The sequence below is a fragment of the Triticum dicoccoides genome, chromosome 5A (assembly GCF_002162155.2).
Source record: "Triticum dicoccoides isolate Atlit2015 ecotype Zavitan chromosome 5A, WEW_v2.0, whole genome shotgun sequence".
NCBI lineage: Eukaryota > Viridiplantae > Streptophyta > Magnoliopsida > Poales > Poaceae > Triticum > Triticum dicoccoides.
This window is the reverse complement of record NC_041388.1, coordinates 706,159,346-706,231,434: the sequence shown is the minus strand read 5'-3', so window position 1 is coordinate 706,231,434 and position 72,089 is coordinate 706,159,346.

The following is a 72,089-nucleotide window of genomic DNA, read 5'->3' as shown; positions in this document are numbered from 1 at the left end:
CGAGTTCGGCAGCATCCTTCCGGCGTTTGTCGCTGTCGGCTGCCATGGCAGACGCGGAGGCGGCACGCGGTGAGCGTTTAGTGCAGTCGGGCGCGTCGGACGCGCGCGGGACGTGCGGGACGCACTGGTGTGGTCGGACTCGTCGGGCGCGTCGGGTGCGCGTGGGACGTGCGGGACGCAGTGGGACGCCAGGCGTGTGTTGCCGGCGAAGAAGGAGCTCGATGTATGTCGCCGGGGTCGCGACGGCGCACGGTGCGACCGGCATCGGTGCGCCAAGTCAGGTATGTGGCGGTGCGACCGGCGTCGTTGCGCCAGGTCGGATCCGCGGGCTGGGTCACGGTCATGACGACGACAATGAAAAGAGCTACATCAACTCCGTCGACGGCGGGCTCACGACACGTCGCAGCGGGCGCGTAGGCGCGTGATGACGTTGAGCGAAGGCGTTCAAGACGATGGTCGATGGCAAGGCGTGTCAAGATTAGGAGGGGAATTGTTAGCCATAATCTCGATGCAAGTTTGTTGGTTCACTGCCTAGTTAGTAGGGAAGGATTGAGTCACACGCATGCATGGATAAGTTGTTAGTGGCCGAGTCATGGATGCATGCATGTAGTACCTTAGCTAGTGCGTGACTTGCGGTGTGGCTGGGTTGTGCGTGCGTGTGTGGCTTTTGGGGTGTGTGTGCGCGCACCGTATATAAATCCCCGCCTGGGTATTCTTGTAGGCTGAGCCGAGTGTAAGCCATGTAACCCTTGTAAAGAAGAAAAGATTGGGGTGTTTGAGCGCCCGTGGCGGCGTTCGTGCACCGGCCGGAAAATCTCTCGTGTCAACTGTTCTTCTTCTTCCACCTCCGTTCGAGTGAGAGGAGAGGTAACTAGAGGGTTGCGGTTTCAACAATTGGTATCATGAGCTGGTTCATCTTGGGTGTCGTCCCCTTGCCGGAGGCGTGCCGGCGGTGGCGGCGTTTGCCGGCGGCTGCGCGGTGAAGCTCTGGGCCGTGTGTCGGTCTATGGAGGTGCGCGGCGTGACGAGGAGGCCGCGGTGGCTGTGGCGGCACGGTGAGGAGGCCGCGGAGGCGTTGCGTGGTGGCGCGGTGGCGCAGCACGACGTGGCGGCGTGGAGGCACTGCATGGGTGCATGGAGGCCGCGGCGGCGAGCCGAACGCGACCGGTGCGTGTTATGGGTGCACACTGGATGCGTCGGGCGCGTCGGGACCACGGTCGCGCGTACTAGCGTGCGGTTGACGTTGGAAGGAGGTGTTTGTCGCCGTTGTGCTCGAGTCTGTGCTCGAGTTCGGCAGCATCCTTCCGGCGTTTGTCGCTGTCGGCTGCCATGGCGGATGCGGAAGCGGCACACGGTGAGCGTTTGGTGCAGTCGGACGCGCCGGATGCGCGCGGGACGTGCGGGACGCACTGGTGCAGTCGGACTCGTCGGGCGCGTCGGGTGCGCGCGGGACGTGCGTGACGCAGAGGGACGCCAGGCGTGTGTCGCCGGCGGAGAAGGAGCTCGGTGTATGTCGCCGGGGTCGTGACGGCGCGTGGTGCGACCGGTGTCGGTGCGCCAAGTCAGGTCTGTGACGGTGCGACCGGCGTCGTTGCGCCAGGTCGGGTCCGCGGGCTGGGTCACGGTCATGACGACGACAACGAAGCGAGCTACATCAACTCCATCGACGGCGGGCTCACGACACGTCGCAGCGGGCGCGGAGGCGTGTGGTGACGTTGAGCGAAGGCGTTCAAGACGATGGTCGATGGCAAGGCGTGTCAAGATTAGGAGGGGAATTGTTAGCCATAATCTTGATGCAAGTTTGTTGGTTCACTGCCTAGTTAGTAGGGAAGGATTGAGTCACACGCATGCATGGATAAGTTGTTAGTGGCCGAGTCATGGATGCATGCATGTAGTACCTTAGCTAGTGCGTGACTTGCGGTGTGGCTGGGTTGTGCGTGCGTGTGTGGCTTTTGGGGTGTGTGTGCGCGCACCGTATATAAATCCCCCGCCTGGGTACTCTTGTAGGCTGAGCCGAGTGTAAGCCATGTAGCCCTTGTAAAGAAGAAAAGATTGGGGTGTTTGAGCGCCCGTGGCGGCGTTCGTGCACCGGCCGGAAAATCTCTCGTGTCAACTGTTCTTTTTCTTCCACCTCCGTTCGAGTGAGAGGAGAGGTAACTAGAGGGTTGCGGTTCCAACAATTGGTATCATGAGCTGGTTCATCTTGGGTGTCGTCCCCTTGCCGGAGGCGTGCCGGCGGTGGCGGCGTTTGCCGGCGGCTGCGCGGTGAAGCTCCGGGCCGTGTGTCGGTCTATGGAGGTGCGCGGCGTGACGAGGAGGCCGCGGTGGCTGCGGCGGCACGGTGAGGAGGCCGCGGAGGCGCTGCGTGGTGGCGCGGTGGCGCAGCACGGCGTGGCGGCGTGGAGGCACTGCATGGGTGCATGGAGGCCGCGGCGGCGAGCCGGACGCGACCGGTGCGTGTTATGGGTGCACACTGGATGCGTCGGGCGCGTCGGGACCACGGTCGTGCGTACTAGCGTGCGGTTGACGTTGGAAGGATGTGTATGTCGACGTTGTGCTCGAGTCTGTGCTCGAGTTCGGCAGCATCCTTCCGGCGTTTGTCGCTGTCGGCTGCCATGGCGGATGCGGAAGCGGCACACGGTGAGCGTTTCGTGCAGTCGGACGCGTCGGATGCGCTCGGGACGTGCGGGACGCACTGGTGCAGTCGGACTCGTCGGGCGCGTCGGGTGCGCGCGGGACGTGCGTGACGCAGAGGGACGCCAGGCGTGTGTCGCCGGCGGAGAAGGAGCTCGGTGTATGTCGCCGGGGTCGTGACGGCGCATGGTGCGACCGGCGTCGGTGCGCCAAGTCAGGTCTGTGGCGGTGCGACCGGCGTCGTTGCGCCAGGTCGGATCCGCGGGCTGGGTCACGGTCATGACGACGACAACGAAGCGAGCTACATCAACTCCATCGACGGCGGGCTCACGACACGTCGCAGCGGGCGCGGAGGCGTGTGGTGACGTTGAGCGAAGGCGTTCAAGACGATGGTCGATGGTAAGGCGTGTCAAGATTAGGAGGGGAATTGTTAGCCATAATCTTGATGCAAGTTTGTTGGTTCACTGCCTAGTTAGTAGGGAAGGATTGAGTCACACGCATGCATGGATAAGTTGTTAGTGGCCGAGTCATGGATGCATGCATGTAGTACCTTAGCTAGTGCGTGACTTGCGGTGTGGCTGGGTTGTGCGTGCGTGTGTGGCTTTTGGGGTGTGTGTGCGCGCACCGTATATAAATCCCCCGCCTGGGTACTCTTGTAGGCTGAGCCGAGTGTAAGCCATGTAGCCCTTGTAAAGAAGAAAAGATTGGGGTGTTTGAGCGCCCGTGGCGGCGTTCGTGCACCGGCCGGAAAATCTCTCGTGTCAACTGTTCTTCTTCTTCCACCTCCGTTCGAGTGAGAGGAGAGGTAACTAGAGGGTTGCGGTTCCAACAATTGGTATCATGAGCTGGTTCATCTTGGGTGTCGTCCCCTTGCCAGAGGCGTGCCGGCGGTGGCGGCGTTTGCCGGCGGCTGCGCGGTGAAGCTCCGGGCCGTGTGTCGGTCTATGGAGGTGCGCGGCGTGACGAGGAGGCCGCGGTGGCTGCGGCGGCACGGTGAGGAGGCCGCGGAGGCGCTGCGTGGTGGCGCGGTGGCGCAGCACGGCGTGGCGGCGTGGAGGCACTGCATGGGTGCATGGAGGCCGCGGCGGCGAGCCGGACGCGACCGGTGCGTGTTATGGGTGCACACTGGATGCGTCGGGCGCGTCGGGACCACGGTCGCGCGTACTAGCGTGCGGTTGACGTTGGAAGGATGTGTATGTCGCCGGTGTGCTCGAGTCTGTGCTCGAGTTCGGCAGCATCCTTCCGGCGTTTGTCGCTGTCGGCTGCCATGGCGGATGCGGAGGCGGCACACGGTGAGCGTTTGGTGCAGTCGGACGCGTCGGATGCGCGCGGGACGTGCGGGACGCACTGGTGCGGTCGGACTCGTCGGGCGCGTCGGGTGCGCGCGGGACGTGCGTGATGCAGAGGGACGCCAGGCGTGTGTCGCCGGCGGAGAAGGAGCTCGGTGTATGTCGCCGGGGTCGTGACGGCGCATGGTGCGACCGGCGTCGGTGCGCCAAGTCAGGTCTGTGGCGGTGCGACCGGCGTCGTTGCGCCAGGTCGGATCCGCGGGCTGGGTCACGGTCATGACGATGACAACGAAGCGAGCTACATCAACTCCATCGACGGCGGGCTCACGACACATCGCAGCGGTCGCGGAGGCGTGTGATGACGTTGAGCGAAGGTGTTCAAGACGATGGTCGATGGCAAGGCGTGTCAAGATTAGGAGGGGAATTGTTAGCCATAATCTTGATGCAAGTTTGTTGGTTCACTGCCTAGTTAGTAGGGAAGGATTGAGTCACACGCATGCATATATAAGTTGTTAGTGGCCGAGTCATGGATGCATGCATATAGTACCTTAGCTAGTGGGTGACTTGCGGTGTGGCTGGGTTGTGCGTGCGTGTGTGGCTTTTGGGGTGTGTGTGTGCGCACCGTATATAAATCCCCCACCTGGGTATTCTTGTAGGCTGAGCCGAGTGTAAGCCATGTAGCCAAGAAAAGATTCGGGTGTTTGAGCGCCCATGGCGGTGTTTGTGCACCGGCCGGAAAATCTCTCGTGTCCACTGTTCTTCTTCTTCCACCTCCGTTCGAGTGAGAGGAAAGGTAGCTAGAGGGCTGCGGTTCCAACAGTGGAAAGTGATGTTAAAGTCTTGGTAAAAGAGACGGAAAGTGATCCTTTCCTCCAGATATACATTTGACACTAACGCAACACTGCGAGAGAGTACTAAGAAGCTCAAGCGTCAACAAAATGGTGCAATCCGGCATTATGACAAAGTCTCAAGCCCATTTGGTTGTTTTGATCTTCCTTCTAGTGATATTTTGGAACTTCTTCCTTGCTCAACTTGTTGTGGTTGTGTGGTGGATGAACTCCAATCACCGCGTATGCGAGAAGACCTCTGCGTAGACATCTACAAAACAATATTTCAGTCCAACATAATAAAACAAAAATGATCCTAGGTACTCACATCATCATACTCCTCTAAAAACATCAACAAATCCATGCCAAACTCAAGTTTGAATAAAAAATATGCATCTCCTAGTCATGGCAATGCTAGGCATGGAGAACACAGATTCGCAAAAAATAAGTTGGGGATCCGAGGAGAAACATACCATAGATATATCACAATGAAGAATTTGAACTGAAAACGAACTAGTAGTGAGACCGGGCAAAAGTTTTGCTAGGGTTTGGAGAGATTTGGAGGAACAAGAAGAAGAAAAGAGAGAGATGGGAACAAAATACCTCTGTTGGTGTTAAAACTAGCAGACCTCGAGGTAGGGGCGTCCCGGACTATGGATCTAGCATCAATGGTAACAGGAGATGAGGGACACGGTATTTACCTAGGTTCGGGCCCTCTTTAAGAGGTAAAACCCTACTCATGCTTGATTGTATTCGATATATGTGTTACAGGGTTGATCTACCTCGATATCAGTGTGACCAAACCCTAGGCTACGGGGGATGAAGATTGCCCTGCCCCTAATAACTATACCCTTCAGTTTATAACGATAGGGCTATGGTTACCAAAGATAGATTACATACCAGGAATAAAAGAGATCTTGCGCCTTCATGACTTGGAGGATACACCACGGCTTCATAGAACTCCTGCCATAGTACGTCTCCATTAGTCCAGCCCGTATACAATGGGCCATCGCCCCAAGGACCCCTTAGTCCATGAATCCGTCAGTAGCCCCCGAACTTGCCTTCAGCGCTAGAACTTGTGCCTAGCATCCGCTCTGATAACTGTCTTGGGCTTGCATGGTGAGTTCTTTTGATTCATCCCGACGTTGGTCCAACACCGCCGATCAATGTCCGACGTTCAAACTATGTACCCAAGTTGCTATAACTTGAAACCGTCAGACCTCAAAGGCATCACAAGATCAAGGTGGGACCCTAGGAATCTTAATGCCATTCCTTGGAGCGAGGGCTTCGCGTACCCTTTTCAGAAGGTGTGCGGCCCAATGCCATCTTTTCGCGAGCCCGACTCTCCGTATTCAAAACTAAACGCCTATTTATAGATCGGGGGCGTGGAGGATAGCAGCAAAACAATCCCCAGCACCATGGCCGACCTTCCAGGTGTTGGGGAACGTAGCAGAAATTCAAAATTTTCTACGCATCACCAAGATCAATCTATGGAGTAATCTAGACGAGGGGAAGGAGAGTGCATCTACATACCCTTGTAGATCGCTACGTGGAAGCGTTCAAGAGAACGGGGTTGATGGAGTCGTACTCGTCGTGATCCAAATCACCGATGATCCTAGTGCCGAACGGACGGCACCTCTGTGTTCAACACACGTACAGCCCGGTGACGTCTCCTACGCCTTGATCCAGCAAGGGGAGAAGGAGAGGTTGGGGAAGACTCCATCCAGCAGCAGCACGACGGCGTGGTGGTGGTGGAGGAGCGTGGTACTCCAGCAGGGCTTCGCCAAGCACCGCAAGAGACGAGGAGGGAGAGGGGTAGGGCTGCGCCAAGAAGGAGAGGAACTCATCTGTTGGCAGCCCCAAGTCCTCAAGTATATATAGGGGAGAGGGAGGGGTGCGCCCCACCTAGGGTTCCACCCTAGGGGCGGCGGCCAGCCCCAATCCCATCTATGGGTGGCGGCCAAGTGGAGGGGGAGAGGGAGGCGCACCAGGCATGGGCCTTAAGGCCCATCTGCCCTTAGGGTTTGCCCCCTCTTCCCCTTAGGCGCATGGGCCTTGGTGGGGAGGCGCCCCAGCCCACTTAGGGGCTGGTCCCTTCCCACTATTGGCCCATGTAGGCCTCCGGGGCTGGTGGCCCCACCTAGTGGACCCCCGGACCCCTCCGGTGGTCCCGGTACACTACCGGTGATGCCCGAAACACTTCCGGTGGCCAAAACCATACTTCCTATATATTAATCTTTACCTCCGGACCATTCTGGAACTCCTCGTTACGTCCGGGATCTCATCCGGGACTCCGAACAACATTCGCTAACCACGTATATCTATGCCCTATAACCCTAGCGTCATCGAACCTTAAGTGTGTAGACCCTACGGGTTCGGGAGTCATGCAGACATGGCCGAGATAACTCTTCGGCCAATAACCAACAGCGGGATCTGGATACCCAAGTTGGCTCCCACATGTTCCACGATGATCTCATCGGATGAACCACAATGTCGAGGATTCAATCAATCCCGTATACAATTCCCTTTGTCTAGTGGTATGATACTTGCCCGAGATTCGATCGTCGGTATCCCGATACCTTGTTCAATCTCGTTACCGGCAAGTCTCTTTACTCGTTCTGTAACACATCATCCCGTGATCAACTCCTTGGTCACATTGTGCACATTATGATGATGTCCTACCGAGTGGGCCCAGAGATACCTCTCCGTTTACACGGAGTGACAAATCCCAGTCTCGATTCGTGCCAACCCAATAGACACTTTCGAAGATACCTGTAGTGTACCTTTATAGCCACTCAGTTACGTTGTGATGTTTGGCACACCCAAAGTATTCCTACGGTATCCGAGAGTTGCACAATCGCATGGTCTAAGGAAATGGTACTTGACATTAGAAAAGCTTTAGCATACGAACTACACGATCTTTGTGCTAGGCTTAGGATTGGGTCTTGTCCATCAAATCATTCTCCTAATGATGTGATCACGTTATCAACGACATCCAATGTCCATGGTCAGGAAACCGTAACCATCTATTGATCAACGAGCCAGTCAACTAGAGGCTTACTAGGGACATGCTGTTGTCTATGTATCCACACATGTATCTGAGTTTCCTATCAATATAATTCTAGCATGGATAATAAAAGATTATCATGAACATGGAAATATAATAATAACCAATTTATTATTGCCTCTAGGGCATATTTCCAACAGTCCCCCACTTGCACTACAGTCAATAATCCAATTCACATCGATATGTGATTAACACTCAAGGTCACATCCCCATGTGACTAACACCCAAAGAGTTCTGGGTTTGATCATGTTATGCTTGTGAGAGATGTTTCAGTCAACGGGTCTGCAGCATTCAGATCCGTATGTAGTTCGCAAATTTCTATGTCATCCTATAGATGCAACTACTACGCTACATTTGGAGCCATTTCAAATAACTGTTCTACTTGGAGCTATTCTAAATTATTGCTCCATTATACGTATCCGATATCTCTACTCAGAGCTATCCGGATAGGTGTTAAGCTTGCATCGACGTAACTCTTTACGTCGAACTCTTTATCACCTCCATAACCGAGAAACATATCCTTATTCCTCTAAGGATAATTTAGACCGCTATTTGGTGATCTACTCCTAGATCACCTTTGTACCCTCTTGCCAAATATGTGGCAAGGCACACATCAGGTGTGGTACTCAGCATGACATACCGTATGGAGCCTATGACAAAAGCATAGGGGACGACCTTCGTCCTTCCTCTTTCTTCTACTGTGGTCGAGCTTTAAGTCTTAACTTCATACCTTACAACTCAGGCAAGAACTCCTTCTTTGACTGATCCATCTTGAACACCTTCAAGATCATGTCAAGGTATGTGCTCATTTGAAAGTACCATTAAGCGTTTTGATCTATCCATATAGATCTTGATGCTCAATGTTCAAGTAGCTTAATCCAGGCTTTCCATTGAAAAACACTTTCCAAATAACCCTATATGCTTTCCAGGAATTCTACGTCATTTCTGATCAACAATATGTCAACAACATATACTCATCAGAAATTCTATAGTGCTCCCACTCACTTCTTTGGAAATACAAGTTTCTCATAAACATTGTATACACCCAAAATCTTTGATCATCTCATCAAAGCATACATTCCAACTTCGAGATGCTTACTCCAGTCCTTAGAAGGATTGCTGGAGCTTTGCATACTTATTAGCATCTTTCAGGATTGACAAAACCTTCCGGTTGTATCACATACAACCATTCCTCAAGAAAATCATCGAGGAAACAATGTTTTGACATCCTATCTGCAAGATTTCATAAATAATGCAGTAATCGCTAATATAATTCCAACAGACTCTTAGCATCGCTACGAGTGAGAAAGTCTCATCATAGTCAACTCCTTGAACTTGTCGGAAAACATCTTAACGACAAGTCGAGCTTTCTTAATGGTGATACTTACCATCATTGTCCGTCTTCCTTTTAAAATCCATATGTACCTAACAGCCTTACGACCATCAAGTAGTTCTTCCAAACTCTACACTTTGTTTTCATATATGGATCCTCTCTCGGATTATATGGCCTCGAGCCATTTTGGAATCCAGGCCCACCATCGCTTCTCCATAGCTCGTAGGTTCATTGTTGTCTAGCAACATGACTTCCAAGACAGGATTACGTACCACTCTTAAGTAGTACGCATCCTTGTCATCCCACGAGGTTTGGTAGTGACTTGATCTGAAGTTTCATGATCACTATCATAAGCTTCCACTTCAATTGGTGTAGGTGCCACAGGAATAACTCCCTGTGCCCTGCCACACACTAGTTGAAGAGACGGTTTAATAACCTCATCAAGTCTCCACCATCCTCCCACTCAATTCTTTCGAGAGAAACTTTTCCTCGAGAAAGGACCCGATTCTAGAAACAATCCCTTATTGCTTTCGGATCTGAGACAGGAGGCATACCCAACTGTTTTGGGTGTCCTATGAAGATGCATTTATCCGCTTTGGGTTCAAGCTTATCAGCCTGAAACTTTTTCACATAAGCGTCGCAGCCCCAAACTTTTAAGAAATGACAGCTTAGGTTTCTCTAAACCATAGTTCATACGGTGCCATCTCATCGGAATTACGTGGTGCCCTATTTAAAGTGAATGTGGTTGTCTCTAATGCCTAACCCATAAACTATCATGGTAATTCGATAAGAGACATCATGGTATGCATCATATCCAATAGGGTGCAGTTATGATGTTCGGACACACCGTCACACTATGGTGTTCCAGGCTATATTGGTTGTGAAACAATTTCCACAATGTCTTAATTCTGTGCCAAACTCGTAATTCAGATATTCATCTCTACGATCATATCATAGACATTTTATCCTCTTGTCACGACGATGTTCAACTTCACTCTGAAATTACTTGAACCTTTCAATAATTCAGACTTATGTTTCATCAAGTAAATATACTCAGTATCTACTCAAATCATCTGTGAAGTAAGAACATAACAATATCCACTACATGCCTCAACACTCATTGGAGTGCGCACATCAAGATGTATTACTTCCAACAAGTTGCTTTCTTGTTCCATTTTACTGAAAACGAGGCTTTCAGTCATCTTGCCCATGTGGTATGATTTGCATGTCTCAAGTGATTCAAAATCAAGTGAGTCCAAACGATCCATCTCTATAGAGTTTCTTCATGCATGTCTACCAACAAACATGGTTCGCATGTCTCAATCCTTTCAAAAATGAGTGAGTCCAAAGATCCATCAACATGGAGCTTCTTCATGCGTTTTATACCAATATGACTCAAATTGCAGTGCCACATTTGTGTGGTACTATCATTACTATATTATACCTTTGGCATGAAAATGTGTATCACTACGATCGGGATGGTATTATTCAAATAAACAGAGTAACCATTATTCCCCTTAAATGAATAACCGTATCACGATAGACATAATCCAATCATGTCTATGCTCAACGCAAACACCAAATAACAATTATTTAGGTTTTAATACCAATCTCGATGGTAGAGGGAGCGTACGATATTTGATCAACCTTGGAAATACTTCCAACACATATCGTCATCTCACCTTTTAGCTAGTCTCCGTTTATTCCGTAGCCTTTTGTTTTGAGTTACTAACACTTAGCAACCGAACCGGTATCGAATACCCTGGTGCTACTAGGAGTACTAGTAAAGTACACATTATAATGCATATCCAATATACTTCTGTCGACCTTGCCAGCCTTCTCATCTACCAAGTATCTAGGGTGGTTCTGCTTCAGTAACTGTTCCCCTTATTATAGAAGCACTTAGTCTCGGACTTGGGTTTAACTTTGGGTTTCTTCACTAGAGCAGCAGCTGATTTGCCGTTTCATGAAGTATCCCTTCTTGCCCTTGCCCTTCTTGAAACTAGTGGTTTCACCAACCATCAACAATTGATGCTCCTTCTTGATTTCTACTTTTGTGGTGTCAAACATCGCGAATATCTCAAGGATCATCATATATGTCCCTGATATATTATAGTTCATCACGAAGCTCTAGCAGCTTGGTGGTAATGAGTTCGGAGAAACATCACTATCTCATCTGCAAGATCAACTCCCACTCGATTCAAATGATTGTTGTACTCAGACAATCTTGAGCACAAGCTCAACAATTGAGTTTTTCTCCCTTAGTTTGCAGGCTAAGAAAATCGTCGGAGGTCTTATACCTCTTGACGTGGGCACGAACCTGAAATTCCAATTTCAGCCCTCGAAACATCTCATATGTTTCGCGACGTTTCAAAACGTCTTCGGTGCCTCAACTCTAAACCGTTTAACTGAACTATCACGTAGTTATCAAAATGTGTATGTCAGATGTTCGCAACATCCACAGACGACGTTCGAGGTTCAGCACACTAAGCGGCGCATTAAGGACATAAGCCTTCTATGAAGCAATGAGGACAATCCTCAGTTTACGGACCTAGTCCGCATAATTGCTACTATCATCTTTCAACTAAATTTTCTCTAGGAACATATCTAAACAGTAGAACTGAAGCGCGAGCTATGACATAATTTGCGAAGACCTTTTGACTATGTTCAGGATAATTAAGTTCATCTTATGAACTCCCATTCAGATAGACATCCCTCCAGTCATCTAAGTGATTACATGATCCGAGTCAACTAGGCCGTGTTCGATCATCACGTGAGACGGACTAGTCATCATCGGTGAACATCTTCATGTTGATCGTATCTAACATACGACTCATGCTCGACCTTTCGGTCTCTTGTGTTCCGAGGCCATGTCTGTACATGCTAGGCTCGTCAAGTCAACCTAAGTGTTTCGCGTGTGTAAATCTGGCTTACACCCATTGTATGTGAACGTAAGAATCTATCACACCCGATCATCACGTGGTGCTTCGAAACGACGAACTTTCGCAGCGGTGCACAGTTAGGGAGAACACTTCTCTTGAAATTTTAGTGAGGGATCATCTTATTTAAGCTACCGTCGTTCTAAGCAAATAAGATGTATAAACATGATAAACATCACATGCAATCAAATAGTGACATGATATGGCCAATGTCATATTGCTCCTTTTAATCTCCATCTTCGGGGCTCCATGATCATCATCGTCACCGGCATGACACCATGATCTCCATCATCATGATCTCCATCATTGTGTCTCCATGAAGTTGTCTCGCCAACTTATTACTTCTACTACTATGGCTACCGGTTAGCAATAAAGTAAAGTAATTACATGGCGTTGTTCAATGACACGCAGGTCATACAATAAATAAAGACAACTCCTATGGCTCCTGCCGGTTGTCATACTCATCGACATGCAAGTCGTGATTCCTATTACAAGAACATGATCAATCTCATACATCACATATCATTCATCACATTCTTCTTGGCCATATCACATCACATAGCATACCCTGCAAAAACAAGTTAGACGTCCTCTAATTGTTGTTTGCATGTTTTACGTGGCTGCTATGGTTTTCTAGCAAGAACGTTTCTTACCTACACAAAAACCACAACGTGATATGCCAATTGCTATTTACCCTTCATAAGGACCCTTTTCATCGAATCCGATCCGACTAAAGTGGGAGAGACAGACACCCGCTAGCCACCTTATGCAACTAGTGCATGTCAGTCGGTGGAACCAGTCTCACGTAAGAGTACGTGTAAGGTCGGTCCGGGCCGCTTCATCCCACAATGCCGCCGAATCAAGATTGGACTAGTAACGTTAAGCATATTGAACAAAATCAACGCCGAAAACTACTTTGTGTTCTACTCGTGCATAGAAACTACGCATAAACCTAGCTCATGATGCCACTGTTGGGGAACGTAGCAGAAATTCAAAATTTTCTACGCATCACCAAGATCAATCTATGGAGTAATCTAGCAACGAGGGGAAGGAGAGTGCATCTACATACCCTTGTAGATCACTACGCGGAAGCGTTCAAGAGAACGGGGTTGATGAAGTCGTACTCGTCGTGATCCAAATCACCGATGATCCTAGTGCCGAACGGACGGCACCTCCGTGTTCAACACACGTACAGCCCGGTGACGTCTCCTACGCCCTGATCCGGCAAGGGGAGAAGGAGAGGTTGGGGAAGACTCCATCCAGAAGCAGCACGACGGCGTGGTGGTGGTGGAGGAGCGTGGTACTCCAGCAGGGCTTCGCCAAGCACCGCAAGAGATGAGGAGAGGGGTAGGGCTGCGCCAAGAAGGAGAGGAACTCATCTGTTGGTAGCCCCAAGTCCTCAAGTATATATAGGGGAGAGGGAGGGGTGCGCCCCACCTAGGGTTCCACCCTAGGGGCGGCGTCCAGCCCCAATCCCATCTAGGGTGGCGGCCAAGTGGAGGGGGAGAGGGAGGCGCACCAGGCATGGGCCTTAAGGCCCATCTGCCCTTAGGGTTTGCCCCCTCTTCCCCTTAGGCGCATGGGCCTTGTTGGGGAGGCGCCCCAGCCCACTTAGGGGCTGGTCCCTTCCCACTATTGGCCCATGTAGGCCTGCGGAGCTGGTGGCCCCACCTGGTGGACCCCCGGACCCCTCCGGTGGTCTCGGTACACTACCGGTGATGCCCGGAACACTTCCGGTGGCCAAAACCATACTTCCTATATATTAATCTTTACCTCCGGACCATTCCGGAACTCCTCGTGACGTCCAGGATCTCATCCGGGACTCCGAACAACATTCGGTAACCACGTATATCTATTCCCTATAACCCTAGCGTCATCGAACCTTAAGTGTGTAGACACTACGGGTTCGGGAGTCATGCAGACATGGCCGAGATAACTCTCCGGCCAATAACCAACAGCGGGATCTGGATACCCATGTTGGCTCCCACATGTTCCACGATGATCTCATCGGATGAACCACGATGTCGAGCATTCAATCAATCCCGTATACAATTCCCTTTGTCTAGTGGTACGATACTTGCCCGAGATTCGATCGTCGGTATCTCGATACCTTGTTCAATCTCGTTACCGGCAAGACTCTTTACTCGTTCCGTAACACATCATCCCGTGATCAACTCCTTGGTCACATTGTGCACATTATGATGATGTCCTACCGAGTGGGCCCAGAGATACCTCTCCGTTTACACGGAGTGACAAATCCCAGTCTCGATTCGTGCCAACCCAACAGACACTTTCGGAGATACCTGTAGTGTACCTTTATAGCCACCCAGTTATGTTGTGACGTTTGGCACACCCAAAGTATTCCTACGGTATCCGGGAGTTGCACAAATCTCATGGTCTAAGGAAATGGTACTTGACATTAGAAAAGCTTTAGCATACGAACTACACGATCTTTGTGCTAGGCTTAGGATTGTGTCTTGTCCATCACATCATTCTCCTAATGATGTGATCCCGTTATCAACGACATCCAATGTCCATGGTCAGGAAACTGTAACCATCTATTGATCAACGAGCCAGTCAACTAGAGGCTTACTAGGGACATGGTGTTGTCTATGTATCCACACATGTATCTGAGTTTCCTATCAATACAATTTTAGCATGGATAATAAACGATTATCATGAACAAGGAAATATAATAATAACCAATTTATTATTGCCTCTAGGGCATATTTCCAACACCAGGTTCATCTTCGCACCCACGCAGCCCTCTCCCAGGTGATTGGCTGAGCTGCTCGGTTTCTCATCTCCAACTATAGTGCCTGGGAACGTAGCGCATCCTCCCCCCAGCAGATCTAGTTACCATCCGTGCCGGCCTCATCTCCATCGCTGGGCAGGCTCTTGTTGAGAGCTCGCCTGCTACAAGAAAGGAGGAGAGAGTATGCCTTTTTCCCTTTCTTCTAAGAGGTTTGGGCTTCCCCATCCATCCCTTTTACGGGGCTTAGTAGAGTTCTACGGGATCCAGCTCCATAACCTCACTCCGAGGTCCATATTGCATATTTCTGGCTATGTGGCTTTATGTGGGACATTTCTGAGTTGCGAAGCCCACTTTGACTTACAGAGGAAGTACTTCTGCCTTGTCCCGCGCCTCTGGGGGGATCTATATTTGAAGTAGGCGGTGCGAAAGTATGGCAAATAGCCGGTACCGGGTACCCCATTGGCACCCCCGGAAGATCCCGAGAAATGGACCTCGGAATGGTTTTATATCGAAGACGTTCCCCTTACCGATCTAGTCCGGCAAGGGTTACCCAGATACTCAAATGATCCACCTATAAAAACGTACAACTGGCAGCCCAGAGGCCCTTCCCATCAGGAGAGCGAAGAAGTTTGCACCTTGTCAGCCAAGATAAGGTTGCTGACCAGTAGAAAGCTGACCATGGTCGAGGTAATGGCCATTGTCATCACCCCATGCGTGCAACCTCTCCAACAAAGGGGTCACTCCTTATGGTGCTATAATGGTACCAATGACATGACCTGATACCAGTGCCAAGGGCCGGACAACAAGCCCGCTCTAGCCAAAATATTGGCCGACCTCTACAAGGGGGAGGAAGCAGACTTCGCACGAATGAGCATTCGATATGGGTTCTCCGGATATAATCCGGCAGATTGGGTAAGCCGCAGTCTACTGACTCAAGCGTCCAGACTATGTCTCAGTTCTAACTATTTATGTTCGAACAGGGCTGGAGACGTCAAGTGGAATTCATTAAATCCGCTCCTCCTCAACCAGAGGATCATTCAAGTGATGATAATCCAGGGTATCATGACGACCGAGAAACGTCAATTGTTTGAAGGCGAGGTATTTTATGAGGAGGGCCTCGATCGCGCCTAGGTCGCTGTGGTAGCTGACCATCCTGGGATTCTTCCTTCTTCTAGAGTAAGTGATAAGACGATCCCCTCCCAAAAAGGATGCACATCACGTGCTATACCCAACGTGCTGACTTCTACTCCCAAGGGTCGCCGTTCTACACGTTATTGGCGCAGTCCGATGCCAAGCTCGCCCTAGCTCTACCTCTCTCTCTGTGGCCTTTCTCTAGCTCCAACCAGACGAAGGAAGGGAGAAGAAGCTAGTTGACACAAGCGATTTTCCGGTGCACGTACACCGCCCGCAGCACGAACTGCGTTTCTTTTGTTTCCTGAGCACGAACTCAGTCCAGCCGGCAATACACAGAGGATTAGTGAGCCTTTATACACACGCACGTACGCTACGCCGCGCCCACGGTGCTCCACTCGCCCACACCCCGCGCCCGTCGCCTACTTGGCTCCGGCTCCCGTCGTGCCCGTACGCGGACGACGCGGCCACTAGCAGCCTGGACGCGATCCCTCCTCCGGCTCCATCGCTAGCTGAAAACTACCCACGCGCACGCACGCGTGGTCACACACACACCTACACCTGGGCGCGCTCGCACGTACCTGAGGCCGCCACGGGCCGGACCTGACACGACCTGCGCATGCACACACACACGTCAATCCGGCCAGGGAAGAGTTCGGATTGCTTTGGCTCCCGTTTCCAACAGAAGATCGAAGAGGAAGACTCCTGTTGAGGTAGAAGTGCCTGCCTCCTCAACCTAGAGTAATGAAATCGTAGGGATAGCCACTCATGGTACCCCTCTTATGTAAAAACTTCGTTTAAACTTCCTTGCGGGAGAAGGACATCCTTGCATCAATCCGAAGATAATCCGGGTGCGCCGAACCATAACTGCGACCCTGCATTTTCGGCACGAGCCAAAGTTCCACCCGAACATATGACCGACATCCCTCTAGAGGATTCCGGTGATGTTTCGGTCACCAACTCTCAAGCTGAGAGCATAATGAATCATCGCCGTTGGAAGGAGGCGCTATGCCATGACACCTTTACGAATCAAGACTTTAATGCCTTTAGTTTAGTGGACGCATATCTCGGGGCTGCCCGAACGGGTCTTGAACGGATCGCCGGACTGTTTGCCTCCAAAAAGTAGGTACGTAGCGGGAGATACTTAAAAGTTGATCGTGTTTCATAACCTACCAGCCCCCAAGCCTTGATTTGGGCGGGACGAACAGGTTATGGGTTACATATGATATGGTAGATGTAGGCTGCAAGAGAGCAGAGCAAAAAGCTGACTGAGGACCTTGAGGCGAGCCGGGCGCAATTGGCCGAAGCCAAAGCTGAACTGGATGAGCTCGGAAGGCCACCAGTAACTTGTCTGGTATGTAGAAAAATTGTTCCTCAAAAAGGATGTATGGTGTATGTGTGTAGTACCATTGTATCCTACGTACAGCCGCAGAGACCGTGCGCGAGTTGCAGAAGGAGCTAGAAGCTGGCAAACGAGTGTTGACGCGAAGTCTTGAGAAGAAAAATGAGCTCGAGTCCGAAAATCAGCGGTAAAGCGAGGAGTTTAAAAGTTTACGGGCTCAATTGACCCAAACCACAGACGAAAACCAAAAGTTAAAAGGTGGCATAATCGGTTGATTTTTAACCGTACTGTGCTGTTTGACATATGTCATTGAAGTTTTTGGCGATGATGGGCGACACCAGCTAGCTAGGTCTTCTGACTGGGCGGCCTGAGGAAGAGGTCAGCACTTATGACGGGAACCTTATAAAGGAAATGTCATCAACCTATGAAAGAGCCCAGAAAGCCATGAACAGTATGGCCAAGGCACTATGGCCGTCGGACACGCCGCCGGACAGTTTGGCCGAACTAGCCAGCCGCTTTAAAGGGGCTCGGCGAAGGTTTGAGTTGTGGAAGATCTCGGCATGCCAAGAAGGAGCGCGCGAGGCGTGAGCAATGGTAAAGACCCGCTTCACCAAGCTACACCCGGTGCATATGGCCCGGGTTAGTCTCGTAGGCCCGGACGGCCAAGAGATACCACTAAGCTTGGTGTATGAGGATGTAACGCAAGCTTCTCGATATTCGCACAAGGATTGTGTGTTAGATCAATTGATAGACAATGTCGAGAATGAGTAGTTTAGTCAGCTCTATGTATCTATGTACGTTACATTGACCTGACTCGATCCGCATTCTTATTTTTGTTTTAAAAAGAATGTTGTCTTAACCGACCATCGGCTTCTAGCTCCCCGACCAGTGGTCAGGAAGTCCTCTGTATTATGTGCTTTGAGAGACAAGGCAATTCTTTGGGAACTATGCAATCCGTTCATTCGGCTCGAACAGACGAAACATGTGCGGAGAGTTATGTTATATTACTATTTAACATAAGCAACATCTTCTGACGAAAATAGTTCCTTCAAAGGTTCCTTTCTTCGGGTAGAATATAGTCCGGATCCGTGAGATCAAATGGAGACCAATGGTTGCGAAAAAACCATGGTGGTGAGCGCGAGGCCATATTCACTACCCTTTGGTGACTTATTATGTTCTGTAAAAACGCTAGCTTTTGGCTTCACCCATCTGAGGTATGGTCCCTGGTGATCCGGTCGTAGCAATCGCAGAGGTGCTCCCTTTACTCCCTAGGGGTGAACATAGGAGCCAGGTAACTCATCTTCGCAAAGATCTTAGGTCAAATAGGTGCATATGTTAGCTTGAAAAATATGAGAAGGCTGCAATCGAGGCGATTGCGATTCATATTATATTATTCTGCTCCTTTAAGGGAGCCCCCATGCAAAGCAGGGAGATACATTTAATGATGTATGCAATACAGGTTTTTGCATAGTTCGGTTTAACCGGAAATTCACCTATGTTGAGATTGAAAAAAAGAAGGAAGGAAAAAAGGGTGAGGATGAGTGCGGATTACTGCCAGAGAGCTCAAGCATAAAAACGTCGCACCCTAGCTGCGTTCCATGGGTTTGGTTCAAGGCCATTGTCAGATGGGCGGCGAAGGCGATATGGCCCTCCTACTAGTACATCATCAATGATGTACAGGCCCTCCCATTTGGGCAAGAGTTTATGCTTCTGCTTATCAGGGAGCCGGAGGACAGGGTCACCCATGTTGTATGTCTTTGCCCGGACTTCGCGGCTTTGGTAGCGTTGTGCTTGCTGCTGATAAAAAGCGGATCGAGCCCGATCTATATCCCGTTCTCCTTCTAGAGCATCCAAGTCATCCTGCCGATCTAGCTCGGCTTCCTTTTCTTCATACATGCGCAATCGAGGCGCATCGTGATGAGGTCGCATGGGAGGACTGCTTTCGCACTTCATACCATAAAGAATAGTGTGTATCCGGTTGACTAGTTAGGAGTGGTGTGCAGCCCCCATAGTACGGAATCGGTTCCTCGCCCCAATGGCAGTCTGATTGCTCAAGGGATCAAACTAGGCGAGGCTTAATTCTGCTCATGATGAGTCTGTTTGGTCAATCAACATGTCCATTAATTGGTCTGTGGATGGTATACCGAGGCATAGTCGAGTTTAATGCCCATTTTACCACACCAGTCTTTAACTTCCTGGGCGGCGTTGTCGGTAATTATGCTATGGGGGACACCATAACAGTGTACGATGTCGCATATGAAGTCGGCCATTGGTCCAGATTCCGCCGAAGTGACGGGGCTTGACTCGATCCACTTGGTGAATTTTTCAACCATGATCAAAGTCACATGGACCATGTCGAGCCCCCAGACCGCAAAAGGCCAGGTTATTGGTATCGTCCGAAGTGTTGTGGGGCCATGCGACTTTGATTTGCAAAGAGCTAGCATCTGACGCGGTGTTGGACTAATGTCCGGGCATCCTCGCGGGCGTAAGACCAAAAGAAACCTGCTGAGAAGGCTTACTACGTATGTTTATGTTGCTATGCTATGCTCGTAGACGTGGTTTGGTTTGAGAGAATTCATGACAGATGTGAGTGATTATTGTTAACTAAGGTTTAACATAAGGTGTCTACTTTAACACACATCTGGGTGGATTGGTTTGTGGGCGCCTCGGGAAATCCAGTGTTGTCCAAAGGAGATCCCGGGGTATCCCAGTGATTTTTCCTATGGTTTGCCACCCAGGCTCAAAGGGATCATTATGTTATTCATGCTGGAAACTTCTCCGTGCAGCCACAAGCCATTATGGGCTCTGGCATAGTTGAGTATGTTGTGTGACCTATTTTAGTGGTAGACTAGCAGATGCAGGGGATGTAGGTGGTATGGTCTACCCGTCGTAAAGAGTTAATGCTTCTGAAAGACTATGTCTCGGTCATCCATCTCTCAAACATCATGTAGTGCGAGAATTCCAATGGAGGAGATCGAGTCTTCTGGGGAAAAGTGTGCAAACCTATGCAGAGTGTACAAACTAATCATGATTAGCCGTGTCCCCGGTTATGGACATCTTGAGTATCTGGTTCTTGAATTATTATGTTGATCTCATCACTCTATTTAATTAATAATTTGTTGGGTTAATGTTAATTTGGGATTGAGTTGGGGTTACCTTCTCAATATCATTTAACAAACTTGGTAGTTAAATAAAATATATTCCTTTGTTGTAGGGAAAAATTAGCTTTATGCAAAATTAAACTTAGAGCCTCCACCAGCCAAATATGCATGTAGTGATACCCATTATTCAGCATTGCTCTACAGCGTGAAATTGCCAGTAGGAATCTTACGACGAGTAAGTGATATGTTAGGGTTACGATTTCTACACTGAACTTTGCCGTTGGTGCTGATGGGAATCCACAACCTTGTTGTTACTTCCGCTATATGGATTGAGGTAATAGTATTTACATTACTTTATACATGTGATTTACCTCTGTTATAAATCCTCGAGTACTGTGTGTGTAAACATACCAATCCAGGGATGACACTTAAGCATAGAGACTTCGATCCATTCGGGTCGGGTCGCTACAATCGTCATCACCAACGATCCTCTCATCAAGAGGGGATCAATCTCCATCAACATCTTCACCAGTACCATCTCCTCTCAAAACCTAGTTCATCTTTTGTATCCGATCTTTGCCTCAAAACCACAGATTGGTACCTGTGGGTTGCTAGTAGTGTTGATTACTCCTTGTAGTTGATGCTAGTTGGTTTATTCGGTGGAGAAGATCATATGTTCACATACTTAATGATAATTAATAGTCCTCTGATTATGAACATGAATATGCTTTGTGAGTAGTTACGTTAGTTCCTGAGGACATGGGAGAAGTCTTGTTATAATTAAGTAATCATGTGAATTTGGTATTCGTTCGATATTTTGATGAGATGTATGTTATCTTTCCTATAGTGGTGTTATGTGAACGTCGACTACATGACACTTCACCATGATTTGGGCTTAGGGGAAGGCATTGGGAAGTAATAAGTAGATGATGGGTTGCTAGAGTGACAAAAGCTTAAACCCTAGTTTATGCGTTGCTTCGTAAGGGGCTGATTTGGATCCATATGTTTCTTGCTATGGTTAGGTTTACCTTAATTCTTTTTCGTAGTTGTGGATGGTTGTGAGAGGGGTTAATCATAAGTGGGAGGCTTGTCCAAGGAAGGTCAGCACCCAATCATCAGTCCACCCACATATCAAATTACCAAAGTAACGAACGCAAATCATATGAGCATGATGAAAACTAGCTTGACAGTAATTCCCATGTGTCCTCGTGAGCGCTTTGCTTTATGTAAGAGTTCGTTCAGGCTTGTCCTTTGCTACAAAAAGGATTGGGACACCTTGCTGAACCTTAGTTACTTTTGTTACTTGTTATCCTTACGAATTATCTTATCACACAACTATCTGTTACCGATAATTTCAGTGCTTGCAGAGAGTACCTTGCTGAAAACCGCTTGTCATTTCCTTCTGCTGTTCATTGGGTTCAACACTCCTACTTATCGAAAGGACTACGATAGATCCAATATACTTATGGGTCATCAAGACTCCTTTCTGGCATCATTGCTGAGGAGTGAAGCGCTTTTGGTAAGTGGAATTTGGTAAAAAACATTTATATACTCCGCTGAAATTTACTGTCACTTGTTACTATGGAAAATAATCCTTTGAGGGGCTTGTTCGGGGTATCTTCACCCCGACCGGAAGATCAAAGAGTTGCTACTCGACCTACTACACCTACTGAAAATATTTATTATGAAATTCCCTCGGGTATGACAGAGAAACTGCTAGCTAATCTATGTGGATGAAGTTTCTGGATTATTTAAGCTTGCAGGTAAGAATGTTGTGAAGAAGAAGGTCTTCCCTTTATCTTTGAAGGGAAATGCATTGACATGGTATAGGCTATGTGATCATATTGGATCATGGAACTACAACTGATTGAAATTTGAATTTCATCAGAAGTTTTACCCTATGCATCTGGTTCATCGTGATCAGAATTATATATATAATTTTTGGCCTCATGAAGGATAAAGTATCGCTCAATCTTTGGGGAGGCTTAATTCAATGTTACATTCATACCCCAATCATGAGCTCTCAAAAGAAATTAGTATGCAAAAAAATATGCTCGTCTTTCTCATATTGATCGATCCATGCTCGATACTTCTTGTACTAGTTCTTTTATGAAGAAGGATATTGAATTCAAATGGGATTTATTGGAAAGAATTAAACACAACTCTGAAGATTGGGAACTCGACGAAGGTAAGGAGTCAGGTATAAGCCTTAAGTTTGATTGTGTTCAATCTTTTATGGATATCGATGCTTTTCATGATTTTAGCACTAAATATGGACTGGACTCTGAGATAGTAGCTTCTTTCTATGAATCATTTGCTACTCATGTTGATCTCCCTAAGCATAAGTGGTTTAAATATCATCCTCCCATTGAAGTGAAATTAGTAGAACCTATTAAAGTTGAACAAGAAACTATTACTTATAATGTTGATCCTATTGTTCCTACTGCTTATATTAAGAACCCACCTTTTCCTGTTAGAACAAAGGATCATGCTAAAGCTTCAACTATGATTCGTAAGAGTTATATTAGAACACGTACACCCCCTGAGCAAATTAAAGTTGAACCTAGTATTGCTATGGTTAAAGATCTCTTGGTTGATAATATTGAGGGGCGTGTTATTTATTTATGTGCTGAAGCTCCTAGAATTACTAAACCTAATACTAAAGATAAACATAGACCTCTTGTTGGCATGCCTGTTTTTTCCGTTAAAATAGGAGATCATTTTTATCATGGCTTATGTGATGTGGGTGCTAGTGTGAGTGCAATTCCTTTTACTTTATATAAAGAAATTATGAATGATATTGCACCTGCTGAGATATAGAAGATATTGATGTTACTATTCAGCTTGATAACAAAGATACTATATCACGAATTGGATTGTTAGAGATGTTGAAGTATTGTGTGGGAAAATAAAGTACCCTACTGATTTTCTTGTTCTTGCTTCCCCACAAGATGATTTTTGTCCCATTATATTTGGTAGACCATTCTTGAATATTGTTAATGCTAAGATAGACTACGAGAAAGATGTTGTTACTGTCGGTTTAGGGGATATGTCTCATGATTTTAATTTCTCTAAATTTCATAGACAACCCCATGATAAAGAATTACCTAGTAAGGATGAAATTATTGGTCTTGCTTCTATTGCCGTACCTCCTACTGATCCTTTAGAACAATATTTGCTAGACCATGAAAATGATATGTTTATGAATGAAAGAAGAGAAATAGATGAAATATTCTTTAATCAAGGACCTATTTTGAAACATAATTTTCCTATTGAAATCCTTGGGGAACCTCCTCCACCCAAGGGTGACCCCGTGTTTGAGCTTAAGCAATTACCAAATACTTTGAAATATGCTTATCTTGATGAAAAGGAGATATAATCTTTTATTATTACTAGTAAGCTTTCAGAGCATGAAGAAAAGAAATTATTGAAAATTCTGAAGAAGCATCATGCCGCTACTGGATATAGTACTCTTGATGATCTTAAGGGCATTAGTCCCACTCTATTTCAGCACAAAATTAATTTGGAGCATGATGCTAAACCAGTTGTTGATCAGCAAAGCAATGACGATTAAATCCTAAGATGAAATAAGTGGTAAGAAATGAAATACTAAAGCTTTTGGAGGCAGGTATAATTTATCCTATTGCTGATAGTAAATGGGTAAGTCCTATTCATTGTGTCCCTAAGAAGGGAGGTATTACTGTTGTTCCTAATGATAAGAATGAATTGATTCTACAAAGAATTGTTACAGGTTATAGAATGATAATTGATTTTCAAAATTGAATAAAGCTACTAGAAAAGATCATTAACCTCTACCTTTTATTTATCAAATGCTACAAAGACTATCCAAACATATACACTTTTGTTTTCTAGAAGATTATTATGGTTTCTCTCAAATACCTTTGTCAAACGATGATCAGGAAAACACCACTTTTACTTGCCTTTCGGTCGCTTATAGATGTATGCCTTTTGGTTGATGCAATGCACCTGCTACCTTTCAAAGATGTATGGCTGCTACATTCTCTAATTTTTGTGAAAATATTGTTGAGGTTTTCATGGATGACTTCTCCGTTTACGGAACTTCTTTTGATGATTTCTTAAGCAACCTTGATCTAGTTTTGCTGAGATGTGAAGAAACTAATCTCATTCTGAATTGGGAGAAGTGCCACTTTATGGTTAATGATGGCATTGTCTTGGGGCATAAAATTTCTGAAAGAGGTATTGAAGTTGATAAAGCTAAATTAGATGTTATTGAAAAGATGTCATGTCCTAAAGATATCAAAGGTATAAGAAGTTCATGATGGTTTCTATAGGAGGTTTATTAAAGACTTCTCTAAAATTTCTGGGCCTCTCACTAATCTCTTACAAAAAATATGTTCCTTTTGTTTTTGATGACGATTGTGCAGAAGCATTTGAAATATTTAAGAAAGCCTTGATTTATGTGCCTATTGTTCAGCCGCCTGATTGGAATTTACCCTTTGAAATTATGTGTGGTGCTAGTGATTATGTTGTTGGTGTTGTTCTAGGACAAAGAGTTGATAACAAATTGAATGTTATTCACTATGCTAGTAAAACTCTAGATAGTGCCCAGAGAAACTATGCTACTACTGAAAAAGAATTTTTAGCAGTTGTGTTTGCATGTGATAAGTTCCGATCTTATATTGTTGATTCCAAAGTAACTGTTCACACTGATCATGCTGCTATTAAATATCTTATGGAAAAGAAAGATACTAAACCTAGACTTATTAGATGGGTTCTCTTGCTACAAGAATTTGATTTGCATATTATTGATAGAAAGGGAGCTGAGAACCCCGTTGCTGACAACTTGTCTAGATTAGAAAATGTTCTTGATGTACCACTGCCAATTGATGATAGCTTTCCTTATGAACAATTAGTTGTCATAAATGCTTCTCGTAAAACTCCATGGTATGATGATTATGCTAATTATATTGTTGCTAAATTTATACCACCTAGTTTCACATACCAGCAAAAGAAAACATTTTTTATGATTTAAGACATTACTTTTGGGATGACCCACAACTTTATAAAGGAGTAGATGGTGTTATTAGACGTTGTGTACCTAAGCATGAACATGAACAGATTCTATGCAAGTGTCACTTCAAGAATTACGGAGGACACCATGCTGGAGATAGAACTGCACACAAGGTATTGCAATCCATTTTTTATTGGCCTACTCTCATCATGGATGCCCATAAGTTTGTCTTGTCTTATGGTGAATGCCAGAGAATTGGCAATATTAGTAGACGTCGGGAAACGCCTATGAATTATTCACTGTTTTTGAACCATTTGATGTTTGGGGATTTGATTATATGGGACCTTTTCCTTCCTCTAATGGGTATACACATATTTTAGTTTTTGTTGATTATGTTACTAGGTGCATAGAAGCTATTCCAACTAGTAGTGCTGATCATAACACTTCTATTAAGATCCTTGAAGAATTCATTTTTCCGAGGTTTGGAGTCCCCAGATATTTAATGACTGATGGTGGTTCACATTTTATTCATGGTTCTTTCCATAAAATGCTTGCTAAGTATGATGTTAACCATAGAGAATTGCATTTACATATCATCCTCAGTCTAGTGATCAAGTAGGATTGAGCAATAGAGAGATTAAACTGATTTTGCAAAAGAGTGTTAATAGATCTAGAAAGAATTGGTCTAAGAAACTTGATGATGCATTATGGACTTATAGAACTGCTTATAAAAACCATATGGGTATGTCTCCGTATAAAATGGTTTATGGAAAATCATGTCACTTACCTCTCGAACTAGAACATAAAGCTTATTGGGCTATTAAAGAGCTCAACTATGATTTCAAACTAGCTGGCGAAAACGGGTTATTTGACATTAGCTCGCTTGATGAATGGAGAAACCAAGCCTATGAGAATGACAAGTTGTTTAAAGAAAAGGTTAAAAGCTGGCATGACAAAAGGATACAAAAGCGTGAGTTTAATGTAGGTGATCATGTTTTGCTATACAACTCTCATTTAAGATTTTTTGCAGGAAAGCTTCTCTCTAAATGGGAACACTGGTACAGTGATGGGCTATACAAACGGTTTTAACCCCTTTCTGCGACGGCATTTGGAACCGTCGCCAAGTGAGTGTGGGCGATAGGGGGGTCCTTCCCACACGACCCAGAAACCGTCAGGGATAGGCCCTCCTGACACACAAAATGAGCTCATGTGCAATATAGCGGGGCATCAAAACACAATTGCTTCCATTCATATGTACACCCCACACGATGAATCCTAGAAAATCATTTCCGTTCATATGTATATCACACACAGTTCTTTGTGTGGAAACGTTTGTGCAAGGTGGCCTAACGCAAACAGATCGCTGCCGGAAGCCGTGTGTGATTGTTAGTTGATCGAACACGCCTACTTTCTAGAAACCGTGCAGGTTGTTTGAGTTCATCGCCCACGGTGCTATCTAAGTAACCATCTGCAATAGAAAACCCCAATAAGCAGGGTAACTAGCCTATTATGGATAATCCATGTACTAATCAAATTGATATTTCTTATAATACACACCAAATATTTCATATCTGTATAACAGCAACCAGGATTTCATAATCGAATTACATCAGATACCTTCGGCACTCAGTTACGCCATTACACAATAGCACCAAGTTTCACATGCAACATCAAAAACCTTTGGAAAGTAGCATCATACACGGTAAATAGACAGATGAATCTCATCTAGGAAAACATAGAAGCAGAAGGCAAATATTGAGCATTCAGTGATGGTGAATGTCCTTGCAACTTTAGGCCAATGGCAATGGATAATTGCGCGCCCAACCTTCGTCCTATTTAGCAAGACTTAAATATTGTACTGTGGGTGTTGAATGAATACCTTCCTCGCCTCATGACCATGCAGGTGGTTTGAGAGGTAATCATCGCTGAACTGCTTTGAAAAGTACTGAAAGCAAAGATATGCATAAATCGTTGTTATAAATTTTGAAATGGCGCAAGGGGTAAAAACAAGGTAAAAGAGTTAGTGCCATCCTATAGTTGACTGATGTCTTCTTCATTGTGCAAACAAAGATCTTACTGCTATTCGTCGCAAGTTTCTTCATCCTAACAATCGTTTTGAGTTTCTTGACTTGACTGATATTCATGGACATCTCATTCCCCATGTGCAAAATGGGTCGAACAATGGGTCTAAGCCTCTGATAGCAGGACCTACATGCGCAAGGCCAATGTAAGAAACCTAAATATTAGAATGATTCCTGCAAGTGCACAATAATGTGCTATTAGCCAAAGGACCATGCTTGAACAAACCTCGATGGTAAACCACAGTGTCTCCCATTGTTTCCCTGCAACACACATAAGGAAGATCTTGATCAGGTTAACTGAGAGTTGCCACACTATCAGTAGAATATGTATTGAGTATAGCCAAATTCGATTGGTGTCGCATGCATAACAATACAAAATTGTACCCACAACAGTTGAAAATCAAATTGCAGAACTGAACCAAATAATTAAATGGACAGCAGACCAAATGAACCAAAATAGTTAACTGAGCATGACATTGCAGAATAGAAACATGTACTAGAAGATAAGACAGTTACCAAAACAACGAATGCTTGAGAACAGTACTACGAAATGTAGCAATTTTTGGACCAAAGTGTTAACTGAACATTACATTTCAGAGGACCAAACTGTTAACTGAACATCAAATTGCATATTAACATTACAAAGGACAAATCACTAGAAGGCACTGGCGGTGTCCTCGAGAAAACAACACGAACTATATTTTAAAGTAGACAACCGCGTAGCGGTGTCGACGGTGGCCTCGAAGACGAGATGCTCCTCCAAGATTTGGTGGTCAGCACGCATGGCAGCCATAGTGACCTCGTGCACGTGTGCGACCGCACGCTACTGAGCTCCATCCTATACTGCATGCAAAATGGTTGTGGGCAGCACTTAATTGGAGGAGGGGAACAGTGATTTCGGCGGAAGTTGTAGCACCGTCGGTCGGGGCATGTGGTACAGGAAAGGAGGAGGATGGTGTGGGTCGGGTGTGGATTACCTGACCATATCGATGAGGCCGCGTAGCAAGAAGAAGGGTCGCCGGCAAGGAGGCCACGCAGCAAGAAGAAGGGTCACCGGCGAGGAGGCGACGCTGCAAGAAGAAGGGTCGTCGGCGAGGAGGCGGTGCTACAAGAACAAGGGTAGGCAGTGAGAAGGAGACACTGCAAGAAGAACCGCCGCCGGCGAGGAGGCTGGTCAGCTGCCAGTAAGCAACAGTGACGGTTTGAACTTGGAAAGCAAGGAGGAACAGTGGAAATGTGGCTTTTGGTGGGAGGGAGGGGGCGGGAAGATAGATATTTCCGCGGTGGAAATTTATTTCACTCGGTGCCGCGAGAAACTAGCGCGCAAGTGTGGTTCAAGCGGGGGCGGTGGACTTTAGACGACGAAGCTTCCTGCGTAAGCCAGACAAGACGGTACGCCAAGATATTTTATATCGCATCCCGCACGATTCTTTCTAGTAAACTCTTTGTGGTATACGTGATATTTTTCATTATGTTTTGAAAGACAAAATGGTGTTACGGAGGGAAAGGATGGTGTTTGAATTGCTAGAACATTTACGTACAGTGAACATGCAACTAGTACATAGTGTTGTGTTTAGATTTGGAATTATTCCGGGTTCATTTGGCAATTTTATGCATTAATTGAGTTTCTGGGCATTTCATATGCATAATTCAAATTTGAACTACAAGCACAAGCTCCAGTGCACCAAAGTTTGTTGAAAAATCACATGTGTGTCTTTGGGTGAATTTATAGGTCCCATGCAAGAAATGGGAATGAAATTCAAACGTATGGGCATCGTGGCTCGGCCGGAAAGATTGAGAAACTTGGTTTTTTAATTCCTGTAATCGAAAACACGCCTGAAAATCATGAAACCTGGCATGGTGTCATGACATGGCACCAACATGCTACGGTATATTTTTTGGCCTAATTGGGACAAGCTTTATTGTAAGCTTCATGCAAACCGGAGCTTCCCTCAAGACGGCTCGTGGTTCCAAGAGGGAACGTGTCACCTCCGTGTGCAAAACGACAAACGTACACTGCCTTCTCCCGCCTTAATTTTTTTTGCACAGGCATATTAGAGCAAATAGAAGTAGCGTCCTAAATTTTGAAATTATTCTTGGTTCGTTTGGCCTTTTTTATACATTAATTGAGTTTCTGGGCATTTAATGTGCATAATTCAAATTTGAACTACAAGAACATGCTCTAGTGCACCAAAGTTTGCTGAAAAAACACATGTGTGTCTTTGGGTGAATTTCTAGTTCCCATGCAAGAAAAGGGAATGAAATTAAAACATCTGGGCGTCGTGGCTCGGCCGAAAAGATTGAGAATCTTGGTTTTTTAATTCCTGTAAATCCAAAACACGCCTGAAAATCATGAAACTTGGCATGGTGTCATGACCTGGCACCAACATTCTACGGTAATGTTTTTAGCCGAATCGGGACAAGCTTTGGTGTAAGTTTGTTGCAAACCGGTCCTTCCCTCAAGAAGGCTCGTCGTTCCAAGAGGGAACGTGTCACCTCCATGTGTGAAATGACATACGTACAGTGCCTTCTCCCGTCTTAATTATTTTACACAGGCAGATTACACCAAATAGAAGTATAGTGCTAAATTTTGGAATTATTTCGGGTTCATTTAGCCTTTTTATACATTAATTGAGTTTCTAGACATTTAATGTGCATAATTCAAATTTGAACTAAAAGCACATGGTCCAGTGCACCAAATTTTGTTGAAAAATCACATGTGTGTCCTTGGTTGAATTTCTAGGTTCCATGCAAGAAATGGGAATGAAATTAAAACATCTGGGCGTCGTGGCCCGGCCGAAAAGATTGAGAACCTTGGTTTTTTAATTCCTGTAAATCCAAAACACGCTTGAAAGTCATGAAACTTGGCATGGTGTCATGACATGGCACCAACATGCTGCGGTAAATTTTTTGGCCGAATCAGGACAAGCTTTCGTGTAAGCTTCTTGCAAACGACAGCTTCCCTCAAGAAGTCACGTGGTTCCAAGAGGAATGTGTCACCTTCGTGTGCAAAACGACATACAAACACTGCATTCTCCTGCCTTAATTTTTTTACATAGGCAGATTAGACCAAATAGAAGTAGCGTCCAAAATTTTGAAATTATTCCGGGTTTGTTTGGCCTTTTTTATACATTAGTTGAGTTTCTAGCCATTTAATGTGCATATTTCAAATTTGAACTACAAGGACATGCTCCATTGCACCAAAGTTTGTTGAAAAATCACATGTGTGTTTTTGGGTGAATTTCTAGGTCCCATGCAAGAAATAAGAATGAAATTGAAATATCTGGGAGTCGTGGCTCGGCCGGAAAGATTGAGAAACTTGGTTTTTTAATTCCTGTAAATCCAAAACATGCCTGAAAATCATGAAACATGGCATGGTGTCGTGACATGGCACCAACATGTTGTGGTAATTTTTCTGTCCAATTTGCGTAGGCGCACCCATTAACAATCAACAAAGTCATTTTGAACAAGTAATGTCACGTTACAAATCGGAAACGCAAGTATTATTGAAACCGTGGGTGTTCTACTTACCAATTATGTGTCGCCACACGTCCCCTTTTTATTGGCTGTGAGGTGTCGTGCGGGATAGCTATTTGCGTACGGGAGGTGTGCGATCAGACCCCTGCGTGTGCTCAATGAGAGAAGAGCCCTTTGACCTCTACCCGCCGCGCACCTCCCTCCCAACGTCTCCATTAATTGCGCCCGAGCCCCTGTTCTACGCCGTGGCTATATGTCTCACTGGACTAAGTTTTAAGAGATAAAATTGAAAATCTGAAAAGAAAGTTTTGCATGGATCTTGATGTAAGATCCGACAGACCTATATAGCATCGACTGTGAGTTATAGCAAGCATGATGAATATAAGGACGATGACAGTGGATAATAATTGTCTTACATATTTAGGAACATAATTAAAAAATCCACATGTGGCAACGCCCGAAATACACAAGGGCAAAAGAAGAAGGAAGACAACGATCTGGCTCGCTGATATCTACTTTATTGATGTGTTGCTGCAGGCCGCGGGAACTAGTCTCTGTGGCAAGCGGCGATGAGCTCTTTCTTGTCCTCAGGATGCTGCTTGAGAGAATCCACAGATTCCTCCACCAGCCTTCTATGCTCGACGTGCAACATGGTATTCTCGTCCATAAGCTTCTTGAGGATGACATCGGTCCTCTTCAACAAGGCAGTGGTCTCCTCTTGTTGCTCCGCACTTCCAACGATCTTCGCCCACAGCATGTCACGCTCGGCCAGGAGCTTCGCATTGTTCTCATTTAGTTGCTGGATGAGGCCAGTGGCATGTTCAAAAGAGGCTTTCATGTCATCCTGCAACCTCGCCCAGCTAGAGATATGATCCATCTGGCTACGGACGATCGCATGCATGCTCCTGTAAGAGTCCTTGCCTACCCGCGAGACATTTTCCCAAGCCGCCGCAGCGCGGGAGGACTGCTGCATTCGCAGTGGGGCGGGACATCTCTTCTGCTTGCATGGCGCGGTCGGACCACTCTACTGCATCGGCGGCGTGGCGGGAACTCCGTGCTGCTTCGGCGTCCCGGCGGGACCTCTGTGCTGCTACGGTCGCGCGGCGGGACATTCCAGCTGCGTTCGCGGCGAGGCGAGACATCTCTCGTGCTTTCGCTTCCATGCTCACATCTCCCTGGTGGCAATCTTTCGACCCAGAACTCATGCTCGCCATGGCAGACGCAAGGGAACGATGATGAATGACTTGTTTATTTTTGTGGATGAGGAGTTGAGCAGGAATGTGCAGTCATCTTAGAGTAGTAGTATTTATAATCGAGTACTTGTACGCTCCGAAGTGGGAAACTGTTTAGGTTTTGATCAGTGTGAACAGGTTTGCAATTCGGAATGTGACGGGACGCAGGCTCAAAATTTATTGATGGTTATAAGTGCGGCACTATTCCCGAAAGGCGTAACGTGGGCATGTATGCCTTCTCGACCACGTATGTGGCGTTTGCACCATAGGGTGCACCGCAATAGGCAATGTCAGAACACGTCTTGTTCCAACAACCGTGCGCGCTCGTTATTACCATCGCACACGCTTCTTTTAATTAGAATGTGTGAGCCCGTCTAGCGTACACACGTTGATCTATCTAACTATTTCAGTTTGTTGTGGCTAATCGCCAATAGTTCATCTGTGTAAAGTGTATGCCATCAATCGCAGACACTTTGATATGGCTGACCCATTTCTGTTTTGTTTCCTAATTGCAAATAGTTAATCCTTCTGAAGAGTATGCCCTCAATCGCACAGACCTTTATCTAGCTGCCCATTTCTATTGTTCCTCCTCATCACAAACAGTTCATCCGAGTGAACCGTATGTTGTTGATACGTCTCCAACGTATCTATAATTTATGAAGTATTCATGTCGTTATATTACCATTCTTGGATGTTTTACAATCATTTTATAGAAACTTCATATCCTTTTTTGGGACTAACCTATTGACCCAGCGCCCAGGTGGTTTGTGCCCACCTGGTGGCCTCCCGCAACCCCTCTTTACCCTATAAATTCACAAATATTCCAAAACCCTTCGGGGTTAACCTAGATCAGAAGTTCCGCCTCCGCAAGGCTCTATAGCCACCGAAAACCAATCTAGACCCTTTTCGGCACCTTGCCGGAGGGGGGAATCATCTCCGGTGGCCATCTTAATCATCCCGGCGGCCACCACGATGAGGAGGGAGTATTCTACCCTCGGGGCTGAGGGTTTGTACCAGTAGCTATGTGTTTAATCTCTCTCTCTCTCTCTCTCTCTCTCTCTCTCTCTCTCTCTCTCTCTCGTGTTCTTGAGATGTCACAATCTTTATGTATCGCATGCTTTACTAATATAGTCAGATCATATGGTGTTTTCCCCTCTCTATTCTCTATTTAGTTTTGATGAATTGAGTTTTTCCCTTTGAGATTTCGTTGTTATCGGATTGAATACTTTTATGGATTTGAGAGCACTTGATATATGTCTTGCAATTGAATACTCGTGGTGACAATGGGGTATCGTATTGATTCACTTGATATATGTTTTGGCACTCAACTCGCGGATTCCCAACATTGGGGTAATCTACGCATTGGGGTTGATGCACGTTCTTGTCTTTGTTTCTCCGGTAGAAATTTTGGGGCACTCTTTGAAGTTCTTTGTGTTGGATTGAGTATTATGAATATGAATTTGCTTTGGTGTTATTTTAGTACAAACTCTAGGATAGGTCGAACGGAAAGAATAGTTTTGTGTTATTTTAGTACAAACTCTTGAATAGATCGAACGGAAATACTAGCTTCGAGGTGGTTTTGTACCCTACAAACAATTTATTCTTATGTTCTCCGCTAGATAGGAACTTTGGAGTGATTCTTCATCACACTTTGAGGGGTGGTTATATGATTCAATTATATTAGCACTGTTGAGAGATTGCACTAGCAAAAGTACAGACCCTAGGCCTCATTTTTAAGCATTGCAATACCGTTTGTGCTTTGTTTTATCAATTGCTACCTTGCTGTTTTTTATTGTTCTTATTGCAAAAACCAATATCTACTATACATATTACACTTGTATCACCATCTCTTCGTCGAACTAGTGCACCTAGGCATCAAGTTCTTAATTGACGTAGGGCAGAGGGTCATGTTCTACTCTTCCAAGACACCTTTGTAGCTAATCTAACCCTTCCATGATAGCATGTTTAGGTGTCGCTGCTAATTGTGAAGGCATTTATTGTAGTGCATTGTGGAGAGTGTGAAGCATTTTGATGCTTACTTCATGCTAAATAGAGATTGCACTATGCTAATTAGACTGTATTCCCTTCAAAAATGCATTGTTCTCATCATGATACTTGAATATGGTGCACCTACTGATGCGATATATGAGTATCTCCAGATGGATGTCTGAGAACACATGTCTTGAACCAATGGTCAGATTTATCAATGTGATGGTGATTGTATTCAGAGAAAATTGCTTGAGAGAACCAAATGGCAATGACACAACCGATTCTTGGCACCTAGGGAAGCAAGAGGGTTTCGCAATATGCTTGTATGTATCGATTGCATGCACCAGGAATGAAAGCACTGTCCACATGTTTTGCAAGGGAAACACCAATGCCATGTTGGAGAGCCAACCATCATCCAAGAAGTCGTGGCATCATGTGACATGTGGATTTGCTACCCTTTTCTTAGAGCATCTAAAACCGCTTCCCAAAATAATCCCTAAATAACCCCTTATGGGGGATCTCCAATAACACTTTTTGATTGTTGGGGATGGACGCTTTGGCAGATCCCCAATAGTCCATTCCTCAATACCAAACCACTCACTTGTCAATGAGATATCAGTCTCTGGACGGTGGTGTGACGGTCAGAGGTTTGTTGCTGCGTCACGGTGACGGTATGTGCCGATCCGAGGGGGAGGGGCCTGAGGAAGATGTGGTCGCCGTCGGGACCGTGCTATGCGCCCAGTTGATGTGAGAGTTCTTTCGGGGTTATGCTGCGTGTGTGCGTGTGTACCTCCATGTGTGTGTATTTGAGTAGTTGAGTTGAATAGAAGCCAACATATAGGCCATTCGGCGGCCGGGGCGTTCGTCGCTGGAAAAATCTGTTCATCTTCTTCTACCTTCGTCCGGCATTCATCGCCAGAGGGAGGTTCGGTGTATGTCGCCGGTGGGTTTGTCCCAACTTTTGGTATCAGAGCCTCGCGGCTCGGGGCTGTGGCGCGGCGAGTCCTCGGTGAGCACGGGGGCGGCTGCGGCTGTGGCTCGTTGTGACGCCGTTCATGCGGTGGATGCAGAGGCACGGCAACGACACACAGCAGCGTGGCGACATGGAGGTGCGGCGCTGCGGTTGAGGCCGCAGAGGTGCAGGGCGATAAGCCGCGGCGGCGAGCCGGGCGCGACCGGTGCGTGTTATGGATGTGCATGGGACGCGTCGAGCGCGTCGGGATCACGGGCGCGCGTACGAGTGTGCGGTTGACATCAGGAGGAGGCGTATGTCGCCGTTGTGCTCGAGTCTATGCTCGAGTTCGGCTACATCCTTCCAGCATTGTCGCTGGAGGCTGCTCGGCGTGTGTGACCAGAGCCGGAGCAGACGGCGTGGGTCGCCAGAGATGAAGAAGGGCGTTCTCCGTGGCGGTCGATGACAAGCTGAAGTCCTGTCTGGATGGGCGACGAGGTCGTGGCTTAGAGGGAAGAATGTTAGGCAATAAGCCACGGCTCAGGACGGGTCAGGCATGGTGCGCGCGGTGGCCGCGTCGGGTCCGACCGTGGTGGGCTCGGGCACACATGTGTGTGCGTGTCAGAGGGGTTGTGTGCGTGCATGTGTGGCACGAAGGCGTGTGCGTGTGTTAGTTGGCGCAATAGGCGCGGGTGTGGACCACGTCGGGTGCTGGACCTGGTTGCGCGGATCGCGTGCGTGCACGACGGGAGCGCTGGCTGGGAGCGCGGGGACGTGGGGAAGTGCGCGAGGGGGGTGCGTCGGGGGCACGGCGTGGCACGCCAGTGGACGCAGATATAAACCCCCTCCCATGGTGGTCGAGTTCGAGATCGCCGGAAATACACAGGAGCCGTTTGAGAGAGTCCTGGATTAGGGGGTCTCCGGACAGCCGAACTCTATCCTTTGGCCGGACTATTGGACTATGAAGATACAAGATTGAAGACTTCGTCTCGTGTCCGGATGGGACTCTACTTGGCGTGGAAGGCAAGCTATGCAATACGGATATGTATATCTCCTCCTTTGTAACCGACCTTGTGTAACCCTAGCCCCCTCCGGTGTCTATATAAACCGGAGGGTTTCAGTCCGTAGGATAACATACAATCATACCATAGGCTATATTCTAGGGTTTAGCCTCTCCGATCTCACGTAGATCAACTCTTGTAAAACCCATATCATCAAGAATAAATCAAGCAGGACATAGGGTTTTACCTCCATCAAGAGGGCCCGAACCTGGGTAAAACATCGTGTCCCCTGCCTCCTATTACCATCCTCCTTAGATGCACAGTCCGGGACCCCCTACCCGAGATCCGCCGGTTTTGACACCCACATTGGTGCTTTCATATAGAGTTCCGCTGTGTCATCGCCGTTAGGCTTGATGGCTTCTACGATCATCGATAGCGATGCAGTCCAGGGTGAGACTTTTCTCCCCGGACAGATCTTTGTGTTCGGCGGCTTCGCACTGCGGGCCAACTCGCCTGGCCATCTAGAGCAGATCGAAAGTTATGCCCCTGGCCACCAGGTCAGGTTTGGAAGCTTTAACTACACGGCCGATGAGGGAGTCCTGGATTAGGGGGTCTCCGGACAGCCGGACTGTTGGACTATGAAGATACAAGATTGAAGACTTCGTCTCGTGTCCGAATGGGACTCTACTTGGCGTGGAAGGCAAGCTAGGCAGTGCGGACATGTATATCTCCTCCTTTGTAACCGACCTTGTGTAACCCTAACCCTCTCCGGTGTCTATATAAACCAGAGGGTTTTAGTCTGTAGGACAACAGACAATCATACCATAGGCTAGCTTCTAGGGTTTAGCCTCCCTGATCTCGCGGTAGATCTACTCTTGTACTACCTGAAGGAAATATGCCCTAGAGGCAATAATAAATTTATTATTTATTTCCTTATATCATGATAAATGTTTATTATTCATGCTAGAATTGTATTAACCGGAAGCATAATACTTGTGTGAATACATAGACAAACAAAGTGTCACTAGTATGCCTCTACTTGACTAGCTCGTTAATCGAAGATGGTTATGTTTCCTAACCATAAACAAAAGAGTTGTTATTTGATTAACGGGATCACAATCATTAGGAGAATGATGTGATTGACATGACCCATTCCATTAGCTTAACACCCGATCGTTTAGTATGTTGTTATTGCTTTCTTCATGACTTATATATGTTCCTATGACTATGAGATTATGCAACTCCCGTTTGCCGGAGGAACACTTTGTGTGCTACCAAACGTCACAACGTAACTGGGTGATTATAAAGGAGCTCTACAGGCGTCTCCAAAGGTACATGTTGGGTTAGCGTATTTCGATATTAGGATTTGTCACTCCGATTGTCGCAGAGGTATCTCTGGGCCCTCTCGGTAATGCACATCACATAAGCCTTGCAAGCATTGCAACTAATGAGTTAGTTGTGAGATGATGTATTATGGAACGAGTAAAGAGACTTGCCGGTAACGAGATTGAACTAGGTATTAAGATACCGACGATCGAATCTCGGGCAAGTAACATACCGATGACAAAGGGAACAACGTATGTTGTTATGCGGTCTGACCGATAAAGATCTTCGTAGAATATGTGGGAGCCAATATGAGCATCCAGTTTCCGCTATTGGTTATTGACTGGACGTGTTTCGGTCATGTCTACATTGTTCTCGAACCTGTAGGGTCCGCACGCTTAAGGTTTCAATGACAGTTATATTATGAGTTTATGAGTTTTGATGTACCGAAGGAGTTCGGAGTCCCGGATGAGATCGGGGACATGACGAGGAGTCTCGAAATGGTCGAGACGTAAAGATCGATATATTGGACGACTATATTCGGACATCGGAAAGGTTCCGAGTGATTCGGGTATTTTTTGGAGTACCGGAGAGTTACGGGAATACGTATTGGGCCCTATTGGGCCATACGGGAAATAAGAAAAAGGGCCTCAAGGGTGGCCGCACCCCTCCCCTTGGTCTGGTCCGAATTGGACTAGGGAAGGGGGGCGCCCCCTTCCTTCCTTCTCCTTTTCCCTTCCTCTTTTCCTATTCCATATGGGAGGTTGAATCCTACTAGGACTAGGGAGTCCTAGTAGGACTCCACACTTGGTGCGCCCCCTCCTAGGGCCGGCCTCCTCCTCCCTTGCTCCTTTTTATACGGGGGAAAGGGGGCACCTCTAGACACAAGTTGATCCACGTGATCATATTCTTAGCCGTGTGTGGTGCCCCCTTCCACCATAATCCTCGATAATATTGTAGCGGTGCTTAGGCGAAGCCCTGCGACGGTAGAACATCAAGATCGTCACCACGCCGTCGTGCTGACGAAACTCTTCCCCGACACTTTGCTGGATCGGAGTCCGAGGATCGTCATCAAGCTGAACGTGTGCTAAAACTCGGAGGTGCCATAGTTTCGGTGCTTGATCGGTCGGGCCGTGAAGACGTACGACTACATCAACCGCGTTGTGCTAACGCTTCCGCTGTCGGTCTACAAGGGTACGTAGATCACACTCTCCCCTTTCGTTGCTATGCATCACCATGATCTTGCGTGTGCGTAGGAAATTTTTTGAAATTACTACGTTCCCCAACACTACCCATATCATAAATATTAATCAAGCAGGACCTAGGGTTTTACCTCCATCAAGAGGGCCCGAACCTGGGTAAAACATTGTGTCCCCTGCCTCCTATTACCATCCGGCCTAGACGCACAGTTCGGGACCCCCTACCCGAGATCCGCCGGTTTTGACACCAACATTGGTGCTTTCATTGAGAGTTCCTCTGTGTCGTCACCTTTAGGCCCTATGGCTCCTTCGATCATCAACAATGATGCGGTCTAGGTGAGACCTTTCTCCCCGGATAGATCTTCGTGTTCGGCGGCTTTGCACTGCGGGCTAATTCACTTGGCCATCTGGAGCAGATTGAAAGCTACGCCCCTGGCCATCAGGTCAGATTTGGAAGTTTGAACTACACGACCGACATCCGCGGAGACTTGATCTTCGACGTATTCGAGCCACAGCCGGGCGCGCTGCACTGTCATGATGGGTATGACCTAGCTCTGTCGCCGAACAGTACCCTAGAGGCCGCGCCTGCATCAGCTCCGACCCTTAGCTCGGAGCCAATTGCGCCAATCAAGGACGGGTGGCTAGACACCGCCTCAGGGGCTGCAGTCTCAACGGCGATCGAGCCGAACACCAGCCTAATCTTCTGCGAAGCCCGTGACCCCAAGGTGCCAGACTCTTTTCCGGACTCCGAACCGTCCGCGCCCCTGCCAATCGAATCCGGTTGGGCGTCGATCATGGAATTCACCACCGCAGATAGCTTTCAGCACTCGCCCTTCGGCGACATTCTAAATTCACTAAAATCTCTCTCTTTGTCAGGACAGCCCTGGCCGGACTATGGCCAACAGGATTGGGATGCGGACGACAAACAAATTCGACGCCGACCCACCACCCACTTCGTAGCCACTGTCGATGATTTAACCGACATGCTCGACTTCGACTCCGAAGATATCGATGGTATGGACGACGATGTAGGAGACGAACATGAACCAGCGCCTATAGGGCACTGGAAAGCCACCTCGTCATATGACATATACATGGTGGATACACCCAAAGAAGGCAATGGCGACGAGATAACGGAGGATGGCCCCTCCAAGAAGCAACCCAAGCACCGACGTCAGCGGCGCTGCTCTATGTCCCACCAAAGCAAAAGTGGTGATACCGGCACAGGAGATAATAACACTCCGGATAGTGCCGAAGACAACAACAATCCCCTCCAGCAAGATTTAGAGCAGGAGGATGGAGGAGCCAGCCCTCCTGAGAGAGCGGCAGACGGAGAGGAGGATGACAATTACATGTCCCCCTCCGAAGACGAGGCAAGCATCGGCGATGATGAATTCACCGTACTAGAGGATCCCGTCGAACAAGAGCGCTTCAAGCGCCGGCTTATGTCCACGGCAAATAGCCTGAAGAAAAAGCAGCAGCAGCTTCAAGCTGATCAAGATCTGCTAGCTGACAGATGGACTGAAGTCCTCGCGGCCGAGGAATATAAACTCGAGCGCCCCTCCAAGAATTATCCAAAGTGCAGGTTACTACCCCGACTGGAGGAAGAAGCGTATGATATGGCTGATCGGCCACCTCATGGCCACGATAGAGAGGCATTCCAGCCAAAAACTCAGCCTCCACCCCGACGCCATTCAAATAAAAAGGCATGGGGAGATACGCCAGACCTGCGAGACATATTGGAGGACAAAGCAAAGCATGCAAGATGGATCTACGGATCACAAGGGTGCACAACTCTGTGAGATAATAAACGTCACGCCAGATACAGTAAAAGCAAATCCGGCCGGGCCGAACACAGCGGGCAAGACCCATTCGAGCTGCGTCGCGATATAGCCCAATACAGAGGCGCCGCACACCCCTTATGCTTCACAGACGAAGTAATGGATCATCAATTCCCAGAAGGTTTCAAACCTGTAAATATTGAATCATACGATGGCACAACAGATCCCGCAATATGGATTGAGGATTTCCTCCTCCACATCCACATGGCCCGCGGTGATGACTTACACGCCATCAAATATCTCCCACTAAAGCTCAAAGGACCACCGCGGCAATGGCTTAATAGCTTGCCAGCGGACTCCATCAACTGTTGGGAAGATATGGAAGCCACATTCCTCGACAACTTTCAGGGCACTTATGTGCGACCACCAGACGCCGATGACTTGAGCCACATAATTCAGCAGCCAGAAGAGTAGGCCACGCAATTCTGGACTCGGTTCCTTATGAAGAAAAATCAAATCGTCGACTGTCCGGATGCAGAGGCCTTAGCGGCTTTCAAACACAACAACCGAGACGAGTGGCTAGCCCGGCACCTTGGTTAGGAAAAGCCGAAATCTATGGCAGCTCTCACGACGCACATGACCCGCTTTTGTGCGGGAGAAGACAGTTGGTTGGCTCGCAGTAATAACATATCAAAGAACCATGGTACCTCCGATACCAAGGACGGCAATAGCAGGTCACGTCGCAACAAACATAAGCGCCGCATTAACAGCGAAAATACCAAGGATACGGCAGTTAATGCCGGAATCAAAGGCTCTAAACCCGGTTAGCGGAAAAAGCCATTCAAACAAAGTATGCCGGGTCCGTCCAGCTTGGACCGTATACTCGATCGCTCATGTCAAATACACGGCACCACAGACAAGCTAGCCAATCACACCAACAGGGATTGTTGGGTGTTCAAGCAGGCCGGCAAGTTAATTGCCGAGAACAAGGACAAGGGGCCGCATAGCGATGACGAGGAGGAGCCCCGGAAGCCGCACACCGGAGGACAGAAGTGGTTTCCCCCGCAAGTGCGGACGGTGAACATGATATACGCAACCCACATCCCCAAGAGGGAGCGGAAGCGTGCGCTCAGGGAAGTATATGCGTTGGAGCCAGTCGCCCCAAAGTTCAACCCTTGGTCCTCCTGTCCGATCACCTTTGATCGCAGGGACCACCCCACTAGTATCCGTCATGGCGGATTCGCCGCACTGGTCCTAGACCCAATCATTGATGAATTTCACCTCACTCAAGTCCTTATGGATGGTGGCAGCAGCCTGAACCTGCTTTATTAGGAGACAGTGCGCAAAATGTGTATAGACCCCTCATGGATCAAACCCACAAAAACGACCTTTAAAGGCATCATTCCAGGTGTAGAGGCCCATTGCACAAGCTCAATTACACTGGAAGTGGTCTTCGGATCCCTGGATAACTTCCGAAGTGAAGAGTTAATCTTCGATATAGTCTCGTTCCGCAGTGGTTATCACGCGCTGCTCGGGCGAACCGCATTTGCTAGATTCAATGCGGTACCGCATTATGCATACCTCAAGGTCAAGATGCCAGGACCTCGCGGAGTTATTACAGTCAATGGAAACACAGATCGCTCGATCCGAACAGAGGAGCACACCGCGGCCCTCGCAGCAGAAGCGCAAAGCAGCCTCTCAAGGCAATCGACCAGTTCGGTGCTTCAAAGCCCGGACACCTTCATGCGCGCTCGGAGCAATCGGAAAATAGACCGCCTGGCGCGATCTGAGCACGCGTAGCAACACGACAGCCACCCCAATCCCAGCCCAACGGCGAAGCTCGTGCCACGCATACATAATTACGCATTAAAAATACCATGGGCACAGATGGGGAGGAGGGCACAACTGCGGCATGCCCCAAGGCGCGGCTTAAACCTCGCTAGGGGCTTCCCGTTTGGTTATTTTTTTCAGGACATTAATCTCTGGAAACACTGTCCGGCAGCACTATTGCCGAACACATGATGCAGCAACCAAGGAGGCAGACAGCTATGTCATACCACGGAATTCCCAGGTGGATTAAAGTAACGAGCGAAATATTCGATTTAATATCATTCCTCAGCTTGCCGTCGGAAGGGACATAGTCCTACTCTTTGCTTATCACACTATCTGTATCACTCTGCTTTAACGCAATTTTTTGAATAAACAATGCATGACATTACGACCATTATTGCATTCTTGTTATATATATATATATATATATATATATATATATATATATATATATATATATATATATATGTTCATTAATGACGCCTTGCAACCGTACACTTTGGTACGGCCAATACACCAGGGGCTTACGTACCCCACAATACTGTGTGAAAAGTCCAAACACTTTCACAAGTGCGGCACCCCGAACTTATAGCATTATATGTATCAGCTCCGAATCATGTCTTTGGTCAAATGTTGGGTTTTCCCGGCTCCTATGTTTTGGTACCTTACGTTCCGCTCTATCGGCTAAGGTAGCGCTAGGAGAACTACTGCGATTGTGCCCCGGTTCTGCTGGGTTCAGCACCTCAGTAGAGAAAGCTAAAACTGACTGACATGATAAGGCGAGAGACTGGTCGCTGTTCGGCGAGGTTTTCGAGTCCCTAAAGATTTATGCCGCTTAGAGCGAGGGGCCGGCCTTGTCCGGCTTAAAGGCGTGTATCGCGCCCCAAATTCGGCCTTCCGAATACCAGGGGCTTCGCTGAAATTTAAAATTATAGAATTCTATGGCTAAGTGAGAGTGATAAAGCATTATTAGTCTGGTTGCCTTGTTCGCTATGCTGAGCACCTCCCTCGAAGGACCCAAACATGGGAACAAGAGTGCTCAGGTTTATCCCGAACACCCCAGCACTCGTGGCATGGGGGTAGAAGCCAAGGACTAGCCATCTCTCAGATTGGATAAACAGCCAAACAGAAGGTAATATTTTAAATTCAAATAAGCGTTGCATAGCGCATATGAAACAACTTTTCATAAATACAGGATAAAACGAGCAAGTCTCACTCAAATATTACATCTTTGGAACACTCGTCCGCTATGAGACAGGCACCCGGCAGAACACCCTCGTAGTACATCTCGGGGTGGCGGTGCTCCTTGCCCTCCGGCGGCCCCTCCTTGATCAGCTTCACGGTGTCTAGCTTGACCCACTGCAATTTCACACGGGCGAAAGCCCGGCGTGCACCCTCAATGCAGACAGATCCCTTGACGACCTCCAGCCGCGGGCAGGCATCCACAAGCCACCTCACCAGGCCGAAGAAGCTGTTCGGAAGAGCGTCGCCAGGCCACAGCCGGACTATAAAGCCCTTCATGGCCTGATCGACCACCTTATGTAGCTCGACCATCTGCTTCAGCTGGTCGCTCATTGGCACCGGGTGTTCGGCCTTAGCATACTGAGACCAGAACAGCTTCTTCGTTGAGCTTCCATCCTCGGCCTGGTAAAATTGTGCGGCATCGGACACGCTGTGGGGCAAATCTGTGAATGCTCCTAGAGAGCTCCGGATTCGGGTAAGTAATCGGTAATTTACTTTTACATGCTTGCTTTGCATATAGAAAGCCTTACCCGCCACTATCTTCTTCATTGCGTCGATCTCCTGGAGGGCCCTTTGGGCTTCGGCCTTGGTACCTTTTGCGCTCTCGAGGGCCGCGGCAAGCTCAGACTCCCGCGTCTTTGAGTCAAGCTCCAACGCCTCATGCTTCGCCACGAGAGCCTGGAGCTCTTGCTCCACCTCGCTCACCCGAGCCTCGTGCTTCTCTCGCTCGGTGCGCTTGCTTCAGGGTTGCCACCTCGGTCGTGGCCCCTGGCGAATATACGATGATCCTGTCATTTTGCAGTCGCGTCTTCTTTTATATATACATATCTATAGACAGGGTATTACTTACCCTTGTTCTCCTCGAGTTGCCTCTTGACAAGGCCGAGCTCTTTCCTGGACCCATCGAGGTCCTGCCTCACTACGGCGACCTCCGCAGTCAGTGCGGCGGACGCCGGCAGCGAAGCCTGCATATGCATATTGACATACTTATATTAGACTCCTGCGATATTATTTGATCCTCTGTTCGGTTTTTCTTTGTGAACACCGAACAAAGCATCAGGGGCTAATGTCTATGCGGTAATATTTCTACTACATTTTAAAACACTTACCTGAAAGCCTGTTAGAAGGCTGGCACAGGCTTCAGTCAACCCGCTCTTGGCGGACTGAACCTTCTGGACAACCGCACTCATACTAGTACGGTGCGCCTCGTCGATGGAAGCGCTGCGAAGCGCTTCCAGTAGAATGTCCGGCGCCTCTGGATGGACAGAGGCCACCGGCATAGGCGGACCCTCTTAGAAGGAGGCCGCCTGCCCAAGCCCGAAACCACTGGAGGTTCCGGCGCGGTGTTCGACTGAGGGCCGAACTCAGAGCTCTTAGGGGCCCCGTCCCCTCGGCTCCCGGAGTCCGGAAGGTCGCCTTGAGGCGCCTCCGGGACTGTCTCCCCTCGATCTGGTGCCTCTTGAGATAGCACCTCGGCGTCGTCGGCAGGATGAGGGGATGTGGCGGTCGGGACTAGATCGCTATCCATGTCCGACGAGCCCGGGGAGCCATCCGATGATACATCGATACTGGCTCGTGGCCGCCTGCATAATTATGTTCGGCGTTAGGGAAAGCAGTGCAACAAAGGAATGCTATGAGTTACTCTGGTATCCGAATACTTACGATCTCCCCAGGGGCTTGGCCCTGGGCAACCACTCATCTCCGTCTTCATCGACGACGTGGAGCTGTCCAGAAGGAGAGTCCTTCCCTTCTTGGACCCTTTGGCCCCCACAGTCGGGGCGGCCTTCCTTTTCTTGTCTCCCCCGTCTGGAGGGGGAGCATCTTCTTCTTCCTCCTTGTCTTCGGGGGAGGAGTGTGCCGCAGAGTTATCGGACGATGAGTCCGATAACACCTGGCGCCGGGAACTCTTTCGGGTTCCCTTGGCCTTCTTGGTCTTCTCCGGCACCTTGTAAGGAGCCGGAGTCAGCATCTCCGTCAGGAGAGCGCCCGTAGTGTCTTCAGGCAAAGGGGCTGGACAATTAATCTGCCCCGACGTCTCCACCCAGTCCTGTCAAAGGCATGGAGATTAGACCCCACGCATGATTAAGCTAGGGGAAATAAATGTCCTACGGGACGTATTAAACTCACCGAACGCGCTAGGCGCTTTGCGCTTAGTCCGTGGTCCTCGGCGAGAGAAGGAGGGACCTCGGCGCCCTTGAACAGCACCTTCCAGATGTCCTTATGCGTCGTATCAAAGAGCTCGCTCAGAGTCTGGTGCCGGGCTGGGTCGAACTCCCACAAGTTAAAATCCCGTTGTTGACACGGGAGGATCCGACGGATGAGCATAACCTGGACTATGTTACAAGCTTGAGCTTCTTGCTTGCCATACTCCGGATACATTTCTGGAGTCCATCCAGCTCCACGGATGAACCCCACGACAAGCCCTTCTCTTTCCAGGAAGTGAGCCGTGTAGGGAATCCGGATCAAAACTCGGGGGTTGTCGCCCATTTGGCGTCGCGCGGCTCGGTGATGTAGAACCACGCCGATTGCCATCCCTTTATTGTCTCCACAAAGGAGCCTTCGAGCCATAAAACGTTGGGCATCTTGCCCACCATGGCTCCGCCGCATTCTGCTTGTTGGCCTCGTACCACCTTCGGCTTGATATTGAAGGTCTTTAACCACAGGCCGAAGTGGGGCCGGATACGGAGGAAAGCCTCACACACGACGATGTACGCTGAAATGTTGAGGACGAAGTTCGGGGCCAGATCATGAAAGTCCAGACCGTAGTAGAACATGAGACCACGGACGAATGGATGGAGGGGAAACGCCAGTGCGCGGAGGAAGTGGTGGAGGAAAACTACCCTCCCGTGAGGTTCCGGGGTAGGGACGATCTGCCCCGCAGCGGGCAGCCGATGCGCGATATTCACAGCTAAGTATATGGCTCCGCGCAGCTTCTTGACGTCTCCCTCCGTGACAGAGGAGACCATCCACCTGCCTCCCGCTCCGGACATGGCTGGAGAAGGTGGAGGTGGGAAGTGCGGACTTGGGCGCTAGAGCTCGAGTCTGCGAAAATGGATGAGCAAAGGAGGAAGAAGGCGTGGATGAAAAGGTGAATCCTTATCCCTTTATATGGGCGGGCGAAACTAAGCGTCCCCACTTGCCTGGTAAAACTCGCTTATCCCCTAGGCGCCGTAATCGATGGTGCGGTTGGGTTACCCACGCCCGTATTGATGAGAATCCCGTAATAAGGGGACACGATCTCTACTTTGACAAGACGTGTCGAAAAACTGCCTCGCGTTATGTGTGGGGCTAGTTAAAGGAAACGATTCGAATAATCACCGGGCCATGACATAACGTCATACTGTCAAAACAAGTCAGCAAATTAGATTTGCGAAAATATTATTCTCTCTACGGAAGTATGTGGTACTTATGTTACAGGGTCGGACACTATCCTTGTATTCAAATTCTTCTGTGATATATTCGGAGGAGGAACCCGCCTTGCAATGCCGAAGATAATACTGCGCGCCGGACTCATTGTCATTGAAGCCTGGTTCAGGGGCTACTGAGGGAGTCCTGGATTAGGGGGTCTCCGGACAGCCGGACTATATCCTTTGGCCGGACTGTTGGACTATGAAGATACAAGATTGAAGACTTCGTCTCGTGTCCGGATGGGACTCTACTTGGCGTGGAAGGAAAGCTAGGCAGTACGGACATGTATATCTCCTCCTTTCTAACTGACCTTGTGTAACCCTAACCCTCTCCGGTGTCTATATAAACCGGAGGGTTTTAGTCCGTAGGACAACAGACAATCATACCATAGGCTAGCTTCTAGGGTTTAGCCTCCCTAATCTCGCGGTAGATCTACTCTTGTACTACCCATATCATCAATATTAATCAAGCAGGACGTAGGGTTTTACCTCCATCAAGAGGGCCCGAACCTGGGTAAAACATTGTGTCCCCTACCTCCTGTTACCATCCGGACTAGACGCACAGTTCGGGACCCCCTACCCGAGATCCGCCGGTTTTGACACCGACAGCCAATATCCGCGGAGACTTGATATTCGACGGATTTGAGCCCCTGCCTTGTGCGTCACACGGTCACGATGAGTACGATTTAGCTCTACCATCGGACAGTGTTCAGGAGATCGCACCGGCAGCCGCTCCGACCCTCAATTCGGAACCAGTTGCGCCGTCCATGGACGGGTGGATGGACCCCGCCACGGAGGCCTTATCCTCAGCAGCGATCGAGCCGAACATTGACCTTACCCTGCACGAGAGCCGGCTGCCGGTGCCACGCAAGACACACTCAGAATCAGATGGAGTAAAGTACTCAACACAGCGACGAAGTACGGCGGTAATCGCCACACCAAGAGCTACCCGAAGCGGAAGTTGCTACCTGAATTCGATGAGGAGGCCTTAGATCCCCCACAAACAAAAATTAAAATGGCTATTCGGCCGGATAGACGACCTCACGGCCAACATAGAGCGGCAAACAATGCCGCACATAAGCCAATACGCGATCCACGCGAGGGCTCGCATCAAAAGGACGGCGCAACCAGATCCATTTATGGACCATGCAAGCGCGCTCCAGCATACGAAGCAACTCAACAAACATCTGAACACCACGGTACACCCAGATACAGGGGTGCCCCACACCCCCTATGTTTCACCAACGAGGTGCTGGACCATGAATTTCCAGAGGGATTTAAACCCGTAAACATAGAGGCATACCACGGAACAACAGACCCTGGGGTCTGGATTGAGGACTATATCCTCCATATCCATATAGAGATGATCTCCACGCCATCAAATACTTACCCCTCGAGCTCAAAGGGCCAGCTCGGCACTGGCTTAAAAGCCTCCCCGAAAACTCCATTGGAAGCTGGTAAGAGCTCGAAGACGCTTTTCGGGCGAATTTTCAAGGGACTTATGTCCGACCTCCGGATGCGGACGATTTGAGTCACATAACTCAACAGCCCGGAGAGTCAGCCCGGAAGCTTTGGAACAGGTTTCTTACTAAAAGGAACCAAATAGTCGACTGTCCGGACACCGAAGCCTTGGCAGCCTTTAAGCACAGCGTCCGAGACGAATGGCTTGCCAGACACCTCGGCCAAGAAAAGCCGAGAACAATGGAAGCATTAACAATCCTCATGACCCGCTTTTGCGTGGGCGAGGACAGCTGGCTAGCCCGATGCAGCACCACGACCCAAGTACATCCGAAGTTAGAGACGGAAACGGGAAATCATGACGCAGCAAAAATAATAAGCGCCGAAATAAAGAAGACAGCCCGAAGAGCACGGCGGTAAACGCCGGATTCAGAAGGTCTCGGCCAAGTCAGCAAAAGCCGCCCTCTAAAGGCGCCAGAGATGAATTGTCCAGCTTAAACAAAATTCTGGACCAAATATGTCATATCCATAGCACCCCTGATAAACCTGCAAATCATACCCACAGAGAATGTTGGGTCTTCAAGCAGTCTGGCAAGCTCAACGCCGAACATAAGGGGCAGGATATAGCAAGTGAAGACGAGGATGAGCCTCGCAAGCAAAACACTGGGGAACAGAAGAAATTTCCACCAGAAGTCAAAATAGTAAACGTGTTACACGTGATAAAGGGGAGAAGCAATGGGGCACTCCCAGATAAACATGCCCAAGGGCCTATCACCGCGGAGTTCTGCCACTGGCCGTCTCAGCCGATCACCTTCGACTATCAGGATTACTCAGCAAGTATCCAGAATGCAGGATGGGCTGCCTTGGTATTAGACCCAATAATTGACGGATACCACTTCACACGAGTCCTGATGGACGACGGCAGCAGCTTAAACCTGATATATCAGGACACAATCCGCAAAATGGGGATAGACCCAACAAAAATTTGCCGCAGCAATACTACCTTTAGAGGAGTAACGCCAGGCCCAGGGGCTCATTGCATGGGCTCCCTGCTACTCGAAGTTGTATTCGGCTTCCCCGTCAAATTCTGTAGCGAAAATTTAACCTTCCACATTGCTCCGTTCCAAAGTGGCCATCAAGCACTACTTGGACGTGAAGCTTTCGCTTGCTTTAACGCAATACTGCATTACGCTTCCCTCACGCTTAAGATGCCCGGTCCACGTGGCATCATTACAGTAAATGGAAATATTGAGCGATCCCTGCGCGCCGAAGAGAGTGCGGCTGCCTTGACAGCCGCACACTAAAACGGCCTCACCAACTAAAGCATTTGATAGGTCGTCAAGACCACAGACACGGTTAGACGATTCCGGCGCAGCAATATATAATTCATACAGGTTTGATGACCACACCCCTATCACAAATACAAGGGGCTCAACGCGCGCAGACAAGTGGCAATTTTTACTCATCTTGAATTGTACATGGTTTCTTTAAACCTACTTTTTTGCACGACAACTTTTCACCTAAGTTCCTCTCTTTTAAAGATGACCATCGTGCTACACCCGTCCAGAATACGGCACAACGGAGACACAGGCGCAGACGTGCAACAGGGACCCGTTCAAAGGATTCTTTTTAGATTAAGACCCTGCATCAACCTTTTTTACTGTCTCTTGTTGATTCACATCCCTCGGATTCTCAGTACAATTGAGAAGGATGCTGACGTCTTGGCATGTGGCCACGTCAGAACAATGCACGTACCTGGACAATAGGGGCTTCTTACAAAGGGCACTGTTTATGCCCGGTTTACACCATAAAGACCGAATACCTTGGGGAGTGTTCGGCGTCGCGAGTTTGGCATTATATGCATCAGCTCCGAATCATGTCTTTGGTCAAATGTTGGGTTTGCCCGGCTCCTGTGTTTTGGTGCCTTACATTCCGCTCTATCGGCTAAGGCAGCACCAGGAGAACTACTGCGGTTGTGCCCTGGTTCATCCGGACGAGCACCTCAGTAGAGAAAGCCGAAAACTGACTGTCATGATATAGCGCGAGACTGGTCAACCACTCGATGACCTATCGGAATCTTAGAATTCCTCCGCCTTAACGAAGGGCCATTTCCCAGACGGGCATGTACGCACCCCGAATTCGAGTGAGTGCGGAGCCACCAGGGGCTATATAGTAGCGCCACTATCAAAGTCCTATGGCTAAGTGAAAGTGTTAAAGCATTATAGTCCGGTTGCCTAGTTCGCTGCGCTATCACCTCCTTATTAGGACCAAGACGTTGGATTAAGTCTGAATACGCGTCTTCTACGAACACCCCCGCATTATATGCGTGGGGGCTGAAGCCGACGACTGCAATCTTTCAGGTTATACACGTGTATACATAAACGGCCACACAGGAGGCATCACAATACTTTCGGGCAAAAGTATAAACACAGCCTTGATAAATTTAATAAAACATTGTTTTTACAATGGGAATACATGTCACTCAAACATAATATTCTTCGAGCACTGGGCTCTATCAAACGAGAACCCTCAAGAACTTCTTCAAAATAGTGCTCGGCAGCAACTCGGCCGCAATAGTGGTAGCATCCATCTCCGCCCAGTATGCTTTGACACGGGCAAGGGCCACCCGCGAGCCTTCTATGCACGCCGACCTCTTCATCGCATTGATGCGCGGCACCACACCAAGGAACTGCTGCACTAAGCTGAAATAGTTGTTCGGCTTCGGCTTTTCCGGCCACAGATGATCTACGACGGACCTCATGGCGAGGCCGGACAATCTATTGAGTTTGGCCCATTTGGCAAGTTGATCAGTTAGTGGAAGCGGACGCTCTGGAACGTTAAACTGCGACCAGGATAGCTTGTCCACTTCACGATCCGTTTGATCTCGGAAGTATTCGGACGCATCGACAGCACTCGCCGTCAAATCCAGATATGCGCCTGCCGAACTCCACAGCCGATCTAGAGGGGCATACCGCGGATCTCCGAACTTCCTCCGCAGCAAAAAGGGCTTCCCAGCCACAATATCACCGGCTTCACGCAGTTCGTCCTTCTCTCTCATGGCCGAGCGGGTGTCTTTGGTCGCCATCGTGGCCTTTTCAAGGTCCGTTGCCTTCGCTAGGTTTTCTTCTTCAAGGAACTGGCAACGGTCGGCAGTGTCTTTTAACTTTACGGCCATCTTGGCCATGTCCTCTTTGCTCTCGCAATGTGCGGCCTTCTCGGCTCTTAACTCTTCGGTCGCCTTCAAAGCAGCCGCATTAATACTTCTTGCTTGTTCTTTGGCTCGGGCAAGCTCCGCCCGAAGGGTTTCCACGATGGCAGCTCCAACTGCAGTCACAAAATATTAAAGATACTAGCATCACGCTGCTCTTACTATGTGACATTCACCAGAAAATATCACTCACCCTATGCCTCGTCAAGCCTCTTGTTAACAAGCTCGATGTCAGCATCCACCGCATCCAGTTGCCGCTTTAGTTCGGCAAACTCATGAGTCCGGCTAGCCACCGGAGCTCCCACTACCTGCACATTAAAGCGGTATGGTTATTACCTGGAACTACGATCCTCTGCTTGTCGCCGTTCTCGGTGACAACCAGAGTCTCAGGGGCTACTATCTACATAGGGCACACTTATAAATGTGCAGTACTATTACAAAGGTATATCATTTCACGTGCCTCAAAGCCCGTTAGTAGACACATAAAGGCATCATGCAACCCGCTTTCGGCAGACGAAATCATTTCCATCACCGTACTCATTAACGTACGGTGTTCTTCCGAGATGGTCGCTCGCTTCAACAGATCCCTCAGTGCGTCCGACCGCATACCAGACGGCGCCGGACCTTGTTCGCCCTCTTCGAGAGCCGGATGCTGGGGACTTTGGGTGACTATAGGATTATCTTCTGGCCTCACCGGATTCGGAGAGGCCCTCCGCGACGACACTTCAAGGTCGCCCGCTTCTTGAGCGGGGGAGTCCAGGGGAGGCGTTTCGCTCTCCATCATCTCCGGAAGAAGGTCCCCTAAAGACGAGCTCAATTGAGAAGGGCTAAGATCCGAACTGCAAGATAAAAGCTTCGATTATCTTCCTCGGAAATTAGGTAGAATATCTTTACTATTAAGTCTTTTTTGATCACTTATGGCTCGTTAGATGGCTGATCCCCGCGCGGACTTTGTGCGGCAAGAGCGCCCCCCAAGGTAGGACCCTCTGTTGGAGACTTCTTCTCCCGTTTGGAAGCCTTGGTTTCCGGATCCTCAGAGGCAGTCCTCTTCCTTCCCCGAAGTGAGATAAGGTCGGAATCTTCCCCTTGGTTATTCTCCTTCACGGAGGCGCTCATTCCCTTGGTTGGAATTGGTAGCGATGGGGGCCCGCTTTCGCCCTCATAAAATAACTCATCATGCTCATATAACAACTTAGCATCATGCATCATCATAATAATAAATAACTCATCATTTTTATCATAATAACAAGTCCTACTTATCATCATCATACAACTTCTACTCGTTATCATAATAACAAGTCATACTCATCATCATCATAGTCATCTAACCAATCCTACTTAATTGTTCTGAGCACATGATCATGAGTATTATCTAGGACCTAACTACCCTCTCTAAGGTAAAATAGCACAGAACAAGATAGGTCCTGACTCTCCATTATGGCGAATGGAGATTGTCCTGTCTCAAATTCTTGCGCTTCGCACAATGTTTCTTCCAAGTAGCTCGCTACGATTGTCTATACATTTTTCCAATCTTTGATTTACATGTCTTGATCGGTTTTAGAAATCCAGTATGAACAATAGTGAAGCCTAGGATGACCTAGCCATGAGCTCATAACATCAACGCGACCTTTCGGAAACATCAGATCAGGCATACAATCCTTCGAGATTTTCTGTTGAAAAACATAATAATAACATCGTAGTTAGCAATGTAGTTTAGCTTTAGAAGTATATATGCAAAAGATGCACGAATGTTGTAATAGTAAAAAAAACTTACCATACCATCTCCATAGATGTTACCATAGGTCAGCACGTGCACTAGTGGCACGTATTGACCATAATCTGCAGGAGTTTGATAATTGATATTGTAATTCTGAACATAAATAATAAATGAGATAAGATGATCTTTCTCCTGATAAGTTAATTCTGCGCCGCCTATGTAGTAGGTTTTGTCTACTATCTTCCGTACATTTTTTTGAAGAATGAAAATATGCTATCAATGGAAATAAGCTGTCAACTATTTTGAAATAAACAGTATAAATTACTTAATAACTATGTTTACGAAACTCACATAGTGGTAGAATTGGAAGCGTATCAACAAGGACCCAAATGTCCATATTCTCTTCGTCGATGTTAGGATCACCAAGATCCAAGGTGACAAGCATACCCTCATGAAAATCATATGTCTTGCAAAGTGGTTCCCAATTCGGGCAACCAAAATGGGATACGCTCTCAGAATTTTATAGATTTGCAGCAAAATCCTAACCATGATGGGTCCTTAGGTGAACTATATTTGTTTCCATATTTCATGATCTTCAAAATCCATTCTGTCTAAGACATAGTGTCTTGCATGGCATGGGATAAGCTAGTCGAATTGTAAAAGATGAAAATTACACGTTGAAGAAGCAGAAGTCATGCTTAATTACGAAAAAACACTTATCGTCATTGCGTACCATTTCAACATCGAAGGTCTCCTGGAGCTTAATACTCAAGTGCCGACCTTCCACCAGGTGAGGCCTATCGCATAGACCCCGGTCATCGCTGCACCAGTCGCACTCCGAGAGCCTATCGTCGTCGCCAGACATTTTCCTATGTTCATAAAACTTGTACAATTCAATATATGTACTACAAAAACTAAATTAGATCATTATTATTCATCACGGTTTGACTATCGGTCTGTTGAGTCTTTTCTTGAAAACTCTCAGCTCACGTGGTGTATATATTTGACCATCGGTGATGGTCGTTACTCCTCCTTCCCCTAGTGCATAACAAAGGTTTAGCACAATGGGAAGAAGGAGAAACGGCCCCCACGACAACAATCAGGATTCTTCGTCCTCTCTCATATATGGTGGATGCACTGCCTCACTGATTTTTCAACCGTCGGTGATGGTCGTTACTCCTCCTTCCCCTAGTGCATAACAAAGGTCTAGCACAAGGAGAATAAGGAGAAATGACCCCCACGAAAACAATCGGGATTCTTCTTCACTCATATATGGTGCAGACTTTCTCCCTCACTCATTTGTTGATTGTCATGTATGGAGCCTCGACAGACTTAAAGTCAACCCGAAATGTCGTTTAATTATCTTTCTAAAAAATCCGGGCGACTCGATATTTCCTACATATTCTAGCACAAGTCATGCCAAAATTCACGGAAAAATCTGGCATGACCTTAGCTAAAAAAAGGACATATATCGGGTGCCTAAAATTTGTTGGAATGGAAATTAATCAACACTCCAGCAAAACATAGGCCACTGTGAGGTGATCCCTGCAAATATAGGCCACTCATATTAGTGAGCCTTTATACACACGCACGTACGCTACGCCGCGCCCACGGTGGTCCACTCGCCCACACCCCGCGCCCGTCGCCTACTTGGCTCCCGCTCCCGTCGTGCCCGTACGTGGACGACGCGGCCACTAGCAGCCTGGATGCGATCCCTCCTCCGGCTCCATCACTAGCTGAAAACTACCCACGCGCACGCATGCGTGGTCACACACACACCTACACCTGGGCGCGCTCGCACGTACCTGAGGATGCCACGGGCCGGACCTGACGCGACCTGCGCATGCACACACACACGTCAATCCGGCCAGGGAAGAGTTCGGATTGCTTTGGCTACCGTTTCCAACAGAAGATCGAAGAGGAAGACTCCTGTTGAGGTAGAAGTGCCTGCCTCCTCAACCTAGAGTAATGAAATCATAGGGATAGCCACTCATGGTACCCCTCTTATGTAAAAACTTCGTTTAAACTTCCTTGCGGGAGAAGGACATCCTTGCATCAATCCGAAGATAATCCAGGTGCGCCGAACCATAACTGCGACCCTGCATTTTCGGCACGAGCCAAAGCTCCATCCGAACATACGACTGACATCACTCTAGAGGATTCTGGTGATGTTTTGGTCACCAACTCTGAAGTTGAGAGCATAATGAATCATCACCGTTGGAAGGAGGCCCTATGCCATGACACCTTTACGAATCAAGACTTTAATGCCTTTAGTTTAGTGGACGCATATCTCGGGGCTGCCCGAACGGGTCTTGAACGGATCGCCGGACTGTTTGCCTCCAAAAAGCAGGTACATAGCGGGAGATACTTAAAAGTTGATCGTGTTTCATAACCTACCAGCCCCCAAGCCTTGATTTGGGCGGGATGAACAGGTTATGGGTTACATATGATATGGTAGATATAGGCTGCAAGAGAGCAGAGCAAAAAGCTGACTGAGGACCTTGAGGCGAGCCGGGCGCAATTGGCCGAAGCCAAAGCTGAACTGGATGAGCTCGGAAGGCCACCAGTAACTTGTCCGGTATGTAGAAAAATTCTTCCTCAAAAAGGATGTATGGTGTATGTGTGTAGTACCATTGTATCCTACGTACAGTCGCAGAGACCGTGCGCGAGTTGCAGAAGGAGCTAGAAGCTGGCAAACGAGTGTTGACGCGAAGTCTTGAGAAGAAAAATGAGCTCGAGTCCGAAAATCAGCGATAAAGCGAGGAGTTTAAAAGTTTACGGGCTCAATTCACCCAAACCACAGACGAAAACCAAAAGTTAAAAGGTGGCATAATCGGTTGATTTTTAACCGTAATGTGTTGTTTGACATATGTCATTGAAGTTTTTGGCGATGATGGGCGACACCAGCTAGCTAGGTCTTCTGACTGTGCGGCCTGAGGAAGAGGTCAGCACTTATGACGGGAACCTTATAAAGGAAATGTCATCAACCTATGAAAGAGCCCAGAAAGCCATGAACAGTATGGCCAAGGCACTATGGCCATCGGACACGCCGCCGGACAGTTTGGCCGAACTAGCCAGCCGCTTTAAAGGGGCTCGGCGAAGGTTTGAGTTGTGGAAGATCTCGGCATGCCAAGTAGGAGTGCGCGAGGCATGAGCAATGGTAAAGACCCGCTTCACCAAGCTACACCCGGTGCATATGGCCCGGGTTAGTCCCATAGGCCCGGACGGCCAAGAGATACCACTAAGCTTGGTGTATGAGGATGTAACACAAGCTTCTCGATATTCGCACAAGGATTGTGTGTTAGATCAATTGATAGACAATGTCGAGAATGAGTAGTTTAGTCAGCTCTATGTATCTATGTACGTTACATTGACCTGACTCGATCCGCATTCTTATTTTTGTTTTAAAAAGAATGTTGTCTTAACCGACCATCGGCATCTAGCTCCCCGACCAGTGGTCAGGAAGTGCTCTGTATTATGTGCTTTGAGAGACAAGGCAATTCTTTGGGAACTAGGCAATCCGTTCATTCAGCTCGAACAGACGAAACATGTGCGGAGAGTTATGTTATATTACTATTTAACATAAGCAACATCTTCTGACGAAAATAGTTCCTTCAAAGGTTCCTTTCTTCGGGTAGAATATAGTCCGGATCCGTGAGATCAAACGGAGACCAATGGTTGTGAAAAAACCATGGTGGTGAGCGCGAGGCCATATTCACTACCCTTTGGTCACTTAGTATGTTCTGTAAGAACGCTAGCTTTTGGCTTCACCCGTCTGAGGTATGGTCCCTGGTGATCTGGTCGTAGCAATCGCAGAGGTGCTCCCTTTACTCCCTAGGGTTGAACATATGAGCCAGGTAACCCATCTTCGCAAAGATCTTAGGTCAAATATGTGCATATGTTAGCTTGAAAAATATGAGAAGGCTGCAATCGAGGCGATTGCGATTCATATTATATTATTCGGCTCCTTTAAGGGAGCCCCCATGCAAAGCAGGGAGATACATTTAATGATGTATGCAGTACAGGTTTTTGCATAGTTCGGTTTAACCGGAAATTCACCTATGTTGAGATTGAAAAAAAGAAGGAAGGAAAAAAGGGTGAGGATGAGTGCGGATTACTGCCAGAGAGCTCAAGCATAAAAACGTTGCACCCTAGCTGCGTTCCATGGGTTTGGTTCAAGGCCATTATCAGATGGGCGGCGAAGGAGATATGGTCCTCCTACTAGTACATCATCAATGATGTACAGGCCCTCCCATTTGGGTAAGAGTTTATGCTTCTGCTTATCAGGGAGCCGGAGGACAGGGTCACCCATGTTGTATGTCTTTTCCCGGACTTCGCGGCTTTGGTAGCGTTGTGCTTGCTGCTGATAAAAAGCGGATCGAGACCGATCTATATCCCGTTCTCCTTCCAGAGCATCCAAGTCATCATGCCGATCTAGCTCGGTTTCCTTTTCTTCATACATGTGCAATCGAGGCACGTCGTGATGAGGTCGCATGGGAGGACTGCTTTCGCACTTTATACCATAAAGAATAGTGTGTATCTGATTGACTAGTTAGGAGTGGTGTGCAGCCCCCATAGTATGGAATCGGTTCCTCGCCCCAATGGCAGTCTGATTGCTCAAGGGATCGAACTAGGTGAGGCTTAATTCCGCTCATGATGAGTCTGTTTGGTCAATCAACCTGTCCATTGGTCTGTGGATTGTATACCGAGGCATAGTCGAGTTTAATGCCCATTTTACCACACCAGTCTTTAACTTCCCGGGCGGCGTTGTCGGTAATTATGCTATGGGGGACACCATAACAGTGTACGATGTCGGATATGAAGTCGGCCATTGGTCCAGATTCCGCCGAAGTGACGGGGCTTGACTCGATCCACTTGGTGAATTTTTCAACCATGATCAAAGTCACATGGACCATGTCGAGCCCCCAGATCGCAAAAGGCCAGGTTATTGGTATCGTCCGAAGTGCTGTGGGGGCATGCGACTTTGATTTGCAAAGAGCTAGCATCTGGCGCAGTGTTGGACTAATGTCCGGGCATCCTCGCGGGCGTAAGACCAAAAGAAACCTGCTGAGAAGGCTTACTACGTATGTTTATGTTGCTATGCTATGCTCATAGACGTGGTTTGGTTTGAGAGAATTCATGACAGATGTGAGTGATTATTGTTAACTAAGGTTTAACATAAGATGTCTACTTTAACACACATCTGGGTGGATTGGTTTGTGGGCGCCTCGGGAAATCCAGTGTTGTCCAAAGGAGATCCCGGGGTATCCTAGTGATTTTTCCTATGGTTTGCCACCCAGGCTCAAAGGGATCATTATGTTATTCGTGCTGGAAACTTCTCTGTGCAGCCACAAGCCATTATGGGCTCTGGCATAGTTGAGTATGTTGTGAGACCTATTTTAGTGGTAGACTAGCAGATGTAGGGGATGTAGGTGGTATGGTCTACCCGTCGTAAAGAGTTAATGCTTCTGAAAGACTATGTCTCGGTCATCCGTCTCTCAAACATCATGTAGTGCGAGAAATCCAATGGAGGAGATCGAGTCTTCTGGGGAAAAGTGTGCAAACCTGTGCAGAGTGTAAAGACTAATCATGATTAGCCATGTCCCCGGTTATGGACATCTTGAGTATCTGGTTGTTGAATTATTATGTTGATCTCATCACTCTATTTAATTAATAATTTGTTGGGTTAATGTTAATTTGGGATTGAGTTGGGGTTACCTTCTCAATATCTTTTAACAAACTTTATAGTTAAATAAAATATATTCATTTGTTATAGGGAAAAATTAGCTTTATGCAAAATTAAACTTAGAGCCTCCACCAGCCAAATATGCATGTAGTGATACCCATTATTCAGCATTGCTCTACAGCGTGAAATTGCTAGTAGGAATCTTACGACGAGTAAGTGATACGTTAGGGTTACGATTTCTACACTCAACTTTGCCGTTGGTGTTGATGGGAATCCACAACCTTGTTGTTACTTCCGCTATATGGATTGAGGTAATAGTATTTACATTACTTTATACATGTGATTTACCTCTGTTTTAAATCCTCGAGTATTGTGTGTGTAAACATACCAATCCAGGGATGACACTTAAGCATAGGGACTTCGATCCATTCAGGTCGGGTCACTACAATCGTCATCACCAACGATCCTCTCATCGAGAGGGGATCAATCTCCATCAACATCTTCACCAGTACCATCTCCTCTCAAAACCTAGTTCATCTTTTGTATCCGATCTTTGCCTCAAAACCACAGATTAGTACCTGTGGGTTGCTAGTAGTGTTGATTACTCCTTGTAGTTGATGCTAGTTGGTTTATTCGGTGGAAAAGATCATATGTTCACATACTTGATGATAATTAATAGTCCTCTGATTATGAACATGAATATGCTTTGTGAGTAGTTACGTTAGTTCCTGAGGACATGGGAGAAGTCTTGTTATAATTAAGTAATCATGTGAATTTGGTATTCGTTCGATATTTTGATGAGATGTATGTTCTCTTTCCTATAGTGGTGTTATGTGAACATCGACTACATGACACTTCACCATGATTTGGGCCTAGGGGAAGGCATTGGGAAGTAATAAGTAGATGATGGGTTGCTAGAGTGACAAAAGCTTAAACCCTAGTTTATGCGTTGCTTCGTAAGGGGCTGATTTGGATCCATATGTTTCTTGCTATGGTTAGGTTTACCTTAATTCTTTTTCGTAGTTGCGGATGGTTGTGAGAGGGGTTAATCATAAGTGGGAGGCTTGTCCAAGGAAGGGCAGCACCCAATCATCGGTCCACCCACATATCAACTTACCAAAGTAACGAACACAAATCATATGAGCATGATGAAAACTAGCTTGACAGTAATTCCCATGTGTCCTCGTGAGCGCTTTGCTTTATGTAAGAGTTTGTTCAGGCTTGTCCTTTGCTACAAAAAGGATTGGGCCACCTTGCTGAACCTTAGTTACTTTTGTTACTTGTTACCCTTACGAATTATCTTATCACACAACTATCTGTTACCGATAATTTCAGTGCTTGCAGAGAGTACCTTGCTGAAAACCGCTTGTCATTTCCTTCTGCTCCTTGTTGGGTTCGACACTCCTACTTATCGAAAGGACTACGATAGATCCAATATACTTATGGGTCATCAAGACTCCTTTCTGGCTTCATTGCCGAGGAGTGAAGCGCATTTGGTAAGTGGAATTTGATAAGAAAACATTTATATACTCCGCTGAAATTTACTGTCACTTGTTACTATGGAAAATAATCCTTTGAGGATCTTCACCCCGACCGGAAGATCAAAGAGTTGCCCCTCGACCTACTCCACCTACTGAAAATATTTATTATGAAATTCCCTCGGGTATGACATAGAAACTGCTAGCTAATCCTTGTGTAGGAGATGGAACATTATATCCCGATATGCACCTAATCTATGTGGATGAAGTTTGTGGATTATTTAAGCTTGCAGGTAAGAATGTTGTGAAGAAGAAGGTCTTCCCTTTATCTTTGAAGGGAAATGCTTTTACATGGTATAGGCTATGTGATCATATTGGATCATGGAACTACAACTGATTGAAATTTGAATTTCATCAGAAGTTTTACCCTATGCATCTCGTTCATCGTGATCAGAATTATATATATAATTTTTGGCCTCGTGAAGGATAAAGTATCGCTCAATCTTGGGGGAGGCTTAATTCAATGTTATATTCATACCCCAATCATGAGCTCTCAGAAGAAATTATTATGCAAAAAAAATATGCTCGGCTTTCTCATATTGATCGATCCATGCTCGATACTTCTTGTGCTAGTTCTTTTATGAAGAAGGATATTGAATTCAAATGGGATTTATTGGAAAGAACTAAACACAACTCTGAAGATTGGGAACTCGACGAAGGTAAGGAGTCAGGTATAAGCCTTAAGTTTGATTGTGTTCAATCTTTTATGGATATCGATGCTTTTCATGATTTTAGCACTAAATATGGACTGGACTCTGAGATAGTAACTTCTTTCTATGAATCATTTGCTACTCATGTTGATCTCCCTAAGCATAAGTGGTTTAAATATCATCCTCCCATTGAAGTGAAATTAGTAGAGCCTATTAAAGTTGAACAAGAAACTATTACTTATAATGTTGATCCTATTGTTCCTACTGCTTATATTGAGAACCCACCTTTTCCTGGTAGAATAAAGGATCATGCTAAAGCTTCAACTATGATTCGTAAGAGTTATATGAGAACACCTACACCCCCTGAGAAAATTAAAGTTGAACCTAGTATTGCTATGGTTAAAGATCTCTTGGTTGATTATATTGAAGGGTGTGTTATTTATTTATGTGATGAAGCTCCTAGAATTACTAAACCTGATACTAAAGATAAACATAGACCTGTTGTTGGCATGCCTGTTGTTTCCGTTAAAATAGGAGATCATTTTTATCATGGCTTATGTGATGTGGGTGCTAGTGTGAGTGCAATTCCTTTTACTTTATATAAAGAAATTATGAATGATATTGCACCTGCTGAGATATAGAAGATATTGATGTTACTATTCAGCTTGATAACAAAGATACTATATCACCAATTGGATTGTTAGAGATGTTGAAGTATTGTGTGGGAAAATAAAGTACCCTACTGATTTTCTTGTTCTTGCTTCCCCACAAGATGATTTTTGTCCCATTATATTTGGTAGACCTTTCTTGAATATTGTTAATGCTAAGATAGACTACAATAAAGATGTTGTTACTGTCGGTTTAGGGGATATGTTTCATGATTTTAATTTCTCTAAATTTCATAGACAACCCCATGATAAAGAATTACCTAGTAAGGATGAAATTATTGGTCTTGCTTCTATTGTCGTACCTCCTACTGATCCTTTAGAACAATATTTGCTAGACCATGAAAACGATATGTTTATGAATGAAAGAAGAGAAATAGATGAAATATTCTTTAATCAAGGACCTATTTTGAAACATAATTTTCCTATTGAAATCCTTGGGGATCCTCCTCCACCCAAGGGTGACCCCGTGTTTGAGCTTAAGCAATTACCAAATACTTTGAAATATGCTTATCTTGATGAAAAGGAGATATATTCTTTTATTATTACTAGTAACCTTTCAAAGCATGAAGAAAAGAAATTATTGAAAACTCTGAAGAAGCATCATGCCGCTACTAGATATAGTACTCTTGATGATCTTAAGGGCATTAGTCCCACTCTATGTTAGCACAAAATTAATTTGGAGCATGATGCTAAACCAGTTGTTGATCAGCAAAGCAACGACGGTTAAATCCTAAGATGAAATAAGTGGTAAGAAATGAAATACTAAAGCTTCTGGAAGCAGGTATAATTTATCCTATTGCTGATAGTAAATGGGTAAGTCCTATTCATTGTGTCCCTAAGAAGGGAGGTATTACTATTGTTCCTAATGATAAGAATGAATTGATTCTACAAAGAATTGTTACAGGTTATAGAATGATAATTGATTTTCAAAATTGAATAAAGCTACTAGAACAGATCATTAACCTCCACCTTTTATTTATCAAATGCTAGAAAGACTATCCAAACATATACATTTTTGTTTTCTAGAAGATTATTATGGTTTCTCTCAAATACCTCTGTCAAACGATGATCAGGAAAACACCACTTTTACTTGCCTTTCGGTCGCTTATAGATGTATGCCTTTTGGTTCATGCAATGCACCTGCTACCTTTCAAAGATGTATGGCTGCTATATTCTCTGATTTTTGTGAAAAGATTGTTGAGGTTTTCATGGATGACTTCTCCGTTTACGAAACTTCTTTTGATGATTGCTTAAGCAACCTTGATCTAGTTTTGCTGAGATGTGAAGAAACTAATCTCATTTTGAATTGGGAGAAGTGCCACTTTATGGTTAATGATGGTATTGTCTTAGGGCATAAAATTTCTGAAAGAGGTATTGAAGTTGATAAAGCTAAATTAGATGCTATTGAAAAGATGTCATGTCCTAAAGATATCAAAGGTATAAGAAGTTCATGATGGTTTCTATAGGAGGTTTATTAAAGACTTCTCTAAAATTTCTAGGCCTCTCACTAATCTCTTACAAAAAATATGTTCCTTTTGTTTTTGATGATGATTGTGCAGAAGCATTTGAAATATTTAAGAAAGCCTTGATTTATGTGCCTATTGTTCAGCCGCCTGATTGGAATTTACCCTTTGAAATTATGTGTGGTGCTAGTGATTATGTTGTTGGTGTTGTTCTAGGACAAAGAGTTGATAACAAATTGAATGTTATTCACTATGCTAGTAAAACTCTAGATAGTGCCCAGAGAAACTATGCTACTACTGAAAAAGAATTTTTAGCAGTTGTGTTTGCATGTGATAAGTTCAGATCTTATATTGTTGATTCCAAAGTAATTGTTCACACTGATCATGCTGCTATTAAATATCTTATGGAAATGAAAGATGCTAAACCTAGACTTATTAGATGGGTTCTCTTGCTAAAAGAATTTGATTTGCATATTATTGATAGAAAGGGAGCTGAGAACCCCGTTGCTGACAACTTGTCTAGATTAGAAAATGTTCTTGATGACCCACTGCCAATTGATGATAGCTTTCCTTATGAACAATTAGTTGTCATAAATGCTTCTTGTAAAACTCCATGGTATGATGATTATGCTAATTATATTGTTGCTAAATTTATACCACCTAGTTTCACATACCAGCAAAAGAAAATATTTTTTATGATTTAAGACATTACTTTTGGGATGACCCACACCTTTATAAAGAAGGAGTAGATGGTGTTATTAGACGTTGTGTACCTAAGCATGAACATGAACAAATTCTATGCAAGTGTCACTTCGAGAATTACGGAGGACACCACGCTGGAGATAGAACTGCACACAAGGTATTGCAATCCATTTTTATTGGCCTACTCTCATCATGGATGCCCATAAGTTTGTCTTGTCTTATGGTGAATGCCAGAGAATTGGCAATATTAGTAGACGTCGAGAAACGCCTATGAATTATTCACTGTTTTTGAACCATTTGATGTTTGGGGATTTGATTATATGGGACATTTTCCTTCCTCTAATGGATATACACATATTTTAGTTTTTGTTGATTATGTTACTAGGTGCGTAGAAGCTATTCCAACTAGTAGTGCTGATTATAACACTTCTATTAAGATGCTTGAAGAAGTCATTTTTCCGAGGTTTGGAGTCCCCAGATATTTAATGACTGATGGTGGCTCACATTTTATTCATGGTTCTTTCCATAAAATGCTTTCTAAGTATGATGTTAACCATAGAGAATTGCATTTACATATCATCCTCAGTCTAGTGATCAAGTAGGATTGAGCAATAGAGAGATTACACTGATTTTGCAAAAGTCTATTAATAGATCTAGAAAGAATTGGTCTAAGAAACTTGATGATGCATTATGGACTTATAGAACTGCTTATAAAAACCCTATGGGTATGTCTCCGTATAAAATGGTTTATGGAAAATCATGTCACTTACCTCTCGAACTAGAACATAAAGCTTATTGGGCTATTAAAGAGCTCAACTATGATTTCAAACTAGCTGGTGAAAACAGGTTATTTGACATTAGCTCGCTTGATGAATGGAGAAACCAAGCCTATGAGAATGACAAGTTGTTTAAAGAAAAGGTTAAAAGCTGGCATGACAAAAGGATACAAAAGCGTGAGTTTAATGTAGGTGATCATGTTTTGCTATACAACTCTCGTTTAAGATTTTTTGCAGGAAAGCTTCTCTCTAAATGGGAACACTGGTACAACGATGGGCTATACAAACGGTTTTTAACCCCTTTCTGCGACGGCATTTGGAACCGTCGCCAAGTGAGTGTGGGCGATAGGGGGGTCCTTCCCACACGACCCAGAAACCGTCAGGGATAGGCCCTCCTGACACACAAAATGAGCTCATGTGCAATATAGCGGGGCATCAAAACACAATTGCTTCCATTCGTATGTACACCCCACACGGTGAATCCCAGAAAATCATTTCCGTTCGTATGTATATCACACACAGTTCTTTGTGTGGAAACATTTGTGCAAGGTGGCCTAACGCAAACAGATCGCTGTCGGAAGCCGTGTGTGATTGTTAGTTGATCGAACACGCCTACTTTCTAGAAACCGTGCAGGTTGTTTGAGTTCATCGCCCACGGTGCTATCTAAGTAACCGTCTGCAATAGAAAACCCCAATAAGCAGGGTAATTAGCCTATTATGGATAATCCATGTACTAATCAAATTGATATTTCTTATAATACACACCAAATATTTCATATCTGTATAACAGCAACCAGGATTTCATAATCGAATTACATCAGATACCTTCGGCACTCAGTTACGCCATTACACAATAGCACCAAGTTTCACATGCAACATCAAAAACCTTTGGAAAGTAGCATCATACACGGTAAATAGACAGATGAATCTCATCTAGGAAAACGCGGAAGCAGAAGGCAAATATTGAGCATTCAGTGATGGTGAATGTCCTTGCAACTTTAGGCCAATGGCAATGGATAATTGCGTGCCCAACCTTCATCCTCTTTAGCAAGACTTAAATATTGTACTGTGGATGTTGAATGAATACCTTCCTCGCCTCATGACCATGCAGGTGGTTTGAGAGGTAATCATCGCTGAATTGCTTTGAAAAGTACTGAAAGCAAAGATATGCATAAATCGTTGTTATAAATTTTGAAATGGCGCAAGGGGTAAAAACAAGGTAAAAGAGTTAGTGCCATCCTATAGTTGACTGATGTCTTCTTCATTGTGCAAACAAAGATCTTACTGCTATTCGTCGCAAGTTTCTTCATCCAAACAATCTTTTTGAGTTTCTTGACTTGACTGATATTCATGGACATCTCATTCCCCATGTGCAAAATGGGTCGAACAATGGGTCTAAGCCTCTGATAGCAGGACCTACATGCGCAAGGCCAATGTAAGAAACCTAAATATTAGAATGATTCCTGCAACTGCACAATAATGTGCTATTAGCCAAAGGACCATGCTTGAACAAACCTCGATGGTAAACCACAGTGTCTCCCATTGTTTCCATGCAACACACATAAGGAAGATCTTGATCAGGTTAACTGAGAGTTGCCACACTATCAGTAGAATATGTATTGAGTACAGCCAAGTTCGATTGGTGCGCATGCATAACAATACAAAATTGTACCCACAATAGTTGAAAATCAAATTGCAGAACTGAACCAAACAGTTAAATGGACAGCAGACTAAATGAACCAAAATAGTTAACTAAGCATGACATTGAGGAATAGAAACATGTACTAGAAGATAAGACAGTTACCAAAACAACGAATGCTTGAGAACAGTACTACGAAATGTAGCAATTTTTGGACCAAAGTGTTAACTGAACATTACATTTTAGAGGACCAAACAGTTAACTGAACATCAAATTGCATATTAACATTACAGAGGACAAATCACTAGAAGGCACTGGCGGTGTCCTCGAGAAAACAACATGAACTATATTTTAAAGTAGACAACCGTGTAGCGGTGTCGACGGTGGCCTCGAAGACGAGATGCTCCTCCAAGATCTGGCGGTCGGCACGCATGGCAGCCATAGTGACCTCGTGCGCGTGTGCGACCACATGCTACTGAGCTCCATCTTATACTGCATGCAAAATGGTTGTGGGCGGCGCTTAATTGGAGGAGGGGAACAGTGATTTCGGCGGAAGTTGCAGCGCCGTCGGTCGGGGCATGTGGTATGGGAAAGGAGGAGGATGGTGTGGGTGGGGTGTGGATTACCTGACCATATCGATGAGGCCGCGTAGCAAGAAGAAGGGTCGCCGGCAAGGAGGCCACGCAACAAGAAGAAGGGTCACCGGCGAGGAGGCGGTGCTGCAAGAAGAAGGGTCGTCGGCGAGGAGGCGGCGCTGCAAGAACAAGGGTAGCCAGCGAGAAGGAGATGCTGCAAGAAGAACCGCCGCTGGTGAGGAGGCTGATCAGCTGCCAGTAAGCAACAATGAAGGTTTGAACTTGGAAACCAAGGAGGAACAGTGGAAATGTGGCTTTTGGTGGGAGGGAGGGGGCGGGGAGATAGATATTTCCGCGGTGGAATTTTTTTCGCTCGGTGCCGCGAGAAACTAGCGCGCAAGTGTGGTTCAAGCGGGGGCGGTGGACTTTAGATGACGAAGCTTCCTGCGTAAGCCAGACAAGACGGTGCGCCAAGATATTTTATATCGCATCCCGCACGATTCTTTCTAGTAAACTCTTTGTGGTATACGTGATATTTTTCATTATGTTTTGAAAGACAAAATGGTGTTATGGAGGGAAAGGATGGTGTTTGAATTGCTAGAACATTTACGTACAGTGAACATGCAACTAGTACATGAGTGTTGTGTTTAGATTTGGAATTATTCCGGGTTCGTTTGGCATTTTTATGCATTAATTGAGTTTTTGTGCATTTCATGTGCATAATTCAAATTTGAACTACAAGCACAAGCTCCAGTGCACCAAAGTTTGTTGAAAAATCACATGTGTGTCTTTGAGTGAATTTGTAGGTCCCATGCAAGAAATGGGAATGATATTCAAACATATGGGCATCGTGGCTCGGCCGGAAAGATTGAGAAACATGGTTTTTTAATTCCTGTAATCGAAAACACGCCTGAAAATCATGAAACCTGGCATGGTGTCATGACATGGCACCAACATGCTATGGTATATTTTTTGGCCGAATTGGGACAAGCTTTGTTGTAAGCTTCATGCAAACCGGAGCTTCCCTCAAGAAGTCACGTGGTTCCGAGAGGGGACGTGTCACCTCCGTGTGTAAAACGACAGACGTACACTGCCTTCTCCCGCCTTAATTTTTTTACACATGCATATTAGAGCAAATAGAAGTAGCGTCCTAAATTTTGAAATTATTCTGGGTTCGTTTGGCCTTTTTTATACATTAGTTGAGTTTTTGCGCATTTAATGTGCATAATTCAAATTTGAACTACAAGAACATGCTCCAGTGCACCAAAGTTTGCTGAAAAAACACATGTGTGTCTTTGGGTGAATTTCTAGTTCCCATGCAAGAAAAGGGAATGAAATTAAAACATCTGGGCGTCGTGGCTCGGCCGAAAAGATTGAGAACCTTGGTTTTTTAATTCCTGTAAACCCAAAACAAGCCTGAAAATCATGAAACTTGGCATGGTGTCATGACCTGGCACCAACATTCTGCGGTAATGTTTTAGCCGAATCGGGACAAGTTTTGGTGTAAGTTTCTTGCAAACCAGTCCTTCCCTCAAGAAGGCTCGTTGTTCCAAGAGGGAACGTGTCACCTCCACTGTGAAACGACATACGTACAGTGCCTTCTCCCGCCTTAATTATTTTACACAGGCAGATTAGACTAAATAGAAGTATAGTGATAAATTTTGGAATTATTCCGGGTTCATTTGGCCTTTTTTATACATTAATTGAGTTTCTAGACATTTAATGTGCATAATTCAAATTTGAACTAAAAGCACATGGTCCAGTGCACCAAATTTTGTTGAAAAATCACATGTGTGTCCTTGGTTGAATTTCTAGGTTCCATGCAAGAAATGGGAATGAAATTAAAACATCTGGGCGTCGTGGCCCGGCCGAAAAGATTGAGAACCTTGGTTTTTTAATTCCTGTAAATCCAAAACACGCTTGAAAGTCATGAAACTTGGCATGGTGTCATGACATGGCACCAACATGCTGCGGTAAATTTTTTGGCCGAATCAGGACAAGCTTTCGTGTAAGCTTCTTGCAAACGACAGCTTCCCTCAAGAAGTCACGTGGTTCCAAGAGGAATGTGTCACCTTCGTGTGCAAAACGACATACAAACACTGCATTCTCCCGCCTTAATTTTTTTACACAGCCAGATTAGACCAAATAGAAGTAGCGTCCTCAATTTTGAAATTATTCTGGGTTCGTTTGGCCTTTTTTATACATTAATTGAGTTTTTGGCCATTTAATGTGCATATTTCAAATTCAAACTACAAGGACATGCTCCACTGCACCAAAGTTTGCTGAAAAATCACATGTGTGTCTTTGGGTGAATTTCTAGGTCCCATGCAAGAAATGAGAATGAAATTGAAATATCTGGGCGTCGTGGCTCGGCCGGAAAGATTGAGAAACTTGGTTTTTTAATTCCTGTAAATCCAAAACATGTCTGAAAATCATGAAACATGGCATGGTGTCATGACATGGAGCAACATGTTGTGGTAATTTTTCTGTCCAATTTGCGTAGGCGCACACATTAACAATCAACAAAGTCATTTTGAACAAGTAATGTCATGTTACAAATCGGAAACGCAAGTATTATTGAAACCGTGGGCGTTCTACTTACCAGTTATGTGTCGCCACACGTCCCCTTTTTATTGGCTATGAGGTGTCGTGCGGGGTAGCTATTTGCGTACGGGAGGCGTGCGATCAGACCCCTGCGTGTGCTCAATGAGAGAAGAGCCCTTTGACCTCTACCCGCCGCGCACCTCCCTCCCAACGTCTCCATTAATGGCGCCCGAGCCCCTGTTCTACGCCGTGGCTATATGTCTCACTGGACTAAGTTTTAAGAGATAAAAATGAAAATCTAAAAAGAAAGTTTTGCATGGATCTTGATGTAAGATCCGACGGACCTATATAGCATCGACTGTGAGTTATAGCAAGCATGATGAATATAAGGACGATGACAGTGGATAATAATTGTCTTACATATTTAGGAACATAATTAAAAAATCCACATGTGGCAACGCCCGAAATACACAAGGGCAAAAGAAGAAGGAAGACAATGATCTGGCTCACTGATATCTACTTTATTGATGTGTTGCTGTAGGCCGCGGGAACTAGTCTCTGTGGCAAGCGGTGATGAGCTCTTTCTTTTCCTCAAGATGCTGCTTGAGAGAATCCACGGATTCCTCCACCAGCCTTCTACGCTCGACGTGTAACATGGCATTCTCGTCCATAAGTTTCTTGAGGATGACATCGGTCCTCTTCAACAAGGCAGTGGTCTCCTCTTGTTGCTCCGCACTTCCAACGATCTTCGCCCATAGCATGTCGCGCTCGGCCAGGAGCCTCGCATTATTCTCATTTAGTTGCTGGATGAGGCCAGTGGCATGTTCAAAAGAGGCTTTCATGTCATCCTGCAACCTCGCCCAGCTAGAGATCTGATCCATCTGGCTACGGACGATCGCATGCATGCACCTGTAAGAGTCCTTGCCTACCCGCGAGACATTTTCCCAAGCCGCCGCGGCGCGGGAGGACATCTCTGCTGCATTCGCAGTGGGGCGGGACATCTCTTCTGCTTGCATGGCGCGGCCGGACCAGTCTACTGCATCGACGGCGTGGCGGGAACTCAGTGCTGCTTCGGCGGCGCAACGGGACCTCTATGCTGCTACGGTCGCACGGCGGGACATGCCAGCTGCGTTCGCGGCGAGGCGAGACATCTCTCGTGCTTTCGCTTCCATGCTCACATCTCCCTGGTGGCAATCTTTCGACCCAGAACTCATGCTCGCCATGGCAGATGCAAGGGAACGATGATGAATGACTTGTTTATTTTTGTGGATGAGGAGTTGAGCAGGAATGTGCAGTCATCTTGGAGTAGTAGTATTTATAACCGAGTACTTGTACGCTCCTAAGTGGGAAACTGTTTAGGTTTTGATCGGTGTGAACAGGTTTGCAATTCGGAACATGACGGGACGCAGGCTCAAAATTTATTGATGGTTATAAGTGCAGCACTATTCCCAGAAGGCGTAACGTGGGCATGTATGCCTTCTCGGCCACGTATGTGGCGTTTGCACCATAGGGTGCACCGCAATAGGCAATGTCAGAACACGTCTTGTTCCAACAACCGTGCGCGCTCGTTATTACCATCGCACACGCTTTTTTTAATTAGAATGTGTGAGCCCGTCTAGCGTACACACGTTGATCTATCTAACTATTTCAGTTTGTTGTGGCTAATCACCAATAGTTCATCTGTGTAAAGTGTATGCCATCAATCGCAGACACTTTGATCTGGCTGACCCGTTTCTGTTCTGTTACCTAATCGCAAATTGTTAATCCTTCTGAAGCGTATGCCCTCAATCGCACACACCTTTATCTAGCTGCCCATTTCTATTGTTCCTCCTCATCACAAACAGTTCATCCAATTGAACCGTATGTTGTTGATACATCTCAACGTATCTATAATTTATGAAGTATTCATGTCGTTATATTACCATTCTTGGATGTTTTACAATCATTTTATAGAAACTTCATATCCTTTTTTGGGACTAACCTATTGACCCAGCGCCCAGGTGGTTTGTGCCCACCTGGTGGCCTCCCGCACCCCCTCTTTACCCTATAAATTCACAAATATTCCAAAACCCTTCGGGGTTAACCTAGATCAGAAGTTCCGCCGCCGCAGGGCTCTGTAGCCACCAAAAACCAATCTAGACCCTTTTCGGCACCTTGCCGGAGGGGGGAATCATCTCCGGTGGCTATCTTAATCATCCCGGCGGCCACCACGATGAGGAGGGAGTATTCTACCCTCGGGGCTGAGGGTTTGTACCAGTAGCTATGTGTTTAATCTCTCTCTCTCTCTCTCTCTCTCTCTCTCTCTCTCTCTCTCTCTCTCTCTCTCGTGTTCTTGAGATGTCACGATCTTTATGTATCGCATGCTTTACTAATATAGTCGGATCATATGGTGTTTTCCCCTCTCTATTTAGTTTTGATGAATTGAGTTTTTCCCTTTGAGATTTCGTTGTTGTCGGATTGAATACTTTTATGGATTTGAGAGCATTGATATATGTCTTGCAATTGAATACTCGTGGTGACAATGGGGTATCCTATTGATT